We start from the raw sequence: 63,125 nt of genomic DNA on the forward strand, positions 1-63,125 counted from the left end.
AAAAGAATTAATTGGTTGCACTTAAAAAAGTCTATTCTCTTTCTTTGAGATCTGCTAGATCTGTGGCTTCATACTATTTATAGTTCAGAGTGGATTTGAGAGATGTCTTAAGTGTAATCATCTGTTTTGAGAGGTGTGGGAGTCTTCAGGGTTTTACTATGTCGTAAAACTTCCTGCACACTCCTGGACTCTGAAGCTACGTAAGAGAGGGAGTTTATGTGTTAACCTATTGTCTCTCAAAAGCAGTCTTTCCAACCTTACTGAATTTCTTGCAAGCTTGGCATTTTGTCTTGCTAATTGTGGTGTTTAGGCTACAAAACTGCTTTTTATTTAATATCTGATATATCAAAATAATGTCACAGTTGCCCATGTGTACTTCATGCTTTACACTAAATTGGGCGTAATAAGCTTAGAATATTGAGGACTTAAATCTAAACAATCCCTGTTTACGTTTTCCTTGTTTTGAGTGATGAGTATCTTGTTTACTTCAGAGTAGATTTTATTTCAGAAAACATGGGCTCTTTGCTACTTGTGTTTTAACTGGTGAAAGGAAATTTTAAAAGGGTATAGGAAATACATAGACAGCCTTTAATCTTTGAACTTATTGAGACTTGCAGTGGCCCATCCCTTTTTGGGACTATTTTCCACATATATCTTCAATGAAAGTGACATATTATCTCACAAACTTGGCCACTACCTCATTTAAGGTGTGAATTTGCGTGTTCAGTATAAAAGTACTTTTAACAGCAATTGCCGGAAGAAGATGACTCTTCTTCCTAGAAATATGTTTATATAAGACCCAAATCCTCCTAATAACGTTTTGATAAACCTGTTACTGTATATTGAAATCAAACACTTGAAACTTCTCAGTTGCCTGACATATTTTTGGCGGATGTTGCTGAATCTGAGGAGGGGACATTCTTGTTCTGCTCGTGAAGCATTTTGCATTACTGTAACTTTTAGCACTTTGTATCCTGACTGAGGTGGTAGATGGAAAGCATGAGTAAGAGGTTTTGCAGTACAACTGGTTGGTGTTAATCCATCAAATTGCATGTGTGCCTAAATGTTTCTGCTATTAGTGAAGGCCACTGTTTATGGTGACATTTATGGTAACAAAGTTTAACATGCAGGGCTGCGAGCATATGGGCTACAGTGAAAATAGTAAAAGATACCCACAGACTGCTAAGCAGAGGCAAGAGAACTCTTTTGAAGAAGAAACCCAAACAAACTTCTGTTTATCTAAACTTTTTGTTTGTTTGTTTGTTTGTTTTTAAAATGTCTTAAAATATGACTTTGTTGCTTTTACTGAGAGGGGAAGAAAAACTTTATATATAACAATGCTGTGAAAAGTACTGAGCAGTACAGATTGTGAGAAAAATTTAAAGTAGGGAGACTACAAAGCATTGTTTTTCCTTCCCTGCCACATCCAGAATCATTAAGAGTATGTTGTTAAGTTAGAGCCCTGCTTTTTTTTCCACACCGCCACTTTTATTTCCCGCTTTCTGTCACTGTATGAGATACAATACTGAGGGTATTCAACTGAGCAATGTTTTCTCTCCCTCTCGATGTCATCACTGAAATGACTGCCCTTTTATTCTGAGAGATGATTGTTTTGGGGTGATGCAGAGGGAGTGCGCTTTGGTGAGCTTGGTCTATAGCTGTCTGTTTTCAGAACGGAGGCACTGTTAGGTTTCTGTCTTGTGTATTTCAGATAGATTTATTTTTCTAACTTAACTAATTTTTCCTCTATATTGAAGTAGCAACTTCCTCAATTTTGTTACAGATAATCATGTCATCCTTTCAAGAAGTTCCATCTTCAGCTAACGCTTTGCAGACTTCCAATTTTGCACATGTGATTTTTCAAAATGTGGCAAAAAGTTATCTTCCAAATACACACCTTGAATGTCACTACACTCTGACCCAGTTTATCCATCCTCATCAGAAAGACTGGGTTGGTATTTTCAAGGTAAGTGAAGCCTGTTCTGTTGCTCCTTCTCAAATTTTGCTGTGTTCTCTCTTACCAGTTGAGTAGTAGAAGAATTCCAATAACAGTAAAATCTCTCTTATAAAATTAAGTGGAACATCACTTAAGTGATGTTACCGTTTCCTGCTGTTAGAATGTGAGTTTTGTGACAAAGACCAAACTGAAGATTAAAACTAGAGGAATGAGTACACTTGTGAGTTTGCTGAAGTAAAGGGTGGTGTTGTGCAGCATTGAATGGAGATGATTTGAGAAGAGATGTGTGGGCAAAGAGTGACATTGTGAACAGGACTATGAAGAGTAAGTGTGAAATGTGTGTGGAAGGAACAAAAACTGAGCTGGAGATATCCTAACCCACGGCCCTGACTCATTTTTGTTGCTGGAGTAGTACCAACCGCTAAAATTATTCCAAACAGATCCTTGAAAAGAAGGAGAGATGAGACCACATCTAAGATACTTGGAGTTATTTTAAAAGGTTAATAAAGTTTCATTTATGGGATTAGAAGTTGATTAAATCTTACGTCTGCTTCTGTTTAAGGCCTTGATCTATGTTTCTTTGTCAGTATAGCTCCTGGTAGATGATGCTTGATTTCCTTACCTGAATGGTTCATAGGAGTTTTGATTTGGGCTTTAGGGAAGTGATGTGTTGGCAGTGGGGAAGGGAGAAATGCAACAGACTCTCTTGGTACTGAAGGATCTCTCCCTTAGGACTGTCCACTGTTTAAGAATGTAGATGCTTGACTTCATTGTAATCTGCAGATCACCAATGGATTATTGTCTTTATTCAAGATAAATTTCTCTTCTGCAAAATAGAACTACTGTGCTCTGTAACAAAGGAGGAATATTTTTGACGCTGTGTGCAATGACTATACAGTCACCAAATTGTCTGAGGGAGGCATTAATGTACAAACAGGCACATTTCTCTAGTGGGAAGGTTTTTTAAAGTATACGTGTATATATCTTGATTTTCTGCAAAGTTTTGATAAATAGCGTAACTGAGCACACTTGAGTGTTTAGTTAAGGGCATTAATGAAAAAAAGTCTTTATCAAAACTTTAAAGAAGGTGTTCATACTACACAAGTATTTTGAAATTATTTAAATTGAGAATAAATGTGACTTTGTTGATGTAAGTGAGTGAGACAATTGGACAGGACCCTAAAATACTAGTTAGGAAAATTAAAAAAAATGTGAAGCAGTTTTTCAGTGACTGTACAAGATACTGTGTATGATGTTCATGTACCTTTGATTTCATCTTGGCTGTAATGATAGATTTTTGTAAGATTGAGGCACGAATTTTTATTCTACTGTAACAATGGCAGGTTATACAGCTTTGGCAGTCATTTGAGGAACATGTTGAGCTGTTATAAGGTAATACTAGTGCTGAAAGAAAAAACTTTTTGCATAGGTTGACTTATTTATTGTGCTTCCTCTCCTTTATGTGAAACGGCTCTTATGTGGTGAATCAAATGAAGGAATTGATTGAGGTTAAGGCTAATATTCTGAGACTGGATTTTTCTTTAATGGAATTCCCCAACTGAATTTCCAGTTCATCTAGTTCTCAGCCATACAAGGGAAGGAACTGTTGCGAGATGGGGAAAAGGATGAAAATTGTTTTCTTTTTGCGACTCTGTCAGCTTACACTGAGTAAGCGTTATAGATCTACTGTCTTAGTACAGTTATAGTACAGTGAGTTAAATGTAGCCAGCTGTCCAACTGTGTCTGTCTACAAATATGTATGTGCATGAGTAATGCTTACAGTAAAATAAATTGTGGAAATGTAGTTGTCTTAGGACAGATAATAGTTAGAAGTTGTACTGTACTGTGATCTAGGTGTAAAAAGGAGTGACTTTGGGAGAATTGATTGTTCCCGGACAATCATCAAACCACTTGGAGGTGGTTTGAAAACTAGTAAAACAGGCAGGGGAGTTTATCTTTTACCTTTCTAAAATACCTAAGAAGAATGTGATGCATGTTTGCTAAAGACATTTTCAGCATTAAAAACAAACAAACCAACTAAAAAACAAGAATAACAAAACCCCTAAATCTTGACTAATTATGAGAACAATAATTAATGGCCTTCTGTACTGGCCTAGTATGCAAGGAAGACAAGGCTTCTGTGAGAAAAATCAAAACATTGATTCACTGACTGCTCACGTGGTGGGAATAGAAGTCCACCTTCTCTTTCTGAAGTGAATAAATTGCTTAGAAAACAAACTTGTTTAGGCTGGTGTCATTTAACCTTTGCCTGAGATTGCACAGAAAGTTGCTAGTGTTGTAATAGTGAATTCTGGACAGAGGTAAAACACACTTAGTTTAAAAAACAAACAAAAAACTCCCTGCCAAAAAACCCCTTAGTGGTAGTTTCAGATTAATGTAGAAAATAAGTATGGAATAAGTCTGTGTCCCCCCTCCCCATCTGTGAACACTCCGTGGTTTTAGGTTCTGGTGTTGATTTCTGTTTCATTTTAGGGGGCAGTGCCTTCAGCTGTATTCTGTCCTCTGTTTGCTCAACTGGTTAGCTAAGAATCTATCTACTGATACTTTTTTTTTTTTTTTTTTTTTAAGGGAATGGTTTACATTGCAGTATAAGTCCAAATACATTTCTTCAGCAGTAACACGTTTAGAGTAGGTACTGGTTATTTGTATGCTTCTGTTACCCTGTTTGTTTTGCTAGTTCAGCCCTTTGTGCAGCTGCGCAGTGAAATGGATCAGGAGAGTGACCTGCCAGAAAAATACAGCCCCTCCTCAAACAGCTTTTACCACCTTATTTCACAACTGAAATTTCTTCAGCTTGATCCCTGGGTGGTGCAATGGGCAACTGTGCTGGCAGTGCTGTGATGGGAACAAGTGAACTAGACGGGTGTGTGGGAGAAAGACTACACCTACCTTATTGGCATGGCTGCTTAATCTGGAATCATAATTGAAGCTTCTTTTTCAAATCTTTAGAGCTCTGTTGTGGGGAGCTGCTTTTAAGAGTTTGGTTTTTCAGTTTGTTTTCTTTTAAATGGAAATGGAGCTGATAGTTCCAGAGGCAAAACCTGATTTCATATACTGACTTACAATTTCTAGTTTGTGAGTTTTTGAGTGTTTCCATTGTATGCACTATAAATCTAAGATTCTTTTTACTGCATGTATGTTTATGTTTGTAAGTATACATTCTTTTTCACTTGTTGAGCTTGATGCGTGTGAGTTCTCCTCCCGTGAGGAAAGTTTCCAGTTTTCTGTGTCTATGGAGTATTCCAGTTTCATCACTGGAGTATTGGCTTCTGTTTGTATTATGAAAAGATAGTGGCTTCAGTGAAAGGTACCACAGCAGGTTCCCTCATGTTTGCAGTTGTTTATTTACAGATATCGTCTTCTCAAGGATATTTTACAAAACACCTTAAGATAAAGGAGCCAAGGCAGGATAAAGTACTGCCTCCCTACTCTCTGTCAGAGGCATCAAAAATGTCTTGTTGGGTGGTAGAATTAAGTCCAGAGCTTCAGGCCTGAATTAGGGATTTGTGGCATACAGCATTATGACAACTAAGTAAATCAGCAAACAAAAGACACTTAACAGATTCTACCAACTTCTCTGCGTATGCTGTAGATGAAATGTGTTTTTGCTGTTCCCAGCATCATTTAAGTCGCTATGTGTTGAACTTTTGTAATGCTGAGCGTGGTGGTGGTGATAGGTTTAAAACTGTTCCCGAGAAAGTAATCCTCTATTGTTTAGAAAAATGCAAACCCAGTGTTCACAAACTGAAAGGGTAATGTTACGTACAGGAGAATTATTTTGGATATAGCAGTTTTCCTACAAGCTAGTTTTATCTAAAGGCATACACTACTTTTGGGATTGGACCTTTGGCAAAAACTTGAAAGGGCAGGAAGTAAAATAATGAAGATGGTGTTACCCTTCACAGTGGAAGTTCTGAATATGCAGTATTTTTATTCTTTTTGTATAAATTAATCTTTCTTTTTCTTCCCTGTCACCTACAGGGAGCTTAAAATCAAGTTTTGACTCAGTCTTCAGATCTAGTGTTTTTCATTGCTGCTATTTGGTTTTGCTTTTGTGACATTCTGGAGGGTCATCCGTAGTCAAGTGGTGAAAGATTTTCATCAGTTATGTTCTCGCTTGTTACCAAGATAAAAAAAAAAAGACAGTTTTACAGAAAAATACCTATCTAGTACTTGGCGTGGACATCCTGAGTTTGAGTCCCTCTTTGTGCAGTTTTATGGGAACTAGGATTTGAGATCAGCTTTCCCTCTAATGAGGGGTGCTGTGCAGAAGACCCTCACGATTACTAGAGTGGAGTCAAAGGGTAGAAAGCTTGTCATTCGTGATCAGTTTGATAGAAGATCAGTACTGCCAGAATGATCCAAGACCAGTGTGCCAACTTTATTCTTCTCTGCTTATCTCTGATTAATCAAAATCTGGAGAGATCCTTAAAATAATCCAAATCCAAACCTTTGGAATGAGCAAAAATAATTAATTTGTACACTACATCTGGTTGCAAAAATAGCCATTCTGGTAGGTAGTACTAATCTCCAGATGGGAAAATCTGCATCTTGTGACTTATTTCATAACAAAGTGAAATAATCATATGGCCATTTGAGATTTTTTTTTTTTTTTAACATTATTAATGCATAATGTCCAGATTTACTGAAGTGTGTGAAAAACCTTCTTGGCTTTTAGAAACTGATGCTTATCCCTCTGTCTAGGGCATATGTGTGCAAATAGGGCTGACAGATGTTCAGTACACAAGAAAGGCAGATTTACTGTACATCTCAAAGTCACAAGGAAACAATGTTAGGAACATAATAAAGATAGTACTTCAAGAGAGTAGTGTTAAAGGTGTGGGTGTTTGTTGGGTATGTCATAATACTTTCTGGGTTTCTGAAGATTTAATTTTGCTGAGGCCAGCATACTGGAAAGACCTGTGGTATCAGCAGGCAATCATACATATGTTAAGCTGATGGCTTTGATCTTACTGTGTCATTAATTACCTATTCCACCAAAACTTTCATGTTCCTCAGTTCGAGTTAATACATTTTTGTAAGTAATCTACATTGCCTTTCTTCTAGAATGTGGATGTAAGTTGTAGACGTGCTTTGGTATTGGCTGTCTTAAAGTACCCCTAAATGTCCACATTTTTAATATTCACAACCTAAAAATGCTTGTCTGATGTTCTGGTAACTGAACATATGGACAAACGGAGTAACTGGGACAGGGAAGATCTTCTTAACTTACTTGAACACAGGAAGTGTCTGCTTGCTCTGAGGGAGTACTCAATATTTAAGAGGTCACACTTGAGCTGCTGTTTTCTGCACCAGTATTTATACACAGCTTAATTTCTTTCTTTTTACTGTACTGATTTATAGCAAACCTCAGAATTAACTTGTTCATGGTCAAAAACTTCTGTAAAAGAATTTAAAAGTGCATATGATGGACACCTAAGAAATAGCTGGGTGGTTGTGTTTTATCAAAACAATTTAGATATATATTTTTTTTGTATAGTACTCTGGGTTATTTAGTCTCCTTTGGACTGTAAATAGCAGTGTAACTTGTGTGAGTTGTTTCAATGTCGTGATTCTGTTGTAGATTTTTTTTTTTCTTTAAAGATATCAATTGCTTCCATATAGACAGATCATGTTATGAAGTACAGTGCAACAGCTGGATGTGTTAGTGACCACATGTGCATAGAAATACAGTTTTTCTGGCAAGGATTCATAACTGCACAGCAGGGTATGATAGATGTAGGAATGTGTAGTGGATGGCATGTCCTGTTGCTAAAATAGTCAGGAATAGAATTATTGGAATGCAGAATATTAAGGGAATTGTTGTATCCATGAATTAGACTGTTTCAGTTGGTTTCTGATTTATGTTCTTTGGAAAGATGTTGTAAATAACTGAGATAATGTTTTTCTTAAAAAAAATAAAGTCTGTGACAACATTGCCCTTTCTATACCAGACAAAGAGGAGGGTAATCTGGATTTACATGATGTTAACCTTTTACGAGAAATTTTGACATTTAATTCCAAGTCTCATTAATTTTCTGAAAATATTTGCTCTGGTAGGTTTCTGTGGTCAGAGACAGAATTGGCATAACAGATAGTAGCTGGTAACAATTTTAAAGTAAAATATTGTGCTAATTTATGGTTTTCATTAAATGTGACAGTAAATGAGTACTTCACTTAAACCATGCCCATCCTTTTTAATATATTTTTATGTATCTCTTAAAGTAAACAGTAACTTTGTTACTCTTTGACCTGTCATAAAATTTCCTTGGACGATCATTTACGTATGTAACAGGTTTACTTTTAGAGAGTTCATACTGTTTCTATATTTATTTTAATTTGTACCTAGTAAGAGAGAAAGTTTATCCTATGGTCTAGACACTTTGTCAATGTAGCTTTGACATATTCCTCTGGACTCTAAGGCAAAAATACAACCAACAAGAGGTGGTGGTTAGGATCCTGATGGTACCTTTATCTTGCAACAAGTACCATATGTTCTCAATAGTCTAAGTTAAAAGATTGCCTGTACATGTTTGTAACATTCAGCAGACTCACACAGACTCACAGAATTGTTTAGATTGGAAAAGACCTTTAAGATCATCGAGTCCAACTGTTAATGTAGCGGTGCCAGGTCCACCACAAAACAATGTCCCTAAGCACCGCAACTACATGTTTTCTAAATACCTCCAGGGATGGTGACTCCACCACTTCCCTGAGTGGAGATGGACTTGTTCAGGTCTGGGCATGAGAGCATCAGCCTTTCATAAAGAGTCACGGAGTATGTTGCAGCCATCTTCTACCTCAAAATGTTTCGGCTTTAGGGCTCCTGCTGTATAATAAATTTTTGTCTGAGTAGCAAGGTCATGCACGAAGTAAAGTCTTAAATAGCTTGGACTGAAGTAAATCAAAGTTGCATGTTGTATGAGATGATCACAGACATACTAAAAAACCCAAGGCTGTAGCTTTGATAGAATCTTAGACTGGTTTGAGTTGTGTTGAGGATGAGGACTGGGCTGGCCACCACACACTGACAGGTGCTCTCTAACCCCTTTCTCTCCCCAAAGGGAAAGGGAATAAACAGAGACACTTCCAGATTAGAAAACTGAAACAACTTCAATAAACAATGATAATACTAATAAGGAAGTGAAAATACATACAAATACATACAAAACTGATATCTAACCCAGCTCACCCCAATACCAAGCCCCAGGCTTGGTGACGGAGGGGAGCTGGACACAGGAGCTGGATTCAGGAATTTGGGACTGGGATCAAGGGCAGAAGATTGGATGGAGTTCTTCTTGGGTGCTGGCCATTGAAGAAGAGAGCTTAACCCATCTGATCCCTCAGCTGCATACTGAAAATAACATGTATGGAATGTAATACTCATGTTGGTGACCTGTCCCGTCTGTTCCTCCCTCAAGCTGCAACCTTACTTGCAACTTCTTTTACTTCTGGCACCCCCCATGTGTTATACAAGATCCTGCAGTGACCTTGGTCACTAGAGGAGCAAGTGTAAGTGAGAGCCTTTCTGCATACCAATCCTGGAAGGAGCCGTAAGCATCAGGCGTTATCACTTCTGGTAGCAGACACTGTCTGCAAAAACATGCTGCTAATTTCAGGGAGCGCAGCCTCTTAGAGGAGACTGAGCTGTAAAATAAAATCACTGAATAGAATTGGTTCTGTTTGGCTCAAACCAGGACAGGGTTGAAAGGGACCTTAAAGATGATCTAATTCTAACTCCCCCTGCCATGGGTAGGAACACCTCCCACTAGACGGGGTTGCTCAAAGCCCCATCCAGCCTGGCCTTGGACACTTCCAGGCATGGAGCATCCGCAGTCTCTGGGCAGCCTGTTCTAGAGCCTCACCATGCCCACAGTGAGTAACTTCTTCCTTACATTGAATCTAAATCTGCTCTCTTTCAGTTTAAAGCCATTACCCTTGTCCTATCACAACATGCCCTTGCAAAAAGTCACTCTTCAGTTTTCTTGTAGGCCCACTTCAGAAGACTGCAATTAAATCTCCCCAGAACCTTTTGTTCTCCAGGCTGAAAAACCCCAACTCTCGCCCTGTCCTCACAGGGGAGGTGCACCAGCCCTCTGGTCGTCTTTGTGGCCCTGCTCTGGACTCACTCAAGCAACATGCTGTTTGTGTTGGGGGGCCCGGAGCTGAACACAGTGCTCTGGCTGGGGTTTCATCAGAGCAGTGGAGGAGAATTGCCTCCCTCAGCCTGTTGGTCACACTTCTCTTGATGCAGCTCAGGATACGGTCGACTTTCTAGGCTGAAAGCAGTCACTGTCAGATTATGATGAGTTTCTTGTCAACCAGTGCCCTCAAGTCCTTCTCTGCAGGACTGCTCTCAATCCATTCTCTGCCCATTTTGAGATTGAGATTGCTCGAGCTTGTGCTTGAGATTGCCTTGACTCAGGTGCAGGACCTTGCATTTGGCCTTCCTGAACTTAATGAGGTTTTCAGGAGCCCACTTCTCCAGCCTGTCAGGGTCCTTCTGGATGGCATTCTTTCCTTCCATCGTGTTGACTGCACCACACAGCTTGGTGTCGTTGGCAAACCTGCTGAGAATGTGCTCAATCCTGCTGTCTTCATCACTGACAGGGATGTTAAACGGCACCGGGTCCAGTACTGACCTCTCAGGAACACCACTGGTCTCCACTGTGACATCAAGCTATTGACCACAACTCTTTGAGTGTGACCATCCAGCCAGTTCTTTATCTACTGAATGGTCCATCTGTCAAATCAATGTCTCTCCAATTTAATGAGACGATGTCATATATTTTGTGCAAGTCCAAGCAGATGATGTCATTTGCTCTTCCATTACCCACCAACGCTGTAACCCTGTTGTAGAAGGCCACCAAATTTGTCAGGCATGATTAGTCCATGGTGAAGCCATGCTGGCTGTCACCAGTCACTTCTTAATTTCCATGTGCCCTAGCCCAGTTTCCAGAAGGATCCACTCTGTGATCAGTGAGCTTTGACTTCATTGTTTACTTATTTTGAAATATTTATGCCTTAACATTACTGAAGTGTGCTTAATACTTTCATGTTGTGAAATTTTTTGTACACCTTGATTCTTTCAGAATTGGCATCTGGATATTGGGCTCTTCTCCCAGGCAGCTAGTGACAGGGCGAGAGGCCATGGCCCGAAACTGCGTCAGGGCAGGTTTAGGTTGGATCTCAGGCAGCCCTTCCTCATGGAGGGGATGCTCAGGCACTGGGATGCACTGCTCAGGGAAGTGGTGGAGTCACTGTCCCTTGAGGGGTTTAAGGAAAAGCTGGATGTGGCACTTAGTGCCATGGTCTAGCCAGTGTGATGGTGTTAGGACATAGGCTGGACTTGATCTCCAAGGTCTTTTCCAGCCCCAACAAATTCTGTGGTTCTGTGATTATTTGATGACAGTGCATAGGTTCGAAAGTATATCATGTCAGCAGCATGTCAGTGTTAATGCTAAGCTATCAGTAATTTTGACCAGTATGAGCTTCCCTGCCACCAGATGTTTTAATTTTTCCTTTTGTTAATGGGCTTAGAAGAACTTGTTACCTGCAGCTACTGTAGCCCTAACAGTGCTGTTATTTGAGCTTGGGGTTATGGCACAAGCCAAGTCTACTGTGGAGAAACCACTTCGTAGGCTACTGGGCCTAACTGCATTTTGCGTAGACATTTGTGTTTTTGTAGAATCATGGAATGTCTTAGATTGAAAGGAGCCTCAGAGATCATCTAATCCAACCTCCCTACCATGGGCAGGGACACCCTTAACTAGACCAGATTGCTCAAGGCCTCATCCAGCCTGGCCTTGAACATCTCCAGGGAGGGAGCATCTAAAACCTCTATGAGGAAGCCTCTCTTCTGTGATTTGGGTCAAAAAACCTGTTTCTGATCACGTGAAATAGATAAAGGCTGCTGACTTAGTGTTGTCAGTAATAATTATACTGTGTAACCTGTGTCCAGAGCCTTATCTACTGTCTATAATTTTGCTTCCTTGAAAGGTAGTTTATTATCGTCTTGCAGTACTTAAGGGACTTTGCCCAGTCCTCACTTTCCAAACTATGTGATTTACCTTCTGAATTTTCAAAAGGGCACAATTTTTGCCTTTAAGAGTTCTGTGGTTTGGGTTATTGTGTGGCTTCCCCCCCCGCCATTTTCTTTTCTTTAATTGAGTCATATTAGGTATTTACAATAAAGGCTCATTGGTTAAGCCTGGGTTTGTTCAGCTAAACATGTATTTCCTGGGTTTGCTTCTTTGGCCTGCTGATGTTAGTGTGGGTGTTGTACAGGTCGATAAGGCACTCTTAATGCAGCAGAGTGACTGCTTCCGTTTCCCGTTACATAATTGAGGCAAGAGAAAAAATGCCAAGTGAATTTTTCCCTTAAAATGGTGTTTCTTTAAGGCACTTTTTCAGGACTGAGGTGACTGAATTTGCCAAGGCATTACTAAAGGGAGGAAATTGAACAAAATAGAGAGACAGAAAAGTATTTATTTTCCACGTTCATCTGAAACTCCAGATCCTAAAATGGAGTTTGAAATAATTTTTTCACAGCAAACGCTGCTGCTGTAAGGCAGAGTTTTCTTCTTATGAAAGCTTACATTCCTTGTAAGATTAATTAGATGAGAATTAATGGAGTTTCAGCAAAATAAAATGGTCATTATTTTTCCTCAGTAATATATTTGGTAACTCATTACTAGCATACAGACAAGCACATAAATTGTGCTCCTCTGTCATCCCCAATTTGTTTTTCTAATCAGCTAGTTTTCTTCTAACTGTTTTCTGGAAACGTACTGCGGGTGAAATGCAGATACGGGTAAACTAATCGTGCTACGTGACATTTCAGTAAGAAGGGGGCTCGTATGTGTGGGGAAACACAGAAGAAGAAAAAACTTTCATGCTGGTTACCTGCCTATTTATTTGGAGAAGGAAAACCTGTCTGGTACGAGTATTGTGGACAATTGAGTTGTCCCTACTTGCCCAGCCAATTGCAAAGTAACTTGGTGTTAGGCATCTTAACCTTTACTAGACTTCAGCATTTCTGCTGTGACTATAGAGTTGCTTTACATGACTAAAAAATAGTTTATGATACTTTAAATTAAAATAAATTTTCTTGCTCAAAAGCAGGGAATAGGGATATAGTGAATGGATTACTCTGTAATGGCCTAATAAAATGCCATTTTTATGGAGGGAGAATAGAATAAAGTGAGTAACACCTTTGGACGCAATAAGATAATCTGGATATGATATTTTGTAGGAGGCATGTTTAGTCATGTTTTTGCTTTAAAAACATGGGTTGAGAAGTTGAAGGAGTTTTGGTTTTGGATTATTAATCTGTTGGTTAACGTCTGGAAAGCAAGAGTTGGAATTTGTGCAGAACTTTATAACTTAAAAATGGATTTCAGAGTGGAGTGTTTGAGAATTAAATGTAGAGAAATAGAGAAGGAATGTGTTGAATACCAAATTAATGGAGACTTTAATTTTGATTGTGACATGGATTAACTTTTTTTTTCTGTTGGTTTAGCAAAGCTGCATCATCTGAGTCTCATGTGGTCTTTTGTCTAAGAAATAAGGATGTTAATATTTTCTGTTCTTAATTCTGAGCAAAATGTTTTTAGAGTTTTCAGTGAATTCCTTAAACAGTAATGGTCCCAGCACAGCCAGTCCACACGTCAGATGATGAACTTGAGTTCACAACGAGCCGTGTGTGTAGTTTGACAGGTCGTTCTCGTTTTTCCTTCCCTGAGCTTCGGAAGGTTTTGTGCTGCAGTTTTTTTGTGTAATTTGTAATGTCTGTGTGCTTGAATGTGGATATTGTAATATCTGCCATTACCTGTGCCAACCTGTTAAGTTGGGTTTGTAAACTCTGCCTCTTATAAGCCTTCTTCCTGGCTCACAGAAAGCGTCACAGTCTGTCCTGTTGAAATTTCCCATTTATTTAAGATTTTTGATGGTAAGAAAGTAGTAGTGTGCGATTGTTTCAGCTTTACCACTTTGATTGGAAGTTTATGTTAGTAGTCACGTTTTGTTGGGTGTGTGTTTGTTTTTTTAAAAAGTTGGTATGTGAAATTGCTGTCACTAAAGGAATTCCAACTGAGTTTTTGTACATCAACCAAGTCTGTAGCTGTTTTGATCCAGATACTGTTTCACTTAAGTTGCTTTCGTTTTGAAAGTCTTATTCTGATGTTTTAGTACATTTTTTTGAGTCAAATGCTCTTCCATTTAGCAGTATCAATTAAAAACTAAAAAGCATATTATAAAAGTATTTGGATCTTAGTTCCTTGTATGCCATTGTAGTCAGCAATCTAATGATTCTTTTCTTTTTCAGCTTCAGTTTCGCATTTTAATACGTCAAAATATATTCTTTGTTGCAAAATAGGACTCGTTTCACAGGAGGTCTAAACAGAACTTATAAGTGGATTTCACAGGTTTTCGCTGATTTCCATTTTTTTCACAGCTTTTAAATTCTAATTATTAATGTAAATAAATATGATTGCAGCTTGTAGTTGGATAATAAATTTCTAGAACTTGGTCAGAAAATGAAGAAAACAAAAAATGAAACTATGTAAATGAAGACCTAATTTTAAATATAGTTTTGTAATGGATATAATTTCAATTACTGTTTTTTTTCATTGATACTAAATTTCAAGTACAGATAGGAAATCTGTGAATCTCTTACAAGCATTTGTATGTTTTCTATATTTTTTTCATTAATACAGGTGCTCACTGTGAGTAACATCACCTGTTTTGGCAGCTGAAATGGTCAAAATCTTGTTCTTATGTGCCTGAAATTTTTTTCTGATAACAGTAAAAGACTTTGCACTTTGTCCGCCTTTGTTTCTTTATGCCACTGTGTTGTTTTTTTAATTTTCTTTCTTTTTTTAATAGAAACAGTACTGCAAGATGCTAATAAATTAATTATGTAACCACTTATTTCCATTTTCTACTTTGGTGTAGGGTTGTTAGGGTTTTGTTTGAACTGTGATGCAACTAGAATTTGAATGATGTGAAAAACGAAAGACTAATAGACACACATTTGTGATAAATGTTCTGTGGAGCATTTAAATAGCATCTGCATTTACTTTTTAATATGCATTCATATTCCAGTAGAGTACTAGAGAGTCTGGACACAAAAAAGCAACACTGGCTTTGTTTTCATGCTGAGGGCTTCTCAAATACTTGAGAATTTTTCTTCTTCTATTTGTTAGAGAAATTTCCAACTCCAACATAAAATCTGTGTTTCAAATTTTTATTCTGTTACTGCTCTGGGGTTTTCTTAGAGACTTCTACATAGATAAGCTTGGAGTTAAGAATAATCAACATAGATTTAGGTTTGGTTTTTTTTTTTTTTTTTTCACAGAACAGATTCTGTTTTCTCACTGTTTCAGTACAAGTGCAGTGGTGTCAAAAGAACCACATCGCCCCACAAACTGGGGCATCAGCTAAAAGGTTTTGTGAGGTGGCAGGATAACCTTTATCTGCTACTTGAACATCGTTCTATGGAGAAAATATTTCTGCAGATGAAATACTGGGATTAATTTATCTGCCTTTAACAAAACTGTCTAAAAAATATTAACTTCCTGACAAATCTATTGGATTTTGGATACAGTAGTCACCGTTGGCAGAATTTACACTAAGCAAATCTCACTATAAACTTCAGAATTAATCTTTTTGTATTTTTATTATACTAATGTGTATCTTTATAGAAAAAAATAAAAATGTACTGAATAGTAGTTTAATGTATAGTGAAAACTGTCTGGTGTTTTAATTTATATAGACCCTTTTATTGCCTTATACCCATTTATTGCATTAGGTAACAAGCTTAATAAAATTCATGCTAAATCTTTGACATGCTTGTTAAAATATTCCTGATTTGTAAACATTGTTAAGTATCTTTTTATTACATGTTGAAGCAGAAATATGCATATTACAGTATGTTGTAAAGGCTAGACTATGATATCTTAACTGTATATAACAAACTCTTCTGCTCACTGTGTTCTCATTCTTTCTTTGTTTTGTTGTGGTTTGTTTTATTTTAGGTTGGTTGGAGTACCGCAAGAGATTATTACACATTTCTTTGGTCACCTATGCCAGAAAATTATGTGGGAGGATCAACTGTTAACTGTGTGTTGACTTTTCAAGGTGAATATAAAGCAGTATCTACCTGTATCTGTATTTTGCAGCCTATGCAGCTTTTTAAGTACTTATCTGCTCACTACAGTGCTGAGGGTTATATAACAATTCTAGACTTCTACAAATGTAAAGTGGAGGAGAATTTTGCACACTTCATTGTGTGAAGTTCAATCTTATTTTAGATGTCAAAGAAATTGTGAGGGGGAGTATGTGACTTAGTATGTTTTTACATAGTAATGGACAATATTCATGACTGACAGAAAGAGAAGCTCTTATGGAAACTATTACATTGTGGAAAGTGACTTTGTTTAATCATTAGCAGGGTTTTTTAATCTTGACATCTCAGTGCAATGTGTCTTTACGTTGTCTTGAGTCTCTGGTCTTTAAATGTAATTCTCGATGTGAAGTGTTTTTTTTATCAAAGAGTAAATAATGTAGATGATGGTTTGGTGAAGGCTGAGTTGTCAGAGTGTTGCAGAGGACCTTTTGACAGTGAGAAATTGATGACAGTGACTGAAGTTTTGAAGAAAAGAACAAAGAACAAACCAGAAAATGTTACACCACCGTACAAATCTATAGTGGAACTGTATTTTCAACAGTCTGTCAGATCCTCTTCCTTCCCCTCATAATTTCAGAAAAGATCTAGTAGAACAAATGAAGAATGTATAATAAGGAATATGAAAAATTAAGAAGTAGCTTCTGTGTAGTGGTGTAGAGTTACAAAGATATGAACCACAGTCTTCTCCTTAAATATAAAAAGGGACAATGCCCATGGATTGTCTCCCATGGTTTGGGAGATTTACATCTGACATTAGGAAGAACTTTTTTATTAAGAGAAGGCAGTGCGGCACTTGAACAGGTAACCCTGCTTTGGAAGGATGGGAATTCCACAGAGTTGCTTAGACACAGCCGTGGCAGTCTCAGACTGGTGCTGACAACAGTCTCTCTTGAGTGGGAAGTTGGGCTGGGTGACCGTCAGAATTCCTTCTGCCAGTTTTTTCATCCTGGGAAAGGGAAATAATGGGAAGTGGCTGATGTCTCTAAAACCAGCTCCCCATGGCATTGGTGGGTTATCCATTGTTCATTTTTAATGAAGTAGGAGTCTTTGATGTACCAAGTGACAGGTTCACAATGGAGATAGAGATGATACTCGTATCGCACAGTCAATTTGCAGAACTTCCTGCTGCAGGACGTTAGGAATGTTAAAAATCTACACACATTCCAAGCTGCGTGTAAAAAGATTACCTCCATTAAACTTGTTTAATGCTCTTCTGCTTACTAGCAGAATTTTATGGACTTTTTACATTTTATCTTACTTTCTTTTTTACTTCCTGGAGTTGGCTTTTAGTCTTTATGTGTTTGTATTTATGGCTTAAAATGTACAGAGAAAGCCAATAATTGAAGTTCTGATTTCTGAAAAATGTTAGCCTGTTGTCTTGTTAAAACTGCAAATACTAGCTGCAAGTGGTGATAGCTTGAGTGAGTTCACAGCTCTTTCTCTAAGGCCAAGTAAATTTTTTTTCTGGTACTTTTGATAATGATCATATCCACATGATTTGACCATTTTATAAACTTGAAATCTGTGAAAAGTTATTTGCGCTCTGTGAGAACTGGGAGGAAGTGCTTAGTTTCTTTTACAGTTACCAAAATTTCACTGAATGAAGGATATTGAGTTGAACTGAAACTCAAAAGTGACCTAGAAACTCTACATGCCATTAGCAGTCCTTTGTACTTTAGAAGTTTTACCACACATGAAGAGACCAGGTAACTCTGTCCCATCTGTTACATTCCACCAGTTTTATAGATCTGCAAGATTTAATCTCCATTCAGACAGCCTCCCGGTTGTGTTTGGCAAGATACTTTAGTGCTGCTGAGATGAGATCAGTAGAGCTTTTACAGGAGCTTAATTAACTGAGATACATAGTAAATATTGTGCAACGTGCTTTAATGTTTTTTTTTTTAATGATCAAGTAGCGTACTGGGAGCAAATAATCAGGAATCTGTTCTCTGCAGTAGTCAGGTCCAAAAACACAGAATCCCAAGATTTTGAGATGAAGATACTATTCCCTGAGCTACAGTTAATAAAGTATAAGTCTAATGGAAACATGAACTGCTTGATGCAAGTGCTGTCAATATAGCAGATGTAATATTTTACCAGTTGTAGGAAAAGTAGCTAAAAGCGCTGGGAAGTGTCTTCCAGGAATCTGTAGTAAAATGAGTAGAATTAATGATGAAGTTAGAAAGGGAGCAGAATTGTGGTGAAATATGAATATAAATGGCTGACATTCCCTGCTGGATTGACCATCAGGTGAGGATTTATTATGCTAGTACCATACTCAAGCTTGCTAGGCTATCTGATAATTAAGTGTTCTGAATAAGACCAGTTGGTTTTCTTGTGATTAAACTTTGTGATTTCTTGCATTTAGTAATAAAGTTAAAAATATCAGTTCTGGAATTGATTGTTTAACATCCACAAATATTACCATGTGAATCCAGGCAACAGTTCAACTCAGTAGTCACACAGAAATTATTCTGAAATAATTTTTTTAGCAGCGTGCAGTATTATATAACTACTAGAAAGATAATTTATTCTTACTTTGCAAAGTCTTTTTTTTAAATTTTAAAGAATAAGATCTGTGTTAAACTTTCATGCCCATCCCCTCCATATTTGCAGCTTTTTAACATTGTGTCATCCATTCAGAGTATTCCCTTGCTTTTGCATTTAAATACAGCAAAAGTAAGTTGTTCCTACTCTACAAAAAACACGCAAAAAAATAGAACCTCATAAAGTTGCAGATGTCTTGTCATGGCATGTTATTCTGTCTTTCTTTCTTTTCTTTGTTCTGTGATTGTACAAGAGTTACACAATAACGTGGTCCTGATCCAGCTTCAGGGCATCTCATAGTTCTATCTGTTTCATAAATATATAAACATTAGCTGTTAGCTAATGTATATAAGGTGATGTATACATATAGCACTTATTACCTAACACTGTTTTGGCCTTTGTCTTAAGAGCCCGGATAAATTGTTGTGGGATGAAAGTTACTAAATAGAATAATTTTTCCATTCTTCTATTTTGATGATTTATCTGGGTTTTACTGAGGTAATGAGCCTGAAAATTCCTAAGTCAAATGTGATCTGATAATCTATTTCCAGAGAAGACTTGCATGTTTGCTTAGAATGTTTTTTCAAATATGAATTTATTTTGATAGGATATTATCTACCAAATGATGATGGAGAATTTTACCAGTTCTGTTACGTGACTCATAAAGGAGAAATCCGTGGAGCAAGCACACCTTTCCAGTTTCGTACCTCTTCCCCTGTTGAAGAATTGCTTACTATGGAAGATGAAGGAAACTCTGATATGTTAGTGGTCACCACAAAAGCTGGACTTCTTGAGGTTTGATTCTACAATTCTTAAAATGTTACCCAATTTATTTTTTATATATACATGCAGAGGATATAGTGCTGAAGAATTTTCATCCTAGTTTGTTCTCCAGTATTTTTTTATATACATGTATGTTTTTTAACATACACGTATGTGTGTAATGTGTATTTCTGACTCGTTTGCCAGCATTTGATTGGAGTTCAGAACATCTGCAGGTTAAATAAGTAAAGGTTTAAACTGGTCACAGGTGTAGCACTAAGCATAGACTGATAAATCAGAAGAGACTAGCTAGTTACCCATCTCTCACATCTCTATTCTTCAGCAAAGTAGGGGGTAAGATACCCTTTGTGTGAAGTAGTCGTCTAAGAAAAAACCCAACAACTTGGGGAACCACTATACTTCTGTTTGTACAGAAGTGAACAGCCCTGGAAGCTAAGCTGAATAATTGCAGGTGCCGAAGTGTGTTGAAATAGCTCTTGCTTTATTTAAAGCTGTGTTGGATGCATCGTGTTCTTTGCTAGATGGTTGTGGTTAGACTTGTGTGCTTACAGCCAGAGTCAAGATGTTTCTTCTTGCTTGCTGATTTTTTTGTAGGCTGAAAACTATTTAAAAACCCCCAAACAAGAACACCAAAACAACCAAACCCAAACCAACTTGATTTTGTGAGTTGCTTATTGCAAGGTCTCTCAGTGCAGTTTCCTTCCCCTGCCATCAGGTGTTTTATCCTTTTGTCAGTTGCCTCTGGGCACATACATGCTTGTATTCGATTTACAGTTTTCAAAATCAAGGGGTAAGAGTCTTAGTACAGAAATACATCTGGATATTTTTTGCTTTTCAGTTATGTACTCATAGTATTAAGATCAAAGAAAAAGCATTTTTCAAACCTTTTTTGTTATCTTGAGTCACGTGACGTTCCCTTATGGCTATGTGTGCATTTGTTTTTTGGGGGTGAAATTTCTCAAACATTGCTTTAGAGTGTGTGTCTCTGTACACTCAGCAGCCATTTTTTTTCGTGAAGCTTCATTATCATAATTAGCTCCTCCATCGTTGCTGTCACTTGGGGAAGGTAAAGGTACTTTACAAAGGGAAAACTTGAGTATTCAAGTCACGACAGTGCAAAATGTGGTGTGTAATGGTGGTGTAGTGCTATTTAGTTGGAGCAGTGAAACTTCCAAAAGCACATTTTGTGCTTCTGCTCAATTAATGGAGTAATTTGTTATCCATTTACTTGGTAGGAATGAAGAGGAGAAAAATTACCAAAAAAAGAATATTTTTGTTTTTACAGTTTAAAATTGAAAAAATAATAAAAGAAAAAGAAGAGCTATTAAAGGTAACTTCAGTTCTGGAAAAGGAAACAGCACAACTCAGAGATCAAGTTGAAAGACTGGAAAAAGAACTTAACCATGAAAAGCAGAGATGTGACCAACTGCAAGTGGAGCAAAAGGTTAGTTGTTTAACTGATTAAAGCTGACTTACAATGTCTGTAATCCTCTTTCGAGAACCAGTTAAACTGGGTGAAAATCGGCTATCAAAACCCCTCAGCAGTTAGATAGACATTTACACTAGAATAGGTCAGTTCCTATTAACCTCCTGCCACTATTCCTTTTATGTTGTAAAATGGTTAAAATATTTAAGGCTTTTGGTACCAGGCTTGGTAAGATAATCAATGACAACTGTTACCAGATGTTTGACATTTAACTGTGGAATTCATAGTGGAAAGTAGTCAATAGTTTAAAGTTTGCTAACAGTAACTTAAAACGGAGGAAGGCTTTTCAAAAAACTCCTGTTAAGGAATAACTACATAGGACACAAGGTATTGAAAATGGTAAAAAATTTTGATATTACAAGCAAAAATAGAGACTTAATGATGTATACTACTGCCGGGGCACTTTTCTCCAAAAGGTTTCACTAAGGTCTGAAGATTTTGAAGGAGAAAAGAAGCACAAACATAAAAATCAATTTGCAGCATTAATTGACAGTGATAGCTAAAATATAAATCTAGCTGAAACCAAAACAATCTTAATTGAAATTTTACATATGGTAAGGAGGAAATCGAATATTAATAGAAAGGCACAAAAAAAAAAATTGACCTAATCTATTCCTAAGCTGCTACTTTTTTAAAAAAACAACTTTTAGGAGAAGATTAAAAACATGTGGGAGGGAGGTGGTGACATGGACAAATTTGAAGTAATGAAGCCTATATAATTTAGTTGTGGACAGCAGTTAATAGGCTATTTCTGAGTACTAGTATGTATATGTCAACAGTTCTGCGTGATACACCTTTAATAGGAATTTGTGGAGGGAATCTGAAACTGCTGAAACTTTGTACTTTACTTTGGAACAGCCAGGGAAATGGACTAGAATGTTGGGATAGGGAAAAAGAGAAAAGATCTTGTTTAGATAAAAGTTTTTCCTATAAAAGAATGATTTTAATTTCAAGTACATGGGAGAACTAGATTAAATCAGTCAGATGAGAGTTAAATACTTAAAAGCGTGCATTTAATGGAGTTGCAGAATCGTAAGCTCGGTGCATAAATATGAACAAGCTACCTAGATACCTATCATTGACATTGGAGTTTCTCATTTAAAAAAAGTGTTTGAAAGTAAACTGTTGGTTCTTATCCATGTTAGCTTTAAAATGTTGTTGTAGAACAATTTGTCAAATGACTGCACAAAACTGAACAGTTAGACTGAACAAAAAGGCCTTAATACTTTCTTACCTTTTACTGTAAATTTGTACAATCAAAAATAGTTCTGCGTTTAAGATACCCGAACTTAGCAATTGGAGTTTAGTTACAGGAATGTTTGTTGCGGTGTTCATTTGATTTGATTTGATTTTTTATTTTGTTGAAGTGACATGCAGTGTGAAGAATTTCTCACTTGCACTTAGCTGAGCTCTAAGTAGCGTCTCATCTGAGGCTGATGCAGCTCTTCACCTGCATGGAATACAACAGAAGTTTTCAAGCTCATGCAATTATTTTTTTTTTTTTGTCTCTTAAGTCTTTGGCATTGCTTTATTTTACATCTTTTATGTTCTGTTCTCTGTTTTTCACTTGTTTAAAATAGAAACAAATCTGCTGAGTTGAGAAATCTTTGTTTATATACATAAGCAGAATATAAGGTGGGTGTTGCTCTTGAAAATTAAACAAACAGTCAGGTGCATTAAGTTCACTTTTTAATCATTGGAAAGTTTAAATAATACTTTCTATGCAGATTTCTCTCTAAACTTTCCAGTCTTCCCTTCTTGCTTTCGTTGCCTCCCTACCCCAATACGTGAAATACAGCAGCGAGTCAAGAGATGACCTGATACGTATTTGCTGGGAACACATACGGCGTGGTAACGGATTGAGTTCCAGATGCCCGAGCGGCAGTTATGCCAGCACTCAGCTGGGTTACAGTACCTGGGTTTTATTTTCCTTGTGGTTTGTTTAAAAAAACCCAAACACCCTGCCCCCACAAACCAACAAAACCCAGACAAAAGAAGCCCCCAAAACCACCCCCCTGCCAAATCCCCCAGCTAGTCTAGTCAGCTTCATGTGGTGTCGATAATTGTTACAGACAGTAAACCTGAGTGGTGTATTAATGTGGATGTTTTTTAGATAAGGCTACAAGGGATTAGTTAGCATTCCAACAGTATCAAAATGTATCTGTGTTGTGTGTAACAGCTCAGTCTTCAGTTGTGCTTAGTATGAGCTAGGTTGTTTTGGTTTGGCTTGTTGGGGATTTTTCGTCTTTAAGTTACAAAATGGTTGTTTTAACTAAATAGTTCTACAGGGTTTTTATTTTCTTTTATTCCTAGTGCTCTTTTGTTACATACTAAGTAGATTTTAGTTATAGTCTAAACTTTTGATACATAACTAGAGAAAAAGAGGAGGAGCTGGTGAATTTTAAATTTATATTTTTAGAATGTTTAACTTAAGTAAATGTTTTAACTATTTGGAGTTCTATTAAAATTCTTTCAATATACTTTAGAGCATATCAGGCTAAGGAAAACAACTAATAAAACAAAATACCCCCTATAATAAAATATAATTATTGTAAACACTATACATATCATTCATTATCTTTGCAGTTTTAGCGAGCTATAAATGATAATTTTTTTCTGTTAAAAATAAAGCTAGGCCGCATTTATCCCACGTGCAATCTCTTAACAACATACTGATTTTTTTTTTTTTTCTTTTTGCAAGTACTTTCCCCAAGAAGTGCTTGCCCAAAGAGCCCTCTAAAAAGAGCACAGTAGTATGAAGTATTGTATTTAAAAAGTAACAATTGCATGAACTAAATTGCGTGTACTTTGCTTCTAACTGACTGCAGAGCTCTAATGGATGGATTGGCAACCACGATTCCTTTGTTACCATGTGTATTGTGATAAGGGAGTCCTGGAGTTATGAGCCACTTTATAGAAAATACTGGCCAACCTGCCCCTTTTCTAAAAAATCTTATTTAGTTCCTTCGGAGCAATAATACAGACATCTGAGGTCATGTGTTAGTTTTTTGATCAAATACATTATTAAGCTGCCTTATATTTTTAGAATTGCATTGAACAGTGTGGATGTGGTGTGTAAGTGATCTTACTGTGGTGCAGTGTAACGGATAGAAAGTAATTAATGATGGAAAACTGCTGAATTCATAGTGTGAAAATAGTTTGTTAAAAGATGTTTCTCTAAAAATCCCCTTTCTGTTCATGTTTATTCGTATGCCTTTAGGCTACTTTCCTCTTTTTGCTCTTGATTTTTCTCAGCCCTTTCTTTTCAAAAATAGCTCAGAAGTAGTTTGGATCATTGAGAAGTGTCTGTAGAAACATTGATTTCTTTTTATAGACAAGATAGTTGTTGATGGACAATGTCACAGCTGTATCCCAATTGGTGTTTCCCTCCTGCTCTTGGTTATTTGATCTCTCTTCCCCACCTAGTTACCATCACAGAATTCTGGGCAGTGGAACTATTGCCGTCTTTGTCTACTTTTTGCCTAGTTGGAACGCTTTGTAAGTGTTTGTTTTAGAGGCTCTTTGAGGAAAATATTTGGAAGAAACAAGCTAGAAGTAGATCAGTGTTTTAAGAATATAGCATGCTAAACAATCTGTTTAGGTGTAGGACACTCCACAAAGTTTGAGTCTTGGACTCTATGCGTGCTTTTAAGTGGTGAAAAGATTCCCGTTGACTGAGTTTTAAAAACAGGTGAGTTCCTGTATTTGTAGCACTTCAGCCTGCAGTGTCCACAACAAACCATCAATTTCGGTTTGTTAACAGTGCCTTACTGTTCGGGAGATACACAGGTTGTTTGTTGCCTTCTTACAAGATAGTCGTCTCATTTCCTTCCAAAGACAGGAGGAACAAATGCACTGAAGACATCAAGTGACAGTGTACTGTTAGAGTTGGTGAAACATAACTTCTAATGCATGTTAGGGCACTCTAAGTCACTGCTTTAAAAGCTTTAAACAAACCACGAAAGGTTTGTTTTCAGTATTTTTTCATACCAGAGTAAAAAAAAGAATCTCTATTTTTAATTTGTATTCAACACATTAATGGTTTTGCAGACATAGTTTTCTCAGGTTGTCATCGTCACTGCCACAGAAAAAGAGTATTTGCAAGACAGCTCTGTGCTAGTTTTGCACTCAGAGATGTGCTCTTCAGCCCCACTGTTTTCAGTGCACGCTTCATATGTTATGATGATTACTATTAAGTTGTGTTAATTGCCTTGCCCTGCCACAGCTTAAGATATTTGTAGAACTTGGGACAAATTTAGTCTTTATTTCTTTTAGGTTGATCTTTTCCTCTTCTCTTATGCAGTGGCTGCTTAATGCACTGGGTAGTTCGGAGAAGAGCAGTTTAGCGAGGGGATAAGTGAATCTTCCCTATTCATTCTTCTCCTGTCCCCCAACACATCTGACTGAAAAGGGCTGTGTTTTCAGTTACAGGAAAACATGCTAATCTTCTGCAATGTTTTTCGTGCCATGTAAACCATTCTTAGCCTCTTGTTTTTCTTTTCATGCTAGATGACATTACGTTAGCTCTTGTGTGAAGGTTTAACTTAATATGCTACTACTCTGTGTGGGGGTAAATGCAAAACTATTGGAACCATTCAAGAAATGTCACATCTTTTTCTTACACCCTGCTGCTAGTGTTTCAGAACTGGCTTGGTTTTAGTAGGATGATGTTCCCTGATAGTATACTTACATTTAGAATGCTTGCAACTCTACTAATATAACACTGTTAAAATAATGGATGTAATTACTTATGTGATGCATGGTCATCAGAACTGGCTCAGGTTACTTTCAACATTGCAGCTTTTTCTTTTCGTTTCCTACTGGGAACTTGCTTACTGGTGCATGTTCATGTATGTTGAGTCACATTAGTAAGGTGCTTTTTTCTGAATGTATTTTGATTTTGGATAAGTTGAGGAACATAGAGTAAAAAACTTAGTGTGTTCTTATCTAGAAAATAATAAATATTTCTAATCTATTTTATTCATCATGAATATAAAAATATCTACCCTTGTAAATAAAAAGAACAGGCTTTTTGGTCTTTTTGTGCCCGGTTTTGTGTGCACTTTAGCTGTGTGTAAGCTCTCTGGCAGCAGTGCACTTGCCTACTGTTTTAAGATTGAATATCACTGTGCTGAACAAGCGAAACATGTAGTACTCATTGTGTCAGTCTTTCATCGGTCGCCCTTCTGACGCTCTGCAACCATTCAATTTTGTGAACATGGGCTTTGTGAGCTTTGTGTGGAGCAGAGCTTGCAAATTACGCTTTTGCAGTCGTTTGTCTCCCTCTAGTGGGAGGCGAGGACTTCTGAACTGATCACTGCTACAGTGGTAACAACTCTTACTCCTGCAGCAGTGGTTTTTGTAAATGTTTAACTTGAGTCAGAAGCTACAGATTTGGAGATTACCTGCTCATTCTTTGATCCCGTGAACATGTGAATAGTGTTTCTGTTATGCCGTTGGCATAAATTGAGGCAGAAGTGAATTCACTGACTCGATAAAGTTGTTCTTTCATGCTTTTTAAATGTTTAGCTCACCGTTTAACTTCTTAAAAGTGGATTAATTCATCTATCTGATGGAGAGTTTTAATAGGATATACATCTAAAAACCACATTCTACTGACGGATTCTACCCGCACAGTAGCTTTATTTATTGGAGAGTTTTATTCAAATATCAGGGTTTCATTTAAATTGGCTTGTGATCCTATTTTATGAGGAGACTTTCTCTGGTTACATACTGATGAAATGCTGTTATGCTGTGTGATATGTCTGCCGTACAGTGTCCAGTTCACACTGCATGCGTAGAAGTGAATCAAGTGATTTTTTTCAGTCCCCCTTTAAATCAAACAGTGTTGATATTGCTTATGTATGCTGGGTATGCAGAAATTTGATGGTTGGGGAGATGCATGTTTTAAAACGAAACCAACCCCAACAAAACATAAAAACCCCACCAAAAGCAAAAGCCCAAATAACCACCCAAAACCCCATAACCCAACCTAAAAAGCAAAAAATCCCCACCCTCAACTCTATGTAAGTAATGATTTAGAGATATAAATTAAACACCGAGAATTGCTCAGGTTGGCACCAGCAGTTACTGCACCCAAGTGTGCTATAAACATCCCGTGAAGAGAAAACCCTGTTTTATTATTTTAGTGACTGTTCTAGGTACAAATATTTCGTAAACCAGTTGACTGAGTTTTATTTCACTGGACAATGAGATTCATTTGAGATATTCTGCACTTCAGTTCAGATTATGTGTTCATGAGAATAACTGCAAAAATGACAGCTTATAGTGAAATTATAAGGTGTTTTAACAAACTAACATAAAATCGTAGTGTGTTTAAATACTTCAGGTGCCTTCTGCAAAAACGTAGTTTTCATGGCAGTAATTGGGTGGCCGATGTTACTTTAGATGAACGTTTACAGAGTTGGCCCTTTTGAGAATTTGGATCTGTTTAGCAATGTCAGCTGAAGATACTAACACAATTAAATGACTAACACTGTGATATCTTAGGTTTTTAGAGTAATGTCAGTACTTTTTAGAGCAGTATTTCTGTTGTCAATCGTAGTCACAAAGATAAAAGCTTAAAGTCACTGAGTTTATTTGGTTTACTGTTTACTGAATGCTTAACTTTTATTCTAGAAAGAAAAATTACATGAGGTTTCCTTTTAGAACATTCAGACTCTGTGGTACGAGCACAGATTTTTGCAGTAGTACTATCTTGTGTTCATTATTTCTCCTCAGAGGTCCTTAAAACAGAGTGCAATGTTTACATGATTCTGTTGGAGCTTCTGTGATGTCAATGGCATAAACAAGAGGCTCCTGCAGATAATTCACCTAGATCCCCCTAAATTCTCTATAGGGTATGAAGCATAATGGTTCCCCTGACATTAAATTACTTCCAGATAAATCAATCCAGCTGAATGGTGCTGTTGCTTTTTTTTTTTTTTTTTTTTAATAAAAGTTAAATAGCCTTGCATTTGCTGAGTTAACCTCTTCAGGCTGAGAATTGCGTGCCTAATTTTTAACTTTTCATTCTTCTTCATTCCAGCGTATGCATTCAGTAAAAAGCTAAATAAAGTTTGCAGGTATTAGCCATTAATTAAAGGTGACTGCCTTGGGTGTGGAATGGCTTTTAAAGAGGGAGTAGTACGTGTTATGAAAAGGGAAGATGAAACGTAAAAATATCGATGTTGCCCATTGATGTACTGCAAGATGTCACAGCTGGAAATAGTCTTGGGTTGTAGTTTTCAATTATTTTATTCTGTTTGATCTCTCTCTGCCTTAAGGTTGCTTGAAAAATGCATTGTGTATGTTGATTCACAGGAAGGGTGTCTGTACCACTTCTCTTTCATTAACCGGACTGTACTTGGAAATGTTTTACTGGTGTTACCAGAAGCCAATGCAAGTGAGAAATAAGCAGGGAAAGGCTGTTGTTGTCCATTGTTGAATGTGTGGATTTTTGCCATAGTTTTCTTCTATAAAAGTGAAAATCTAGAAACTTTATGCTGTGCTATTCTCCTATGAAAGATTTTTAGTCCTTTTGCAGCAGAAGTTTAAAAAATAGATTTGAAACGTTTTGAGGAAGAGCACAGACATGACCTGCACATGTCCTTTAGACAGTGCTTATAATAGCTTAATGAGGTTTCAATCATTGTATTTGTGATTAGGTTACACAAATCTAAAGCAGCTGGTCCATAATTTAGAACTTTTTGATGTAAAAACTCTGTTCTTTTGGCAGCTGTTGGTAGTGTGCTGTAAATAAGTCACGTTATGTGTAGTGGCAGTTCTTTGCAGGGGGAGGACAGGTTTTCATGCAATTCCAATAAAATTATTTTTAAAAGAATTAGTCTTAAATATTTTTCCATTTTAGAATAGCAGTAAAGATTTTGGTGCCACCATCTTGTTTTCTTTTGACGGGGATGTTGGGCAAAACGATCCCTAAAGGTCCCGTCCAACCTCTTACATTCTATGATTACATGATACTTCTTTCTCTCAAGGTACATCAAAGTTTTCAAAGTGTATTTTTGGTTCTGGGGAAAAGAAATTCACTTGAGAACAACGTTAAATTTTCTCTGTTCCATTTCACTAATGAGACTCCTAGTAGTTACAGGAATTTTTGGTTTGGTAGCTTTTTGCTTTGCAGCAGTGAAGCTGACTGGAGTAATTTCTAGCTGCTTATTCTGGCCCTTGTGGTGCAGTTTGCTTCCCGGGGAGATCTGCATTTGTAACTGAGTTGAAGATGTAATTCAGAGTAAAAATAACCTTAAAATTGTTGGGTCATTTTAAGCCAGTTCATTAAAATGTTTCATGCACTTGCTGTACTTTTCTTTCTCTTAAGATAGTTGAAGAAAACATGCAGTGTTTGTAGATGTACCAGATAAATCAAGTAAACAATAATTACAGAAACTAATTATATTACTTTGTAATAGAATTTGTACATGTAGTTGATATGTTTATTATATTCTTCATGTTTAGACTCCTCCTAAAGCACGGTTGACTTTTACCTGTAAAATAGTCTAAGAGCACTCATTTTAAATTTTACAGGCTCTGAAACCTCTGCAACCAGAGTGTGTGGGACTAGGATTGCAGCACCTAAATTGAATTGCTAAGAATTCTGTAAAATAACAAGTCGTCTCTAAAAATTAAACCTTTTTTTCTTTCAAAACTGTAGGCTTTAGTTGTATCTAAACAAGTTTATTAGGTGAGAATCTGTTAAGTATGGAACTTTTACGTTTTAATACCATGTCCCTTTAGAATAACTAGCAAAGCAGCATCAATTGTGATGCTGTTTGCAGAGTGAATTTTTTTCAGGCTATTAATTCCTTTTAATATATGTTACCCTTGGCAGCCTGTTTGAACTGTTTGTACTGTTTGTATATATAATGTATCAGATTAAATTCTTTTGAAGGCACTTGGGTTACAGCAGTTACAGTTATACCAAAGTGGTGTTTGGAGAAAACACAGATATGCATTGAAATAGACTTTTTACTATACTAGACTTTCAAAACAGGAGCAAGTAATTAGTCCCCACTGCACTAGGGAAGGACAAGCAGTTATAATGTGTGTTGTTGCTGCTGGTTATATGGTGAGTTTTACTCGGAATACTGACTTTAATTAGAATACCCTGCCTTCGTTATACATGGTACACGTTTTCAGTTGCAGGAAGCTGCTAGCTCTTCAAAAATTAAGACGTTACAAAAATTGAGGGTTATCTTCTCAGTTGCTGTTTTCAAAAAAGATGTTACATTAATGATCCCTTGATGTTCTTTATTATATTAAGGCAGGCAATAAAGCTAGTTAGAGTTTAAATAGTTGTAATGTATTAGTCTTCTTCTTTATAGCATGTTACGAAAATCAAAATCTACTTTATGTGCTCGTATAGTGTTTAGGAAGTGTTTGAGTCATCAGTTACATTTACCATCCCTCACGATTCAACACCTCCTACCCCCCTCAAAAAATCATAATGCCCCAACTTCTGTTTAACCACTTGTAAAAGCAGGGCTTAATTACACTTGCAGTCAGTGTATTTTGACAATTAATGAGTAAAACCAGTCCTCATTATATTTTATTGTACTTGAAACATTGTTAGTTAGGTTGGAATCAGGCCAGTAGGGGTTCTCTGTAAACTCTGGCTGATTTCACTGGATGTAACAGTACAGTCTTGTTGTTTTCAGGGCATTAAGCTTTGTTTAAAAATGAATAAATGAACTCATGCTTTAATCTTCCAAATGTAGAGCAGAAGGACAACTTGTGCCTTAGTATCTGCACAAACACTGTAAGTCCTGCTCTAGTCAGGTGGTCGGTCTGTCTTGACCTTGTGTACAGTTTGGTTCATACCACTGTTATGGTTGGTTCTAAGCTGAGCTTTATTGAATTTTGGTATCGGAAGTAGTGGCATAATATCTAAGTGTGCATGTTCTACTTGAGTGTTTATCTTCTCAAGAAAGTAGTAATATATTAAAAATAATGTTTCTCTGGGTTATGCAGGATGACATGATGGTAAGTGGCTGTTTTGCTGTGGTGGAGATGACATTTAGCTGTTTGTTGCCTTAGAACGCTATGGACATTACTGCAATTAGATAACGAATGTGATACTTAAAAGTGACTTTTCATCTTGCATCAGCCAGTTTTCTGACAAAGGAATCTGCTTTGGATGGTGTCATCATCATCCTCTGTCTAAGCTTCCTACATCCAAGACATAAATTGTTTCATGAGCTTCCATGAGGCTTGTGAGACCTTCCACGTGTTGTAGGCAGGAGAATGCAGTAAATAGCTCTTCATCAACATTTTTTTCCCCATCCTTTTTTCTGCAGTTTTCTTTACTGTGGTTTGTTTGAGTGGTGTAACTGTCTGGTCAAATGCAAGCTCTTCTTTTCAGATACAAGAAACTACAAAATAGGAGTTCTTTGTGTTTTCTAAGCTAGGCAGTTGGTGGTTGGTTTAGAGAAGGCAGATAGGCAAAAGATACAAAATGCAACTTTGTGCCATGCTCTGAAGTCTTTGGTAGTCTCTGTAACGGAATGCTTGTGCCAAAACAAACTTCTTATTGACCGTTAATATATATTAACTGTGCATAGCAAGTTTAATTTATTTTTATATATGCAATGTCTACTTATATATACTTGAAATGGGCATGCCATACATGGTAAGAAAGAGATCTAATGACCATATTTTAGCATTAATTCAAATAGTGTGTTGTAGTTCTGAAGATACACATTCTTAAATGACATATATTTTCACTTTTTTGAAAGAATAATATTCAAGCATCAGAAACTCTTAAAACTGAAATGGATGATTTGAAGAAGAAGCATGATGAGGCTGCTTCAAAAGTTCTCCAGCTTGAAGAAGATATCATGGCTGTTACTCAAAAAGCCATTGCAAAAGAAACTGAGTTAGACAGGTATTTATAATTTTGTTCCTTACCTTCCTTATGTTACTGTTTCTTTCCATAGGTGCTTTTTATAACTGATTTGTATAATTTCTAATGTATGCATCCATTTTCTGTATTAATAGTTCTGTACTATTAATTTGTCCATGTCTTAGTCTAAAGGACAAACTGAAGAAAGTGACGCTTGAGAAGGAGCAACTTGAAAGCGTATTAAAGACAGAAAAGGATGAAAAAGAACTTTATAAGGTAACTTTATTCCTTGTACCTGTATACACTGAAATGAAGTGGTTTGAAGTAAAGGTAATGTTTTATGGGGAAGTCTGATAAATTGAATTTGTTAAGAAAAGAGAAAAGGAAAAGGGTAACTTCTTTGAACAGATTTTTAAGACAGTTATACGTGTTCTTCTATGAAAATGAATGAGGAAAATCTAAATTCATCCAATGATATAAAAAAGGTCTGTAAGAAGGAGAATGGATCACCATTTTAAGATGCAGGCGTAGTAACAAAAAATAATAGCTGCTAGTGAAGAAGTTCTTTAGATATACAGTGTATTACCCAGTAACTGGTGTTCTTAACGCAGTTTTTCTCAAGTAAATTACTTTTTACTCTTCTAAGTTCTCTCTTTGGACCGTGTTTTCTAGATCCTTATTCTTGAGTCTTGTGCATAACTGAGAAACTGAGTAAGATAGATCTATATTGCACTGATTTTTCATAGCGTAGGTGTTTTATGTGCAAAAATAAGGAAATGCGTAAATTGTATGAACCAAATCCAGTGTATTTAAAAGATTGATTATTTCTGTTCATAGGGAAAGGTCTTTATGTGGCAGGCAGTACTAGATACACACCAGAAATAATAAAATCTCAAAACATCTTTGGCAAGCATGGAATACCTTTGGAAATAAGCAACACAATCTTCCAGTCCTTGAGTGGGCAACACCTGAGTGCAACAGTTATTCTTTATTAGGCATAATGTGATAGGCTTGATGATATCTTAAAAAAACGCTTGAGTTGTTAAAAAGTAGTTTTCTATCATTGGAAATGAATATTGCTGATGTAGTCCTGTCTGCTTAGATGACTGCAGTTAGATACTACCGGAAGTTTTATCTTTAGTTTTCCTCAAGTAATTTCTTTCTTGCTTGTCCTTTCTTAGCTGTCTGGCATTTGTGGAGAGAGGAGCGAATTCCAAATAGCTTAATTTGATGTGGGCAGAAGTCAGGGCCTTAAGTTCTAGCTTTAGAGTCAGGCTGTTTTCAGATGATTCGGCTAAAAGAACTCTGGCCAGAAAAATTGTGCTGGAGGGCAGTGATATTATCAAATGTTTAACTTTCCGCTTTTCTAATCTGTCTCAGAGATGAGTTAGAATTTTAGAGAACACTTAAAAGGTCAGGTGAACAGTAGTTTTCATAACATGGAAGAAGAGTTTGACATTTTTTAGCATCATTACAGATACACTTGAAGAATACAGAAATAGAAAACACCAAACTAGTAAAAGAAATCCAGACGTTTAAGAATTTGGATGCAAACAAAGAAAACATGATATCGTATTATAAAGAGGAGGTTGGCAGATTACAGCTATTTATAGCTGAAAAAGAAAATGCGAAGAAAGCTTTTTTGCTCTCCTCATCAAACAAGGTAAGTGTTACTAATATAATTGGCCTGGTTTAAAATGAACGTACCTAAGGTTTTGTGTTTGACAAGAGAAAGGAAGAAGTTGAAGATATCACCAGGGTCTAGCTGAGAGGCAAGAGGATTATGGTGTTCTCAGTAGATGCAGAAAGTGAGTGAAAGAGTTGATTTGGTTTTAGTTTTGTGCATTTTGAGCACGTTGAGTCTCTCACGTGATCAACTGTGAGGTGAAAAAGTAATTCGTGAGTTCAGTAGAAGTTCATCAGTGAAAGTGGTGCACTCCACTGGGTTGTTTTTAGCTTCATGAAGAACGAAGGAGGTTGAAGAAAAGAGAAAAGTTATATTAATGTAGCTATGTGAGACTGCAGAGGGTGATGGAGTAGAAAAGAGAAGCCACCAAAAGATGTGCTAAGGACTTGTTAGGTGAATGTACTGTCAAGTTACAGTGATGTAAAGCCTGAGAAAGGGTGAGATACCATATAAATGGACTAAATTGACAAAGAGCTCAGCAATAAAAGTGCCAGTAGGACCTATAAGGAGAAGGTGACTTTTGCTCCGCAGTGTGGAAGTGTTGTGGCTGGCAAACAGGGTGTTATAGAAGGAGACTGCAATTGTTAAAGAACTGGTGTCTGTGCTGTCCACGGTCCAGGTGGGATTGCTTCAGACTGGTTTGTTTGGTGCTGTGGACAGATGTTTTTGATTTGTGTAGTAGAGTTTTGGTAGCAGGGGTGCTCAGGGGTGGCTTCTGCGGGAAGCTGCCAGAAGCTTTCCCTGTGTCCCTTAGAGCTGATGCCAGCTGGCTCCAGCACGGACCCGCCACTGGCCAAGGCCGAACCCATCAGTGACAATGGTAGTGCCTCTCTGATAACATACTTAAGAAGGGGGGGGAAACTGTTCAAAATGAGGAAGAGAGGAGTGAGTATATGTGAGAGAAACGATTCCGCAGGCACCAAGGTCAGTGAAGAAGGGGAGGAGATCCTTCAGTCACTGGAGCAGAGATTCCCCAGCAGCCCGCGGGGGCGACCATGGTGAGGTGGGCTGTTCCTCTGCAGCCCATGGATGTTCGGGGAGGAGCAGACGTTCCCCTGCAGCCCGTGGAGGACCCCACTCCAGATCAGGTGGATATATGAAGGAGGCTGTGGCTCCATAAGAAGCCTGCACTGGAGCAGGTTGCTGTCAGGACCTGTGGAGAGACCAGAGCCCCTGCTGGAGAAGATTTTCTGGCAGGACTTGTGACCTTGTGAAGGACCCACGTTGAAACAATTTGTTCCTGAAGGGTTGCACCCTGTGGAAGGGACCCATGCTGGAGCAGTTTGTGAAGAACTGTGGCCCATGGGAAGGACTCACACTGAAGAGTTGGTGGAGGGCTGCGTCCTGTGGGAGGGCAGGGGAAAAATGTGTGGAGTCTTCCCTCTGAGAAGAAGTGATGGAAACCAGTGCGATGAACTGACCACACCCCCATTCCCCATCCCCCTGCATGGCTGCAGGGAAGGCAATAGCAAAAATTGGAAGTGGAGTTAAGCCAAGGAAGAAGGGAGAGGTGAGGGGAAAGGATTTTAAGACTTAATTTTTATTCCTCTCTGACTTGATTTGTAATAAAATAGATCATTGTTTTCCCAAGTCAAGTCTATTTTGCCTGTGATCGTAATTGCTGAGCAATCTCTCCCTGTCCTTAGCTCGACCCACGAGCCTTTCATTATATTTTCTCTCCTCTGTCCTTTTGAGGAGGAAGGGAGCGATAGAGTGGCTTTGGTGGGCACCTGGCCTCCAGCCAGAGTCAATCCACCACAGCAGAATACTCGTTTGGTGTTTGTGCCTGATGTACATCCTCCTGTTTCGTTTCATCCAAAAGAAATGCAGGTTCTGTGCCCTGAGACTGTTCTGTCCTGTGATTTGCAGTGTGATAGGTAACTGTGGAACTGGCTGGGAGTGTTGCTTCACAAACATGCTCTTGATCCAAACTAGAGAATCAGTTTGGACGCAGCCTTTAAGGCCAGAATGGAAAAGTCAGATGGTACAGGTGGCTTTGTCTTCTGTATCTTGCCAGTTTTCTCACAGGAAAAGCAGTCTAGGTATCCAAAGAATAGAAATTCTGTTAATGTGGGTTATGAATATAAGATTTAAGCAGAAAAATATTGCTGTACAAGAATGGAAATAGCAAGAGAATAAAAAGGATGTGCAATCTTGCTTTAAGTTAGAGCTTATCTTTAGTCTTTTGACTGCTCTGCAATTTACTGTCTAATGTATGAACTGACTACTGTATTTTACTTTAAGTACCAATATTTGAGTGTGTGTGTGTGCCAGTACTGATGCAACCAAACACTTGTGTCATTTATTAATCTTGAAGTGCTTTTGACGTTTCTGGGAGGATCATTAACAGTTTTGTCTTAACCTGTGAAATTGCAAATATTTACTGAAATACGTAACTCATGCATTATGTGCTGTAAAAATAGCTAAGGGACAGGACTTTAGGGTATTTCCCAGTCCATCTATCTTCATAAATGTTTACAAAATATATTAGTATATGTTCGTCTGGACTTGCTATGCTAAGTGATTATTCAAAATGTGATTATTTAGGTATCTCTAGTCCAAATAATGGACTAGAGATACCTGAATTTACCTCTAGACTCAAGAATATGAGATGATTATACCTCTAGAAAGCCCAGAGACTGTGAGTAGCTTATAGTACCTTTGAATATTTTTATTTTTTAATCCTGGTCTTCTCTGAAGAACGAGAAGCCAGTAGTGAAGCTTGGGCGGCTGGCCCTTGAGCTGCCCTGTGGAGCAGTGCTGAGAGTTTTGGTGCTGCGTGCTGCAGCTTGCTCGCCCTTACTTTTTGTTCTCAGCTCCTTCTGAAAAGCTTGTTGTGCAAGATCTTGGGAAATGGAGCTGTGAGAAAAACATCCCCAAGCTGCTTTACAGTGTCTTACGTCAACCAGTTGTAGGGACCATGAGACCTTTTACGGTGTTGTTACGTGCAGTGTCTCACTGTGGGATGAACTTAGCTTTTGAAGCTGGACCGCATTTTGTGTCCACTAAGACTTCTATGGTGTTAAAAACAAAAATGGTTTGGAAAACAGAAAGCCTTTTCTTGATGCATGTTTAAAATTAAAGCTGAAAATACAAGAAGAATCTGGTATAGATAGAGTAATATTTAAATTGCCTTTGTGTCCTAGGGAAATATGTTTGCACACCGTTGTTAGCAAAGAAGGCAAATGGTGAAAATAGCACTTGTGCACGATTTTTCTTTCAAATATTTCTCATCCTTATACCAAACTTTATTTAAGCTTTAAATTAAAAAATGTTGTTTTCTCTTCCCTCTCTTCTCTTTCCTAGGAGGATGCAAGTATTTTAAAAGAACAACTTCGGAAAGCAGAAGACCAGATTCAGGCTAGCAAACAAGAAGCTGTTCTAATGTCAAAAGAGCTGAGCGATGCAGTAAACGTGCGAGATAAGACGATGGCAGATCTTCACAATGCACGTCTGGAAAATGAAAAATTGAAAAAGCAGCTTGCTGATGCTTTAACAGAACTTAAAAAAGTCACAGCTTTGAAAAATGAACAGGTAAATTGGCAGTATTTAGTACTGAAGTTTATCTGTGTTTATAAAGTCTGTCAGAAATACCTTTGCTAAAGTTGGGGAGTAAAGTAAGTTTCTGGATGATTATTATCAAATGATCTTTTGGACTCAAAATACTACATTAAATTGAGTGCATTTTAACTGGTCTGGAAGGCTGGTAAGAAAGAAGATTGATGCTACTTACAGCAACTTCCCTCCACCCCTACATTATTTTCACAGAATAACACGGTATTTCTCTATGTTATTTTGAATCTTCTCCCTGTCCTACTTCTTTTATGTGAGTCACAGTAGTATTAAAAATTCATTCAGATAAGAAAATTGATCGGTAGAACTTTTTTTAATGATGTGCTTTCTTTATTGATAGATTCTTTCTTGATTCTTATGAATCATTCCAATGTTTGGGGTCAAACTTAATTTGTTTTAGTATTTGTAAGTATAAAAATATTAATATAATGGAAACTGTCTTGACTTTCTTCATCTTGGATAAAAATCTAGTGAGCTAATTTAAGTTTCTTCATTCTGACCTACATGAGCTTTGTACTGGGATTACTGTAACGATGTGGCAGTTTGAAAAAAATACATTGAGTTGAACGGCAGTTAAAATAGTGCAGTAAATCGAAGGGAATAGTAGAAGAAGATCTTCTACATTTAAAATACCCAAGAATTCTTTTTCTGAGAATTTCGGTTATATACAATGTCTTCGAAATGCATCCTGAAAGGAGTAGCAGATCATCTGAATGACTGAGTAACCAGAAAGTGTCCAAACGCGGCGTAGGTCCAGTTGGTAGATGTAGTTTCCTAAGCTCGTGTATCAGTTACAGCTCAGCTGAGCCACTTCGAGTAGAAGCAGAGCGAGTGGGATGGAAATACCTGTGCTCTGTCCTTTTTTGCCCTCTGTGCTCATGAGACAGCTAGAGCGCATTCCAGAAGATGTTCGGACTTTTGGTGCGCCTTCATCAGCCCACGGAATAAGAATCCTCTTTCGCTGCCTGTGGTGTTACACCGGTGCCTGTTTACTCCCTCAGCTTGTCCTCTTTGGAATGAAGTTCAGCGCGGCTGCTGCCTCTCTCTGTGCTCTACTGTGCTACACCTTTCCTTCCCCCAAAGAAAAGAGGAACTTCTTCTGTACTTATATAGAGCATTATGCTTTCTTTAATTAAAAAAAGGCTTTTTGGGAAATAGTGGTCTTTGAATAAAAGGGAGAACAGTTTCTAATATTTTCTTTTCAAGGAACCTTCAAACACAGTGGAGCAGGATCTGCGCAGAGAAGTTGAAGACCTGAAGCTTCGCCTACAAATGGCTGCTGACCATTACAAGGAAAAATTCAAAGAATGTCAAAAACTTCAGAAACAAGTAAACAAGTTTACAGAACAGGCAGTAAGTAGAATGGGAGACGTTGCACTTGCTTTTTCTAACTTCAGCAGCTATTTCATTTCCTTCTGAAAACCCAGTGCTTTTAAGAAGGATGAAAATGTGCTAGTAAGCAATACCTCTTTAATTTATGGTTTCCTTCCATAAAGCTAAGCTACTTCTATGATTCTTTTTTAGTTGTTGAAACCAAGCATAGGATTTAAAGGAACTGGGGTGTGTAGAAAGCTAACAGAGTTTGGGTGAACCTATAATAACGTTCAAAGAAGAATTTTGAAGCTGAAGCAGGGAAAAATCTGTAATTACTACCCCTAGTCAGTACAACCACCACAAACAAAAACCCCACCACCAAACCCAAAAGTGGAGTAAATGGAAAACTTGAAAGAGGATTTCAAAGTGAAGTGGGAAGGAAACACAGTGTATAGTTGTCTTCCATGTGTGTTTTGTATTCTTACCACTCGTCTAAGCTTTGTTCCATAAACAAATGAGGTTTTTCCAGTGATGATGTGTTACGCCTCCAAGTAACTGAACCTATGAGTGAGTTTCGAACCGATTTGAGAGCAGAATTCTGTATAGACTTTTGTAAAAATTAATGACTGAGTTGGAGATGAGCTCAAATGGGAAAGAGGTTTATGAGCACTGGCAAGATGTACAAATGTGGATTGTTAAGAAAAGTGGACTTAGGTATTTCTGCTCTTCACAGACCAAATGGGGTAGTTACCCACCTTCCATCGACAGGTTACTTCACAAAGTTGTCTTCTCATCCAGAAGGTCAACGGTGAATGAGGTGTCATATCAGAACACCTGTCGCTTTTCCTTAAAACACCAGATTTCACTACCTTGACACCAGAAGTCTAGCGCTCATTAGTAACAGAGACTTCATCTTCTCATGGAATATGACGTACCAGTTGATGGATTTAGGTATAACCGATTCTCTAGAAGATGGCTTTTTTGTAATAATTTGCTTAGAAATTACTTTTTCTGGGGAAAAAGAACTTTATCAAGTAAGATTATAAAAATAAGCAGCCTGAGGTAGTTTCAGTGTTAGTAGAATTAAATGTGTTAATACGTATTAATAAATATTTATTATTACATCACGTTTTAAGGAGCAATTCCGTCTAGACTGATTTTGAAGGAGATGATATACATTACTGTGTGCTTTGGCTTTCATTTCATTAAATACCAAAACGAAATTTCTTTTCACTAAGAAAATTGCAGGGCGTCAGCAGAAACTGCCAGATGCATCTAACATTGAGACAGCTGCTGCCGTCCTTACAGACAAAAAGTTGCCTGCATCTCCAGGTATCAACAGCCTGAATTTTGTGTGTTTGTATCAGCCTGAAAGTGTTGTCCATGGGAAGTAGTCCCTAATATAGTATAAAGTAGGTGAACTGTTCTGGTTTATCTAAAACAGTGATTGGAAAAGTGAAAATTCATCTGAAAATCTTGTGTCTTTTTTCAAGTGGTAACATCCGTAAATGACATCATGTATCTTCAGAATAGTTTAGTTGATATTTGTTAAGGTCAGTAAGACTGAACTCCTGGATTTTTTCTTGCTGGTTAGCACAGAGGCAATTTTGCCAAGCTAATAATTCATAAAAGAAAATAACTCCTCCCCAAATTTGCCGGTTGTGTACAATAACATGGTAATTTTGCAGTCAAGTTATGCTGACTGTCTGCTATAGCATTCTACTGTAAAATCAAATTCACTGAAATTTCTGATTATGTGATGGCAAGGTAAAGTCTGTTTGTTAGAAAATGTTTAACTAGGTCATTATTTTTATGAACTATTAAGTTCCTTCAAAACTAATCTTTTAAAATATAAACATATATTAAAACTAAGCATGGTTTATTATTCAATTTAAATTGATAAATGCCACTTAATGCTGACTATTGCTGTTTGCGTTACTTTATAATTTACACATTCTTTCTGTTCATAGAGATCAGAGGTGGTAATTTCTGAGTTTCCTCCCATTTTAAGTAAATTACAAGGGTTTCCTAAAATCCCAGCAAGCTCAGTTATAGTATGTGATATGGGATGAAGGAGATTGCTGAGGAACTTCACGTCTTCAGGGAAGAATAAAACATCTATCATGATATCGTAACGTGTATACTCTGGTGTTTGCTTTCTTGGGAGCTAAGGGGAGAGGTGTCTTTATGTTGACCTTTGTAGTACGTGTGTGTATATTTGTGTTCATCCTCAGCATGTGAGAGAACCGAACAAGGTTACGCAGTGTAACTGCTGACCTTGCATATCTCTAGCCACGTGATTCTGATGGTCTCTGGTTGATTATTTGCTTGGATAACATGGAGCACTCTGTTCTGGATGCACTGTCAAATTTGGCCTGTCCTCTCTCTTACACAAACTCTCTTTATGGAGCGAAAAACCCCCAATGTTGTTGTTTTTCTCTCCAATGTTCACAGTTAGCCCTATTTCATCTGACATAGTTTCGGAATTCATGGTAAAGGAGCAAGTACGCGAAATGAATAAAGAGATTGCTGAGAAAACAGAGAAGTATAAGAAATGCAAGCAGATGCTGGCAGTAAGTAACTGGCTGCTTCGGAAAGCTGGGCAGAAGGTGGTTATAGGTGCTAGGTCTAAAACCACAAAGTCTACCCAGCTGAGTTGCCTCGCTTCTTTGTGTGATACACTGTGACTATGGTAGAAATCTGAACAGGATAAAACATTTTTATTTAGTTAGCTCTTGGTTACCTGTGACGTTAGAAAGTCCAGACTGGGATCCCTCAGGAAAACCCAGATGCAGAAAAACAAATGAACCAAACTACTACTACTTCTGTGTTTAAGGTTTTGAATGTTTTTTTCCATTATATTTTAAGTGTATTGGCTTTTATAAATGAAATACAGCTGATGTCTGGAACAAGTACAGCAGTGTTTATCTGATATGCTGTTTAAGTGTAATAATTTCTCCAAATCTGATTGTCCTGGGCTTTTACAGTGTTTTGACATTGAAGTGGGTGCTGCCTTTTAGCCTGGGCTCGGTCATGCATTTAGATGTGTTTCTGTGCTTCTATGGTTTATATGCATTTATATGGCACCAGTACTGCAATAGCCACAATTGTAATGCCCTTCAGATTTTAATACGAACTTGATTTTCATTTAACCAGTTTGGATCTATGTGTGATGCTAGAATATTGCATTAGTGATGTTGGTGAAAAGGTAACTGTAGTAGAATTGTGTAAGAAGTGCATTCTGGGAGTTTTCTTGTCTCTGTTCATCTCTTACCGTGATGAGATGATTCCATTTAAGAGTGCTCTCAAGGATGTCATGTAATTTGCTCATTACCCTGTCTATGGAGAGCCTGCGTTAGCTTCTGCTGTCTATTTGTTCTGTAGTGGTGCTTGAGAAAAGCCTTGCCCTTGACCTTCTGGATGAAAGATATTCAGGTTGTAAAAGTTGTGTGAGGAAAGGTTTTGTATTGAGGTGAGACACCTGAAAGGATAAGCAGGATTACAGTGTAGTATTAGGATACAAAGAACCTTGAAACTGCGAAGCTGAAGAGGAACGTCAGCTTGTTGAAAACTTGGACAAGAAGAATATACGTTTTGAACATCATTTTTGCAGCGTTTAGAATGTCCTCCTTAAAGTCTTGAGTTAGGCTTGAATTCTTGGGGAAGCCATTTGTAAATGGTCTCATTCTAAAAGTGTGGAGTTACACGATGTCGTTGTTATGGGTGGGAGGGGAAATTTCTTGAAATTCTAAATATTTCATGCCTTGATATGAACTACCTTAGGATGAGAAGATGAAATGCAGTGTTTATGCTGATGAACTAGCTAAACTGGAGCTGAAGTGGAAAGAACAGGTGAAAATCAATGAGGGTATAAAATTACAGCTGGTGACAATGGAGGATCAATATAAAGTAAGTTCCAGATTTTGTTTATGACAGTGAGTGGTACCCTGCTCTTAACATAATTGCTCATTTCTAGTAGTTCAAGTAACGAAGAGGTTTAATGTGGAAGAAAGTGCTGAATGTGTTTTTGCTGTAAATAGAAATTCTGTTTTGTCCTTGCAGAAACACCACAGTCTTGTAATACTTCTTTAAATGATAGATAGACCTGCGAAGTATATTATCAGATGGCTGTTGGTCTTTTACTATTGTGGATTTAGGAAAACCTCTAAATGACGTTAATTTTGTGTAGCAGGAGTTCTGACTTCCTGGTGCTTACTATAATACTAACAGGAATACTGAGCAGCATGTTTGTCTAAAATCTTCATATCGCATTCTGCATTCCCAGCGTAGTGATATCTAATACATTTTATCTGAATTAACTAGAAAGGTACACAATGAGTGATACATTGGTTTTAAAACCGTCACGAGAAAATTACTTTAATTTGGAGAATCTGTATAAACTATAGTCTTAGTACAGTGATGCAACACACGCACCAGAAAGTCCAGCATAATGGGCAGCTTTAGTTTACAAGGGGCCTTAATCTTTGAGGTTATGCCATAGTAATACGTAAGATGAAGTGACTTTTTAAGTCAACAAGTGCAAGATAAGAGCAGTGAACTTCCATAAGACCAGCTTTTATGCTTGTTATCAGTCTAACCGGGTAATCGACAGGTTAGAATACTGTGGCACCTGGTTTTTGCCCGTTGTAATGAACAGGATTAAATTGAACTGTGGCTATGTCAGTTTTAGTAGAAATCCCCTTGCATTAGGAATTCCAGCACTTTTTCTTTATAAAATGCTGAACTACTCCACAGCTCATTGCAGCACTCTGTAGCGGTACTAGATACTGCATGTAACTATAGTAGATAAAGCTATTTCCATCTGAAAGATGAACTTAATCGCTGAACTTTTATTTTCATGGTATAACACGCAGGAAAATAATTTCTGTTTACTAATACAGGAACCTGAAACGTTTTTTCATATAGGTTCAGTTGGCAGAAAAAGAGAGACGATTAAAGGAATTGTCATCACAGTTGGAGCTGTCTACCAGTGAGAAGGTATTGCCAGAATTCCTGTTAAATTTTGTAAATTAACACTTGTGAGGTTCTTTTGGTTTGAGGAATTGCAGTTTATTTTAAAAGTGAGAAATTGTTTACTCTTTGACAGCATTTGGATATTTTTGCCAAAATGAATTAACGTTTTAAAGTCAAAGTTCTGTTAATTATACATTTTTTAAAAAATGTACACCCTGGTATAATTCAAGTTGCCGAAAGTGACTCAGCCTTTGGAAATATTGTCATTTATTGTTCTGCAATAGTGTTCTAGAATATTTCCTACATATAATCTGACAAAAATGTTAAGGTGTCAAAAATTATTTCCTTATTCCTGTCTCGAATGATATTCCATCTGGTCTATGAACTAATAATTTGTATTTGCAGATAGTGATTCCTCTGTGTAAATTAATAATCTGGGATTGCAGCTAACCATACAATTCACAGAACGTGGGAATTCGTACCAGCTTTTGTCCAACATTCCTTTCTCATTTTAGCCACTTGAGTGTTTTCTAGAAGTGTTCAGCGGACTTCCAGCCCCCTTCCTGCTTTACTGCTGTTACTGAGGAAGGCTCAGCCCTGTTGTGTCCGGGGCTGACAGCAGCGTAGGGCCTGTGCTGCGTGACTGGTTGCTGAGCTCAGTCTTTCAGTCCTCTAAGGGAGCACGAGTTAAAAAAACTTTTTAGGAATTGGAGACGACTCCGTCCCTGATACTTTCTGGAGTTACGGGCTGACGGGCAGCACGGTCAGCAAACCTTACTCCCGCTGGAGGCCAGGCATGGGGCAGGGATGGCACATACCTGTCTTGGCAGTTTCTTTCCATCACCGGTCAGGATTATTTTTGCTTTTGTTCAGTGTTGTCCTATAACGAGAGATGTAAGCATTGCAGCGGTATAATCTCCCAGGTTTTTCATGATGTCAGCACACAACCAAATCCTTTTGACATCCGGTTCTCTTACTGACTTCTTATAATAATGAGTGGCATATCTTTATGAGAAAAGATGCACGGAGTACTTAGATTTTTAAATATGGGGTAGAAAATGGACTGCTGCTTCCAAGAGTGCACTGTCTAATCAAATTCATTACCATTACTGTTAAACCAGACGTTCTGAAATATTAATGCTAATGTTCTGATGTGGGAAGTACCTCTCAGGTGTTATATGGCAATTAATCAAAGCTGGGAGTTGTTGGAAAGTGAAATAGTAAAATGTCTTTATTACATTCAGGTAGCATCGCCTGATAAAGTGGAAAAGTTCAGATCATTCAGATGAATTAAAAAATCCAATATGAACAGATACTTAGTAAAAACAGGAGTTTGCACACTGATTAAACTAAACTAATTTCAGATTAAGCTAGTTATTTTTTGTAAAATTCCAATTTCTCAAGTAGTTGGTGTTTTAAATGACCTTTTTTACCAAAGATGCAATTTTTAATAGATCTCTCTCATATTTTTCTGATTCAAAAGAAAGCAAAATAAAAATTGAGTTTTGATGAATCTAGTTTAGCGGGAGGGAGTACTTAAAAACACCATACATAAGAAGAACAACTGTGATAATAATGTATGGAGCTTGTAAAATATTGGAACTTTGTCTGCCAAATTTATAGATATTTACATTACAAAGAAGAATCAAAGTGCCTTGCAAGACTCAAGCCATGATTTAAAACATTAAGCTGGGTATAGTAAACAGCTTTCCAATTTATAAGCCATTATCAGTGTTTGTTTATAAATGTCACCAAACATAGCATGCTAAAAATGTTCATTTGCTGTCTCTTCAAACCTATAAAATTACTTGGTTTCTAATTTATTTATATACTGATATAGCCTTTGATTTATGTATTTTTTTTAATCCAGTCTCTACCCTAGCTATCTAGCTTTGTACAGTCACTTTGATCTATATTCTGTTTTAATCTTATGCGATGCTAATATTAAACTATTAATGCCACTGCCTCTCATTCTAAACTGCTTCCATATTGCAGGAGAAATCGATATTAAAAAAGAAAAATTAATTTAACTGGTAATTAATTGTTCCTGCTTTGTACTGAGTAAAGATGAACTATTTAGATTTTACACACTCACTAAAACTTAAAGGTGTAATCGTAACCATCCAACCCTGACCATACGTGCAATTTATTCTAATCCCAAGTACTACTGGCGGAGTTTTGTGTTGCATCTGCGGGGTGATGTGTTGGGCAGAAATGCTGTTGTCCTCTATTAGAAGGCTTTTCTAATAGAAAAAAACCACTGCTGTGTTTACAGCCAGGGCTCCAAAAAAAAGGTAACTTTCTGTGAGCTGCCTTACCATGTGTAGGTACGGCATCTTTCCTGCTGGAAAATGACTTTGTGTTGTTGCTATTGGAGTCTCAATGACACTTTTTTTTATGTCTGAAACCTGACAGTACCTGTATAACAATAAATGCAGAATTTCCGTCTTTTTCATTTGAGTGGTGGTTTGTTTTCAGAGTAGTTATTGCTACTTGATTTTTGTGTTTCTGTGTTTTAGAGTTCGGGCTGAAGTTTACCTGTTCTTATATATCGAGTCGTCCTTTTTAATAACTGAGACATTTTATTTCTCATGTGGTTAAATCAGTAGCTTAAGTCTTGGTCTTAAGTTTCAATTTAAAGTCTCCTGGGGAGAAGGCACACTTCCATCGGTGAGGTTTTTGTTAACATTACACTAGCAAATATGAAACATGAACCCAGAGAAGCCAAAAGAAAATGCTATATCATTATTTTCATTTTTATATCTCAGAATTTTTTATTTGATTCTGAATTGTAAATGGCAAATTCCTTTGGACATTCTTGGCATATGTGCTCGCTCTCTCCCTTTACCTTTTTTATTAAATGGAAGGATGAGAAAGACTTTTCCTCGAATAAATTACAGCTGATACACTGACCACACTTAAGTCACTTCAGTTGCTGTCTTTTAACATGTATATTGTCTTTGAGCTTTAATAGTTTATGTTAGAAAAAACCTTTAGTAGTTTGTAATAATTATTGTATTTATGGATTATATGCAAGAATCTATAAAATTCTAGTCTACTTTAAAATTCAAGTGGACTAATTTTTTGAAGAATTCTTTTTGAGCTTTTATGGAAGAATTGTCTTTTCTGATACAAATAAAGAACAGATTTAAATAAAGCAATCCAATTAAGGCCCTCAATAAATTCAGCAATTTTATATTTTGAATAAAAACACGGAATTTTGGAAATAAGCTGTACACAAACCCTTGCTAAACTGTAAATATACAAAGTTAGGTGAGGGTATAAAGAAGGAGGAAGAAGAATGAATTAAAACTTTGCCTATTAAATTCACAGAGGGGAAATTATATTTCACAGGAATTGTAATAACTTTGCAAATTCTGTATGAAAATACAACTTCTCATGGATTTAAAATCCACTTATTCATACTTAGACAAGTGCAGTTTTGTTCCATATGATGCCGGTAGCATATCTGAAATAAGTAACACAGTCTGGATTACATTTGGGAAATGTGGCACTGATTTCTGTTTGTTAATATAAATACAAAACACCAATCATGAGTAATAGTTTTATTTCCTAGAATCAATTCTCTGACTTTTTTCAAAGGTAGAGAATTAACGAGTCGGTCTGGCAGTCGGTGCTTAGTTTACAAACGTATTGAGGAGCCTTTGCCTGATTGCTGGTGGCGGAACCGCCACACCTGGGTTACGGTACCCAATGGTAGAGCAAATTGACTTCCCCTTGACCCATTTTAAAATTTTTGTTATCCCAATGTTTACCTAAATCCTGTTGATGTAAAATACCTGTAACGTGGTCTTAGTTCTTATTGTTAATCCACCCATTCTTCACGTATTTAACTGATTCTTCTTTAGTGGCAAAAGAATGCAGATATTTCCTGCAAAATGTGGTGATTCTGTTTACATAATTTGAATTAACTGATGACAAAACGAGCTTCTTAAAAATTATCTTCTTTCTATTTTCTTTTCCTCACTGACTGTTTTTTGTGTATATGATATATTTGGCACTAGATCAGGTTGAAAAGACGGTGGGAAGGTTAGCAGATGTATTTTTAAAAACAAATACTTCATGAAAACTTCAAACTTTGCTAGGACTCCATTGGTTAATTATGTTTTAAACTTTGTGTTATTTAGGAACTTGGCAGGACACCGGGAAAGCAAGCTGGAAGGATGATGGAAGGACAGATTTCACAACAGACGTTACATTTTCGCAACCCCTATTCAGAGGAGAAAGGCCCAGTTCCTGCGGTGCCCAGTAGACTGCCCGTACTGCAGTACGGAAACCCTTATGCAATTCAGGAAAGAAGAGGTAAGTAAATTCTACACACGCCTCTCCCTGCCCCCTCGCCGAATTACTCTCTAGCTGTTTCAAAAGCAGCACCTCATTTAACGCAGATTAAGCATCAACAGTGGTTCTGTTGGTGTGTAGAGCCTTTATCGACTGTTGGGAATCGATAAGGTGCCTTTATTTTATTTATGAGAATCAGTAAGGTAAACAGTTTTAAAGAAGCACCTTTTGAAAGAGATGGTTTCTATATTCTCCTGAACAAAAAAATGTATGTAAATCTTGATATTTTTTTTTTTTTTTTAAAAGTAAGGTAGCACCTCTGCAATCTCAAAATACAAACTCTGCTGAACAAAGATGCTCTAATTTTTCTTCAGATGGAGCAGATGGTGCTTTTACCCCTGATGAGATCCAAAGACCACCTGTTCGAACTTCCTTTTGGGAGCTAGAAGATGATGTTGTGTGTAGTCAGCCTTCACGCAACCTAAGTCGCCCTGACGGTCTAGAAGATCCTGAGGACAGCAACGTAAGTTACCTTTTTAAGTAATTATTTTCCTTTATGTGTTTACTAGTGAGTTGACTAGTCAAGAGTTGCATGAGAATTTTCAGTATCCGATGACTTTCTGTTCTGTAAATGCAGAATTGATTTTTCTTTTCCCTGAACAGTATTGTAGGTGAGTTTTGCTTGCTTTGAAGGAGAAAACTCTGCGCATCAATTGGTGACAATGCACTTGTGCCCTCAGGCTCTCGAGTTACTGACAGCTTGTTTTGGTAGTAGGACAGTAGAATCATTGAAGTAATCTCAACTCATTCTAATTTTACTCTATGTGGTAGAATGAGGCCTCAAAATGTAGCCATGTCTTACTCAGAATTTGTGTGTAGGAGCTGAGTTAGAACAGAACAAATACAAGTGTAAAGGATTCCGATACCACTGTTTTGAGTTAAATGCTGAATGGAAAATTTCAGTCTAGATACTTTTAACGTATTAACCTTTTGTGGTCTCTTTTGCAAATCTGCACTTACTAACTTCCGTTTTGAATCTTTTTTGCTGTTAGACATGTATTTGGAAGAGCTAATTCTCTCTTAGCTAAAGCTGATTAAACCGAAAGTGGCAGATTCTCACCAATTTCTTTAGGGCTTTATCTTCTAAGATAAAGAAAAAAACTGGTCTTTTCAGTCCAGCTAACTTGCACAATTTAGTATAAAAAGCTGACTTCTGTAATAAACTGGACTGTATATCTTCATTTAAACAGGAACAGACTTAGTACTCTTCCTTATAAGTGCTCGTGCACCCTCAAAAACATTAAACGAGAAATACCTTTCCGCAAAGTATTGTGATCTTTGCAAGTACAGTGGTATCATGACCTGTTCCTCATTTAGTCTAGTTTGCCACATTTAATTGCTATTAACCTTTGCAGAAACTGATCAGTGTTCAGACAGGCATGATTTTAGCCCTGGTGCTCAGCACCTATAATGGAGAAAAATGTATTTCTCCCTCCTGCCTTTTGCCCCCAGTGTCCATTACTGTGAATAATTAGAGAAACTGTCAGAACTTTTGCAGCCTGTTCCAGATCTGGAATGTGAGCTTAGTGCTGTTTCCCACCTTTTCTGCACGTTTTGCATATTTAATCGGATCGTTCTTGACGCAGGTATCGCATGTGACAAGCTCTTCTCTTCTTTAGTCGTCTGCTTCAGTTTAATTAGCAGGGTGTTCTTTCTGATCTGTGTGCTTTGCCCTCTTGCAAACTCAAAACAGTACTAGAGTCTTGTGCTCATTTGCTGACACAGCTTGGGTTTTTGTAACGAGATAGAATATAAAAGTTCAACTTGAGAAAAGGTGCCTTTAAATCAAACAATTTATTTAAGTTTTTTACTTCCAAATGAGAATCAGTTTCTCGTTCCTCCCCAAAACAGGCTGTATGTGTAGTGTACAAATTTAGATAAAAACAAGTAGGTGCAAGAATCTCTCTGGAAAGACTTAGTAATACGCCAAAGATAAAACAATTCTAATGCATTATTTAAGCAGATAACCAAGGAAAACTTCGATATATGTAGGTAACGCATTATGAAGGAGAGCCTGTGGTTTGTGTGGAAGAAACAGCAAATGTAAAATGAGAAATATGAAGAGATTAGTGTTTTAGTTTTTTTTAAATATGCTGCTTGAGGTGTAGTTCTCTGTGTTGTTAAACCAGTAAGATACAGAGTTGTTTGTTGGCAGGAAATTCCTTCCTAGAAGAAAGGAATTTTCAAAACATTACCATTGTATGGACTTCTGTCCTCCTCCTCCTCCTTACCCTCCTATTACTACAGGTTATGTGAGTTTAAGAACTTGAGGGTGTTGTGGTCGTTCCCACCACTTCATGGCTGTTTTGGTGGGGATTTACCTACGATGATGAACATGTCTGCATTGCGTATCTAAGATGACAGATCTTTGAGACCACGGGCCGATATTCTGATATATAGGAGAATGTAGTAGGGGCGATACACACACAACTGCAAACGGACTTTTCAGACATGACTAAAACAGGCTTTTTTCAGTCTATAAGGTGAGAAAAGGGAAGTGTTTTTGTGCATTCCTGTATAAGTTTGTAACTTCCTTCCACAGAACAAACACCAGACACGTGACCTCCTTTCCTTGAGGATATTCATCTATCCTAAGCAATACGTCAGCAAACTATGAGGGGCACTAAGAAGTCAGTCTTACCTGCTGTAGTTGTTGTTTTCATTCCTGTATAGTCGCGTAACTTCGTAAACAGTGTGGATGATAGAAAACTGGAATACTTCTCCCAGAAGTGTTTCCTGGACAGGGAGTTAGGCAGAATTGCTTCAAACCTACAAGCCACATCTCTGCAGCTGGTGTTACCTTGACCTTTCATTGTAAACGCTGAGTTGTGCTATTTCAAAGTGCGACACGTCTTCCGTAGCACCAGGGGAAGAATGTAGAGTTTGTGCGTTGGCACGTTTTGACTCTACGTGTTGGGAGTCCCCAAGTTTTAAAGCCTTTGCCTTTGTTGGAGCATCCCAGCACTTAAAGAACTTACGCAGCATTTTTTGTGCCTTGAATTGACGTTAAGTGATGAGTACCTGTTTCCTGTTCTTCTGTACTCTGACGTTTCACACAATCACAGAATGTTCGGGGTTGGAAGGGACCTCAAAAGATCATCTAGTCCAGCCCCCCTGCCAGAGCAAGATCACCACGTTTGCCCAGAACTGAACTTCTTCCAGTTCATTCAGATTTGGTTTTTGCCTTCTTGCCCCCATTTTAAACTTTTTTTTTCTGGATGTAATTTTTGCTTTCTTTGGCTACCTTCAGGCATGCTTGACGTGGGGTAGAGGTGTTAGATGCTGACTTCCTACAGGTTTTTTCACAATTGCTTGGATAAGGCCTTAGTCATTTGTTCTGACAGGCAGCTGACAGCTGGCTAATCAGTCTGAATATGGCTGCAAACCAGTCACTAAACCAACTAAAACCAGAAGAGAATTATGAGATGATGTTGGGGCAGAAGTGTTAGGGGGAATGCAAGACAAATCCAGAGAAAGTGAGGACTCTGTATTTCTCTTTTTCATGGTAAAACTCAATTCTTTGACTTGAACTGAAATGGTCCTCTGTAGTGAAATATCTTGTACCTGTCAAGACTTTTTGAAAAGTTTTCATAAGGTGTTTTTGTTTGTTTTCTGTTTTGTTTGGGGGTTTTATGCAAACATTTCGTCAGTCTTGTAACGGACTTATTTGAGGTGCTGAGTCTACTGACGCCTGAAGGAATCTTGTGTTCCTTGGTAACGATCCATTGACATGGTTTTTGTCTGTACTGAAAGAGATCTAATTCAGGATACCTTGTTGGCAGTGTATGAAAAAGGCCATGTTTCTGTTCTGTGTCACTAGAATTATAAATTGCTTTACCGTTATGGATCAACCATAGTTTTCTACATCAACAGAAAGATTTTCCTCCATTTCCCTTCCAAATGGAGAGAAGCTGTCAGCCTGTTGAGCTCACATGGCCGCCATTGTGTGTACTTGTTAGCAACACACTCTTAAAAATTGCACTGAGACTGCCTTGGTTGATCTTCCTACCCATCCCAAGGAGGAAGTACGAGTCTTTCAATTATATGAATAGACAAGAGATATGGCACAAGTTAGTCACTGTCCTTTTGGTTGGTGATGGGGAGGAAGGACATCAGCTTGGTCTCTGTTCACTCACTGATGCTTCCTTATTCCACTGTCAGAAGGTCTGTACGTGCCTTCAGAGCACACTTGGCCTAGCAAGGCAGGATTTTTTCAAAAGTTTATAGTATTGGCTGGGTGCTAGGGTGTGTCCCGTTCCCATTTGTAGAAAGCAAGACATCACAGATGCCCTAAGCTCACCTGAGGATTATTATTTTCCTGCTGAAGTTGTGCATATATCATTTTCCTGGGAATGCGTCTGTACCACCAACTGATGATTTGATCTTCAGTTGTGTGGAGTACAGCTGCTGTCCTTGTAACCTGCTACAAAGTCATTCTGTCTTTCCTACTGGTAAGTTACAAAATTCTCAAGCTCACCGTCAAGATGATCCTTCTGCAGAGGCATTTGCTCCTAATGTGACCTGTACTTAGTTTGCACTTTCCTGAGGGAATGCTCTTTGCTCTTAGCCCAAGCATGGCAGCCTTCCCTTCCTCCTTCTCTGTGAAGGCGTTTTTGTTACTGGCTCTTGCCTTGACTGGCTGTGTAAGATCAGGCGATGGCGATGCTCCTGCTAGACTGAAACTTAGGCTGCCTCTGCTGTCCTCAGTTACTCCAAGACATCTGCAAATACATCAGAATTTTTGTGTAGTGTTGCTGTTGTATTCCCACGTTGTTTCACCCAAACCTTTATTCCTTGGGAACAGGCACTTCCACGTATTTTATTGACGTGACCCAAACATCAGTTTTGTATGACATGAAGACTTTCCAGAACTCTTCTTAGCTTTGGATTTTGGAACTCTTAGGCCAATTAAACCATGATTTCCAAGCTGGATAAGCTGGTCTGTATTAATCACAGGTGTGCATACCGTGGGGATTTTGTGTAGAGTAGTTGACTTGCTGCAAGTTCCTGCCGTCATCTACTCAGCACTAACTTTCCATTTGCTCAACTTCCATAATTGACCAAAACGTAATCATTTGGAGCAAATAATTTCTAGAAGCAGGTATGTACAGGAGATCCATAAACAAAATATATATATGTATGTATATCTATATTTCATACTAAAGTGTGAGCTTTAGAAATGTAGTCCTGATTGCAGTTGGCAGTGAGCCCAGAATAACTATCCCGAGACTCTTAAACAATGTTGTTAGGCACAGCATGTTTGTGGAGGATGGAGAGTGTAACTCTTGTCAAGTGACAACCAGATCAAGGTACTTTTTGAGATGACTCCTAAAACAGCCTTTCTTCTAGCAAAAAAACCCCGCTACACTTTATTAGCCTGATCTTACCCTGGCAGCCAGTTCCTATCTTTTGTACAGGGTAGGCATAAAAGGAACAGTTGGTATCCAGGTACCTGTTGGAGACAAGGGTGCTTGTGGAGAGGTACAGACCCCTAAAAGAGTTTGATTTTGTTCCTGCAGCAGAGCTGAATCACAGAAATAAAATGTGTGTCCTCTTCTTTCCAGTTTACCTGTGATGTACGTGAGCGATGTGTCTGTTGGTTTATTGTTTAAAGCTCCGGATGGGTATCGGGTTGCCTGCTGCTCCAAGTCTAAAATGATCTGTGGAAATTGGAGATGGGGATTGTTCAGGTCTCTGGTTTTTGTACAGCGTCATGCAGCTTTGTTTCTAATTTCTGTTTGGCAATCTTGGAACTGCTTACAGTTGTAATTATGAAAGCCGTACTTGAGATGAAATTGGTTAATTTTGGTAAAACCAGTCCAGTTGTGCTTGTTCCTGACAGTTAGTGTCTGACTTTCCCTTCTTCCTCCTCTAGTGGCGATCTTCCTGTTTTAAACTCTGCTTTATTGTGTAATACTGTGTTTATCTTCACAGTTCATACAAGCTGTGGAACTCATTGTGGCAATTTTAAAGAGTTGGAGTTACAGACCAGTGGTAATAGTTAAGTTATGGTATTCAAGTCATACGTTATAATTGGTTGACTTAATTACCAGAATTTGAAGGCCTGGCCCTTGTTGCAGTACATAACTGCAGGACCCGCTTGTGGGTACGTGATGTAGGATTCTTTTTGTAAGGACTTGGGGCCACGTGTCAGCTGTTGCATCATTGCTGGGCGCTGTAGAGGTCTGGGGCCGCAGATGTGCAGCCGTGTCCCTCGTCATCCCTCTGCAGTGCCAGAAAGCTGGCTCTGGAGCTGCACGAAACGTGGATTTAATTGTGTCTCTCTCTCAAAATACAGAGTATGGACTTCTGTCCAAATAAGGTGGATGACTTGACTGTAGACTCTTGACAGAAGCTGATGCCTGCGCTTAGAACAGAGCATTGGCTGAGCTGTTGAGGCCTGGCCTTCCGGCAGTTATTGTCAAACTCTTCCTGCAGAGCAGCTTCAGTGAGCCTTCTCATTTTGGCTTTTGAGTCTTCACAGAGGGGTTGGTTTTCCGTGGGAGAGTTTTTAAAGGTTAGGGTGAAAAGCAATCGTAACATCATATGTAAGATCAAACGTTGGTTGACTAAACTGGGTGCTAAGTCGTTGTGAACCAGGATGAGTAAAATCCCTCCTCCCTTCGTACAGTTCTCTGCTTCACTGGGTACACTTCAGGAGTTTTGACCATCTGAAATGACAGAAAAACCAAGTCCATTACAACCAGACATTTTCTGTGTTTTCCAGAAGTTACCCCAGGCAGTGCATGGGAATTTTTAGTTATTGATGATTGGACACTACCCCTTGTAATTAGAACAGTTGTGAAATACTCTCAGACCAGGGTCCAGTTCTCATTGTTACCATTTGACCCGTAATCTCTGTAACACGCACTTTGAGGTGTGCTCAGTATAGATGTGCAGCCTTCTTGTTTGGATTAAGTGTAATAAAAGGTTAAGAAAGGATCTTTCTTTCTATACTTGGCTGAGAGCAGAACTGAAGAGATGGACCTTCTGTATCTAAGCAGTGCAGTACCAGTACTGTCTGGTGCTGCGTTTCTGTGGAAGGTGGGTTGCTGCAGGAACGCCGAGTGCTGTGTTCTGTTACCACGGGGCATTTGGGGCAGTAGTTTCTTTCCGGTCTGTGCAAAGACCCTTTGTAAAAGTTGTGTTTTGTTGAATGTGTTAATAATTGTGAATGGGAAGAGAGACCCGTGGGTATCGCGTTGTTTGCCACATCGTTTAGGTTAATGCTCTTGTCTTGCCGGTATCTACTGAATTAACATTGAGCACTGGTAAATCCTGACTCCTTGCTCAACTAAAATTAATAACGCTTCTGATAATGAGTTGCCTGCGCATCTGTCATTGGGTTTGCTAATCTGTCCTAAATGAAATTTTCTTAAGGAATTTGAGGCTGAAAAGCCTTTTCACCAGAGAAGTACCTCATCCACCTCGTAATCTGCAACCAAGTATTACTAAGTGCTGTAACAAAAATGTCCTGTGTTCAATAAGTAACTGAGTGACAAACAGTAAAGAATTACAAGAAAGTATTTTTCAAGGATTTAAGTATTAATTAGGCCGATGTTTGTAGTAGAACCTCTATTTTTCATTTTCTCAGCTAAGTCCTGGGCTGCTTACAGTCTGGTATTTAGCAGATCTGTCACGTTTTTGGCACTACAGAAGCTGTAGCATCGTAGCACAAGAGTACTTTAAATAGTTTTTCTTCTTTAATACATACATCCTATCTCTTTGATGACAAAAGGAAGAAATAATATCTTAAAACCCAGATGCCCTTTCTAACTGCAGGTGCAAAGCAAGCAAGTTAGACCGGAAAAATATGTCTGTTGCTAGCATCTGTCATAGCAAGGCCCACTGCCTGCTTAATGGAAATGCTAAATGTTTGAAACTAAACAGGTGTTGGCAGGAGAAGAGAAATATTGAGGGACTCTTCCCATCCTCCTCCGCTTCCATTAACTCTTCATAAGGACAAACTGCATTAGCCTAAAAACAAAATATGCTTGAACATACCCGTTAGTTATCTGTATAAGACATACAGCATGTTTACTGTTGTTTATGGTCTCTCGCACATCCGTTTTTGAAGATCACCTAAATAATTCACAGTTCTTGTGCGTAAGGTGTCTTTGAGATGAAAATGGTGTAGGAGCTGGATTTTCAAAACTCTTGCTGACTTTACCTGTATTTCCACCTTGACGAAATGAGTAGTTTCTGTGCTGCTCTATCTCATTGCAGAACAGAGCCAAGATGCTGTATAAAAAATAGTTTGCATAAAAATTGGTTTTATAAACCCAGTTCTGATTTACTTCCTCTTCCTTCAGTTCATTTTTCTGTGCTGTTTTATTCCCCTAATTTGGCTTGCTTACATCGCTGTGTTTATTTAAATTTTAATCTGTGATAATGCCATCACAGATTTTTAAAGTCTGACTTGATGTTTTATTGTCTAAAACTTACTTATTGTCTAAAACGCTGTTAGGGCTTGTGACGTGACACCCGGCATTCAGTGTAACAGGATGTTCTGTTCCGACTTCACCCCAGGCCCTCGTGGCGAGGGTGACCCTCACGCCCGCAGCTGCCGTGGCCGCGCGGTGTCCCAGCAGCACCAGCCCAGCTTTCTGCGCTGGGACCTGCTCTGGAGTCGGGCTCAGTTCAGCTTTTCATCTTCATTAACCATGGTTCCCTTTTGTACACAAAAGTACAACTTATGCCACAGAGTTTATATAATGAAAGGTAGATTTCATCCGTGTTTATGTTTGATAACAAAAACGTGTTTGGAGGAGGAAAAAATCCAAGCCTGTTTCCAGGGAGTATTATTTAAACTACTTCTTTTTTTAATAGGATGATGACAACACCGTACCTTCTGCTCCTGCTCCTCCAAGTCTTCTCCTGCATGAACGTGGAACAGGTTTCTGCTTTGACTCCAGGTAAGTGTTATCTGTGATTGGTCTTTACTGGCATGGATAGGTTCTATGTAATTGTTGGGTTTTTTTAAACTCAAATACTGTTAATTGTTTTCAGTGAATGTTTGGTTTAAAATTAACTGTCAGAAAATAACTGTTAGACTCTCTGTGCTATGCCTTATTTTGGTAGAATTTGGTCAATTTTTAAAGTAATTGAATGGATAATTTTCCCCCCCCGCCCCTTCCCAAACCTAATTGTGAACCTAAGTTTAGAGCTTTTATAAAGTGTTATGTTTGCTAAGAGCAAGCATTTATGAGCAGGGAGAGTGCTTTCCCATGGAACTGCTTGGCCATTAAGACACTCAATAGATTTGTATTCAGTGGTAGCTGGAATTATGTCAAAATTAGGTCACTTTTAAAATGCCAGGTTATTCTGGAATTCCTGTGTAAACCTGCTTTAACTGCATCAAGCACTTCCAGCAAAGACGTTAAAGTTAACTGTATGATATGTGCTTAGATGTGAGAGCTGCTCAAATTTAAGTTTGTGATAAAGCTCTTGCTGCTGGTGGCAGCAGGATCCTGCTTCTCTGTTTTATTTTGCTGTAAGAAATGAAATAACCGTTTCCTTCTTTTTTTTTTTCCCCTCTGCCTCCTCGTGAAGCTTCGACGTGCACAAGAAATGCCCCCTTTGCGACGTGATGTTTCCGCCGAACTACGACCAGAGCAAGTTTGAGGAACACGTGGAGAGCCACTGGAAGGTCTGCCCCATGTGCAGCGAGCAGTTCCCGCCTGACTACGACCAGCAAGGGTTCGAGAGGCATGTTCAGACGCACTTTGATCAGAACGTATTAAATTTTGATTAAACAGTTTGCTTTGCAGTGTAGCTTAAGAAAAACAACTTTTGAGTAGTCCACCTGTGGAACAACCAGCGCAGCTTTTCTGTAACCGCGCAAACTTCTGATTAAAGCTCATGTCCTCTCCTGGGAGCTGTGATCAATCATGGCCTTAAGCTGCTATCGGGTTATCTTCTCTCTCTACCTAACAGCATACTAAAAAAACCACCCCAAACCGCCACAAAACCCCACATTGTTGTGTCTGTAGCTATTTAACACCTCTGCTTAGTGGAATCTGTAAGGACACAGGCATAACAGTCTCGGAAAAATGAGACCAGGTTCATGATGCTCTTCAGCTGCATCAGAAAACAAAGCCACCAGAACACCTGTGGTTTCTCTTGACCGTGATAAATGAGGCACCATTAAAAAAGTAACAAAGAGGTGTTTCTCCTAGCAAATTCGTGTAGTTTTTGAGTAACAGTTAAATCAGAAGGTTACTTACCCTATGAAAATATAGTTTTCTAGTACATTTCTGAAGTGTAGGTGCATGTACGGCGAGATGACATGCTTGCAAAAAAAGGAATGGCAAATATTTCAGTTTCACATACAGAGCGCTTGCCTTAAGGGATAATGTTAAATTAAGTACGTTACACTTTAAGGCAGTATTTTTGAGTTGAAAGAAACTGCTATGCTTCAATGCCTACAAGTAATTGTTTAAAAAAAAAATCATTGCCATTACGTTGCAGTTGCATTCAGTAGAAAATATTGTTTATATTTTCACACCAGCGAGTTGTGTTCCTTTTGGCTTAGGGCTTTTAATACCTTCTGCGTTTTAACTTTATGTATTTCTTTTCCCTAAGTAAAAACATGTGTGTATATCTAAACATTTTATATTTACTTTAACTGTATTAAGTGAATTTGCTTTCCACTTGTTGTACAGTAGTCTTGTTACATTAAAAGCAAAATTATTCATGAAGTCAGTGGTTCTTTTTTTTTCCTGCTCTCCTCATTCTGAAATAAAACAGAGCTTAGGCTTTATGTACTTAGAGTAAATGATGTTTCAGCTTTGTATGACAAAGAAACTGTTCTTGGTTTGAGAGAGGGGTACCAGGAGGAAGGTTTTGAGCAGCGTCTGTTGTCGGCGGTTCCCTCAGGAGCCCGTGCAACACCCCGCGTGGTGCAGGGGGTATGAAAAACCGCACAGCCCGGATGAGCTGCAGTGTCTCGGGCAGCAGCTGCTCCATCAGCCCTCCTGGGCCCTTTTATGGCTCGGATTGTTTGTAACTGAGCTTCATGTCAAGAGATGGTGTGAGGTAAGGCGTGGAAGTACAGCAAGAATGTTTTTGTCAATTACTTTTTCTTACCATAACAGCATATGAAAGCAGTTGGAACAGGCGAAGTTTAATTTAAATTTGAATGAGTTAAAATTTTAATGATTTCTCCATTTGTAGCAACAGCTGCTTTGTTTAAGAAAACCCTTATACGAAAGGTAACCCAGGGCCCACCGTTACAGGGGGCTCCTGTGGCCTCGGTAACCCGGGCCCTGCCACAATGTTGGAAGGCAACAGCCTCTGAAACCTGATGTCCTTTTGGAGGATTAAATCAAAATACTCCATGTTTTGGGTTTGTTTTATTTTTCTCCAGGCTGTAGCATTCTGTGTAATTTTGTCCATTAGTGGTGTAGTGCTTAAATTGCTTCATGTGATTGTTGACTAGAGACTGATGACACCAAAGAAAACAGCCCAAGAACTTAAGTCTTTAGGTTAATAATGAGTAAAGAGCAGGGTTTTAGGTCAGAGGCAGTTTATTTTAAATGTGATTTGATTTACATTTATAAGCAGCTTTCTTGACAGGAATTCTTTAAGTTGCCTTCAGTTCTAAAACAAACCTCTGTCACTTTCGAACTTAAAGTACTTTGTCCCCAACAAAACATATGAAAATATAATTTAAAGCACACTTTTCACAGACACAGTACAATACATTCACTATACACAGTATAACAAAATAGTCCCATCTTTACCTGTTTAATAATACTGTCACAATGAATAGGTAAATAGAAACTGGAATCTCATTTTTATAGTTGAAAGGACTTTACATGCAACAATGACGTTTTACGACTGTTTAGCTGTCGAATGAACTTACCCAGCCTGCAGTTTCTTGCACTAGGAGCAGAGCCAAAAATGTGTTTGTTGGCCAGATCTGTTGCCAAAGCAGCGGAAGGTGGGAAGGGGCCACCAGGGCCCCCCCGGCGTGCACCAGTAACTCATGTCTGGATCATCCTTCAGCCCTGGCGGGCAGCACCGGACAAGGCACACGCTGTCGCCTCGCTAGGATTTGAAAAAAAAAATGATGTTTCGGTGGAAACAGTCATGAGGATGATTCTGAAGTGTTTAACGCGACTTACTCTGCTGGAGAACAGATAATTGTCATCCTTACAAAGTTTTCCTTTAAAGCTCTGGGGAAAGGGGGGACCAAACGAAAAATAGAGGGGAAGCTCATTCCGCCTTTACTTGAGCTTCCTTTTGCACTTAATAGAAGAGGAGCTGAGCAAAGGCGATGGCTGTGTTTAACACGGCAGGTTCCTCCCTGACCCTCTCCCTGTCTGAACTGTCTCGGGGCTGGGGTGGGGTGGGGGGGGTGCCCACCTGCCCAGCCGCCCCCCAGGAATAGCACTTGTGAGAGAAGGCTCAAGGCAGGGTGGTGAGCAACTCAGGTTCAGGTGTGGGCCAGACACGAAGCGCTCTCAGGTTGGCTTTTGTTTTTTAAGTAAGTCGGTCTCTGACCACCTGCTGCAAGACGCACTTAAATCTTCAGTAAGGCTCATATGTCATATTTCAGCAAAATTAATTGTAAAGCTAAACAGACACTTCCAAATGGAATGCAGTGACCTACAATGAGAAGCAGAAAAAAATGGACAAAGGAAAAAAAACCAAACCCTCAAACTACAATGGACATGAGGGAGAGACATTAGCAACTCCCTTAGCACAAATAATGGACCTCCTTAAACCATGCGCAGAATTTTTCATTTTTATTTGCAACCACAGGCACATGCTCGTACAGTAGTTGCAAGAATTGGCAACACATAAAACATTAAATCTGTTGGCAATAGAGAACTACAAAGTGCTTCAAAACTTCATCTGAGATGAAGATAATTGTTTCTTCACACACACATAAATTTGCACTTAAGTATTTCCAAGTGTCTTTCTAAAAGATAGTTCAGGGGTAAGTATTTAGTTGGACTGGGATATTGGTCCTCAAAAGTTTGATGGGCATGAACATAATATGACATCTTGTACAAAATAAAATAAAAAAGTAATTTCTAACGCTAAAGTGATTGTTTTACTAGTTCAAATGGCAAGATTTTCAGCATCTCAAGAGGGAGGAAAAAAAAGATTTGCAAGATAATATAAAATACAGCAAGCACACCTTTTTATGTATGTTATTTAAGTATGAAAATATTTTTAGCATATTACGTTAAACATTCTTTCTTATTTATATTTCCATTACCTAAAAGACTTGCTACTCCACTGATAACTCCATTATGTAAGGCATGTTAACGAGAGTTTGACGAGGGTGGGATTGTTTTGGTTTTGCACACACATGGACAGATGCATCCAAAGTCTTCATCACATTACAATCTTGAAAGGGTGTCAGTGCCAAGCTCTCCTCCTCTCTCTCCTAGTCAGCACTTCAGCACAACTAAATACGCAACGCCCCCTTAATATTTTTTATTTTTTTTTTTTGTTTTGGAGAAAAATGTTCTGAAGAACCTATAGCTTTTATAGCACCTTATCTCAAAGTAATGAAAATGGGTATGATGATTAACATGTGCAAATGTACAAAATCATTAACTCTACAAAGATAACATCATTCCAAAATTACAGAAAATTTTAAAGCATGCATTTAACTTTTTTTTGAAGGGTTGCTGAATGCTTCCCCTGAAAAAGGTGGCTGTTCTCAAAATCAGCAACTGCTGGTGAGGATTTCTTGGCACAGTTGTGACCAGCATGTTATTGCTGCATCTTCCTGATAATCTCAGCAGACACGGGGGGATGGAAATTGATTGTGTGGTGCCGCAGGCCCTGAGCTGTCTTGTAACTCTTTCCGCAGCGACATTTGAAGGGTTTGCGTACACGGATTTGCGTTCTGTGGCCGTTCTTGGCGTGGTATTTTATACCATTCACATTCTGGGGACGACAAAGTAAAACGTTAGCTGTAACGGGATCTGATAAGGGCTCTACTTCCAGCTAGAAATCAAAACAAATTATTAACCTTATGGGCAAAATCACAGCAATCATTAGAAACTCCCACGGGGTGTCATGCACGTTCAAGATACAAGGTGGGATGAGAAGAATCATCTGTGCGGTTCTAACATACGAAATGTACCTACCTGGGTAATCCTGATTTTTATCTTCCAATGCACATCACTTTCTAAACCCCCCACCATTTAATAAGCTCACACATGGATGTTCTTTGCTTCCTGACATTTTTTCATATGACACTGACAAATTTTATTCCGGGGTTCACTTACAAGCAAACAAAGAATTGGCACAAAGACTTGGGTCCCACTTCTTCAAAAAGCTGAAGCCCCCCCCATGGTGTGTTTGTTCCGTTCTGTGTCATTGTTTCTAGATATGTCTTCAGGCACCAGCAAATTCTGCTACTTTACATATTGTCTCTGAAGAATTAACTGCAGGGAACGCCTAACTCAAAGAGTTACACTTGGAAAATAATCCAGAGAAGCCATCTTCAAAATAGCTATTGTTTGGGAATATTCTGCAGCTAAAATGAGACTGGATCTCCACTGTAGTTTAAAGAGAAGGGAAGAAACCAGCACCACAACACACCCTCGTACTGGCATGGTCAGGAAACAGGCAACACTTTTGCTACATTAATCAAGATCATTACTAAAAATCAAAATCAAGAGCCTTACTAAATCAAAATCATCCCCCTGTCCTCCTTCTCACACATTTCTCGCAAAAGTGAAAGAAGCTGTTGTGGTCTCAACAGCTGTTGTGATGCTGCTTCATGTAGGATTTGTCTTACTGGAGGCTCTTCTTCCACTAAAAGAACTGATAAATTAGGAAAGGCAAACCATCTTTCCTTAGAGCTTCTCCTAGGAATGCCAAGACAATGTGAGACAAAACGATACAGCTCTGAGGCTGTCTAAACATTTCCAGATACATATTTCGGAGTTTTTAAAAAGCTTAGAAAAAAAAGAAAAAGCTACTAAGTTGATTAACAGCCTGGATATTAATTAATCCACTAAATCACTAAGTTTCAGGGATTTTTTCTTGGCTGAGCCACCGCCTGGTGTTACACACCACAAATAGTCCCCTTGGCTCCTTAACAAGTTCAGTTTTATCGACGTGCGTCTTACAGTAAGTGGAAGCTCCAGCCTGGAACTCACAGCGATTAGACAAGTTAGACAATTTGCTTTAAAACAAAGAGGAAAAAAAATCTTTCCGTAAACAGAGCAGAACTACAACTCAAAACTTCAGAAGACTCCATATACACCAGAAAGGGAACCCCAGAAAGGCGTGAGGTTAACGTCTTCAACACCACCCTCCTGCCAGCGCTTCGCCCCCTCCTCCCCACACTCCTCATCCAACTGATCCCCAGTCAGGATCTCAAGTTCATCATCATCATCA

At 38.1% G+C, this 63,125-nt stretch overlaps 1 protein-coding gene across 2 annotated transcripts; it reads left to right on the forward strand.

Annotated features, from left to right (window-relative positions):
* The first annotated feature begins 1,787 nt into the window (after window positions 1-1,787).
* Window positions 1,788-58,450, forward strand: TAX1BP1 (Tax1 (human T-cell leukemia virus type I) binding protein 1). 2 transcript variants are annotated; one of them, XM_009867059.1, is made up of 17 exons: window positions 1,788-1,966; window positions 16,015-16,117; window positions 19,321-19,508; window positions 20,782-20,940; window positions 31,734-31,882; window positions 32,026-32,116; window positions 33,318-33,503; window positions 36,834-37,061; window positions 38,307-38,453; window positions 39,653-39,746; window positions 40,869-40,987; window positions 42,198-42,323; window positions 43,341-43,412; window positions 47,537-47,711; window positions 48,065-48,213; window positions 56,580-56,665; window positions 57,303-58,450. In XM_009867059.1, exons 1-17 carry the CDS (start codon window positions 1,790-1,792, stop codon window positions 57,502-57,504), a joined length of 2,451 nt encoding a protein of 816 aa, XP_009865361.1. In that variant the 5' UTR covers window positions 1,788-1,789; the 3' UTR covers window positions 57,505-58,450. The 2 variants fall into 2 exon arrangements, with proteins under 2 accessions (XP_009865361.1, XP_009865362.1); XM_009867060.1 differs by lacking the exons at window positions 39,653-39,746; window positions 40,869-40,987 and having other exon boundaries at window positions 1,790-1,966; window positions 57,303-57,703.
* Window positions 58,451-63,125: the final 4,675 nt, after the last annotated feature.

This window comes from Apaloderma vittatum, unplaced genomic scaffold (assembly GCF_000703405.1).
Source record: "Apaloderma vittatum isolate BGI_N311 unplaced genomic scaffold, ASM70340v1 scaffold10343, whole genome shotgun sequence".
Taxonomy (NCBI): Eukaryota; Metazoa; Chordata; class Aves; order Trogoniformes; family Trogonidae; genus Apaloderma; species Apaloderma vittatum.

What these genes read in the sequence shown, in the direction of transcription:
- TAX1BP1 (XM_009867059.1), top strand. Translation starts at nt 1,790, where the DNA reads ATGTCATCCTTTCAAGAAGTTCCATCTTCAGCTAACGCTTTGCAGACT. An exon ending in ATGAAAAAGAACTTTATAAG is followed by an intron (nt 32,117 to 33,317) that starts GTAACTTTATTC and finishes GCATCATTACAG; the next exon opens with ATACACTTGAAGAATACAGA. An exon ending in TGCTCTCCTCATCAAACAAG is followed by an intron (nt 33,504 to 36,833) that starts GTAAGTGTTACT and finishes TCTCTTTCCTAG; the next exon opens with GAGGATGCAAGTATTTTAAA.